This window comes from Hibiscus syriacus, unplaced genomic scaffold, assembly GCF_006381635.1.
Source record: "Hibiscus syriacus cultivar Baekdansim isolate YM2019G1 unplaced genomic scaffold, ASM638163v2 tig00006731_pilon, whole genome shotgun sequence".
In the NCBI taxonomy this organism is placed as follows: Eukaryota; Viridiplantae; Streptophyta; class Magnoliopsida; order Malvales; family Malvaceae; genus Hibiscus; species Hibiscus syriacus.
The window spans coordinates 1-59,976 of record NW_024062108.1 but is presented as its reverse complement, the minus strand read 5'-3'; the positions used below and the strand labels follow the sequence as shown (position 1 = coordinate 59,976).

The window sequence follows — 59,976 nt, the reverse complement described above, 5'->3', positions numbered from 1 at the left end:
TGCCATGTATTTACCCAAAAACTCTTTACGTTTATATAAATAAAAAAGGTCTTTTTCTTGTTTGCACTTCTTTACAAGCATTTTACATTGAAATTAAATGCATGTAGTTTAATGAACTTGAAAATACAACATCAACGTGTATTATTATACAAAAATCTTTGGAAAATGCTTGTGTTCTGAAGCTGGAAGTGGTTTTAGCATGAATCTTGTATGATGATTGGCTTAAGGTGACTGAAATCTTGAGATACATGGAGAATTTCAACAATTTAGGGATAATTCAAAAATAATTTTCACCGATAGAGGAGACGAGTTGTTAAATTGATTGAATGCTCGTATAGAAAGGCAACCACCTTTCATTACTAAAAGTGCTTGATTTTTTTTATTGAAAACCAAAAGCAATACAGAAGATGATTCAAAGGAAATGATATTAACAAGAAGTTGTTCATGAGAATTGTCCACTTTCAAGAAAAAGGGAAACAAGGTCATGTCTAACCAAGGGTCCAGATTATGAGCTAGAGTGAAAAAATTATAGTGTCCGTGCCCTATATAGGATGCAAGAAGCGGTCAACGAGAGAAAGACATTCCTCCTGAAAATAAAAGTGCTTAAGAATTACATTATTACGTACATTTTAGGCATAAATAGAAACACAACATTCATGAACTACATGATAACAATTAAGTATTTTCAGGTCCTTCAAAGAAATTTGAAGACCATCGATAGTAAAAGCTTCAAGACATAAGTGATCACGTCGAACCCCAAGAGTCTAACCTTCCCAAAGAGTAGTGATGCATATCTCACTCCCAGATTTGATCTTCCCTGAAGAGCAATGTAACAAATCTACCTCGATTCAATCTTCCTTAAAGAGCAGTAAATTGAATAAAATTTGTCAGAGTTGATCTTTCCTAAAGAGTAGTGAAGCAGATCTCACTCCCAGATTTGATCTTCCCTAAAGGGTAGTGGAGCAAATCTACCTCAATTTAATCTTTCCTGAAGAATAGTGAAGTTAATCAAGAAATTTCTAGATATAATCTTCCCTATGAAGTAGCGGAGCAGATCTTATTTCCATATTTGATCTTCCCTGAAGAGCAGTGGAGCAAATCAATCTCGATTCAATCTTCCCCGAAAAAGTAGTGAAGAGAATCAAGAAGTTTTTAGATCTAGTCTTCCCTAAAGAGCAGCGGAGCATATCCTAATTTCTAAATCTAACATTCACTGAAGAGCAGTGGAGTAGATAAAATCCGACTCACCTTAAGTAAGGGTGTTCATATCCAATATGATCTAAAAAATAACCGAAAACCGATCCAAAAAATTGATAACCGAAAAAACCGAAACCGATTTAGTGTGTTAGGTTTTTTTTTTAAAAATCGATCGGTTCGGTTCAGTTTCGGTTTGAAAATCCAGAACCAATCCAAACCGAACCGATATCTATTACAATGAAGTGTTTCCATATTTCTTGTATAGTTGACTTTCCTATTAAGACTCTTGAATATATATAATATAGGTCCCTAAAGCAGTTACCAGATTATTCAAAATGCAAGAGATTCTTTTACCTACTGTTATGGCGATTTACAAATTTTAAATGCAAGGATTTTAAAGTATTGTGTTTTTTCCTGCACATTGTTTGTTCATCAAGAATTTTTTTAGAAACATCTAAACCGATCCAAACCGAATCAAACCGCACTTAATTGGATCGGATCTAATCGAATTTTTTAGAAACATTCAAACTGATCCAAACCGCAAACATTTATACTTTCTAATCGGATGAATTTTTAGCCAAAAACCGATCAAAACCGACCGCGAACACCCCTAACCTTAAGGTTATAGTGGAACATATTGACCTTCTAAGTCCTTTTGAGAACTCAAGTTATCCAACTGAAAAAATTGACTATCTTTTGATCTTTTCTCTATTAAAATTTCACGCGAGTAAAGAGATGCAGTTGTAATAGACTAAAAATTTTAGTCGGAACCATTTGGAACCCAAATCAATTAAACAAATAATAAACATATTTCCAACGTCCATTTAATATCCAAATTACAAGCCCAATCTGTCGATAGCCCAAATAACATATAACTTTAGCTAAAACAAAAACCTTAGCTGCCGAACAATTTGAACCATTAGATCTATGAATGATCTAGAGTCTTAGAATGAACTCTAAACTAAACTCAAATTTAATCACTATCGTCGCTGGAAGATATTGAAGAACCAATGGTTTAGATGATGAGCCTCTTTGACATCTAGATATTTTCGGAGGGTCCAGATTGTCGCGTGAGATACACACAAGGCCACCTAAACATTCCATGTGCTCGTCGTTGGCCACCTCAGTAGTACCTATGTACGAGCATTCGCACGAGCCCTAGCAGCAGTGTTTTGAAAATCGGACCGGTTCAATCGGTTCAATCGGTTCAATCGAGAATCGTTGTCTAGTCCGGTTTAATCTACACCGGTTAAATTGTTATTAGTGAACCGATCTGAACCGTTGAACCGTTCGAACAGGACTGGCTGAAAACCGAAAAAAACCACCAATTTTGTTTTTGTTTTTAAAAAAAATTAAACCAAACGACGTCGTTTGTTAAAAGAGCCAAGTCGAACTCGAGTAATGCTGAGTTCGACTCGAACTTGAAAACTTTAAAAGTAAGCTCAACTCGACTCAAACTCACGAGCTAAAAATTATCAAGTTCAAATCGAACTTAAAATATAATATTAAAATTTGAACTCGAAAAGGCTTGAACTCAAAAAAAAAATTAGAAGCTCGATTGAAGCCTAAAATTCGAGCTTAATTGAAGTGAAAGAATAGTTCACTCAATACTGACCAAAAGGCTCCATGATTTTGAATGTCAAATTACCTCTGTTATTTATACAAGTTATGTTGAGATACTCTTCTATGTTTTTTTAGCCATGTAGGATTATTTTGTTCTCATATTTTTACTCTTTAGACTTTTGGGATGCTCTTCTATGTTTCTTAGCCATGTGAGATTGTTTTTTTTAAAAAAAAAATAAATCAAACAATATCATTTTATTATGATTTTTTTAATCCTAAATTTATTTTTTAATTATAATTATATAATTATATTTATTATTTAATATATTTTATCTTAAATATTATATTTTAGTTAATTTGAATTATTTTATTTCACTTGATTTTATGATTTTTAACTTATATATGTTATGAATTATTTTATATATGACTTGTGATATAAAAAATTATTTTTTATTAAATATTTTTATTTAATTTTTTAAATAATTATATCGTAATTCGGTTCTTTCGATCGATCGAACTGATTCGACCGATTAAATAATAAACCGATAACATAATCAATTCACTAATCGATCCGATTTTGAAAACCATACCCAGCAGTCCTCTTCCATGAAAGTAGCATATGGTAAAGTCCTTTTGTATAACAAGGCTCCAAATTAAAAAAGAAAAGAGGGCATCTTTAAGCCCTCAGATCAAAGGTTACACCTTTCCTTTCCCTTCACGTATAAACAAAGCAAAGGAAGCATTTTTATCGAGGGGATGATATGGGCCTTCAAATCGGCCAGGCAAGCAACATCAACAGACCCTCATCTCACATGCAAGCATAAAGAAAGGATTTTTAAAAGGAGACATTTTTATAAAAAAAAAGGGGGGTTTTATAAAAACAAAAGTCAGAAACAAAAAAGGGGGATTTTTACCAAGGAGATTAGCGAGAAACAAAAAGGAAGAAAACCTTAAAAATCATACATTTTTCGTTCTGAAGGGATCATCGTTCTTCATCGGAGCGATTCTTCACTGGTCGAAGGTATATCCTTAAAAACCCTCATCGTTTGATAAACTTCAAAGAGTAGGGAGTTATTGTTTAGCATGTTTTCTTGTTTGAGGTTTAGAAACGATTGTTTCTATGTTTGTAGGGTTAAAGGGGTGGCTATGGTGGCTTTCACCTTGTGCCTTGCCGTCTAGAAAACAAAAAAAGGAAGCCGCTGAAAGTAAACCCGAGGGGGAAGTGATTAAGATTTTAGGTTTATAATTAAACCTTTACACGATAAACCTTTGGCCTTAGGGTTAGGAGTTGTGTTTTTTTTAGTTCATGGGTTTGTATGAACTCCTCTTATTTTTTAAGTAACACAGTCTTGTCCTCTTTTTGAGACTTAGTTTCAATTTTAACTTCTAATTTCAATATTTATATTTATGTACATTTGTCATGTTATTTTAATTTTTTTTGTATTAGTCCTGCTTTATGTTTAGGCGTTCATTTATGCTTTCAATCCCTGTATTTGGAAATCTTTGTGTGTTAATCCTTGTTCTTTGCCATGTTTACCATTAGGTCCTTAAAGTTACTGTTTTTTTTTTTATTTTTTAAAGGTTTTATTTTAGCTGAGACTTGTTTCTTAAATGTTACGTGTATATATTTACAATGATTGTCCATTTTTTAAATGTTAGCCGAGACTTTTTTCTTAAATGTTAGCTGAGACTTGTTTTGCTTTCTATTTTGCTTTCTAGTAATAAGGTTGTCCATTTTTTAAAATATCTCATATACGCAACTGGAAACAGAGGAAAGGAATAGATTTATCGTGACGTGAACAAAAATAACAATACAATTTATGGTACGGTAATAGGTATATTAAGCAAAATCATATGAAAAGAAAAGGGTACAAAATAACCTTTGACAATTAATTGATCTTGTTAACGTAGCACTAACAATGAATTAAATTTAACTATAAAATATAACATCAACATAACGTTGCATTAGATCCATTATTTGAATTTTTAAATCAAATATATTGACTTATTGTCAACATTAAGACCATTGGATACAATTAGCATTTCATAGAATTGAGTATACTCACTTAAAAATGATTAATAAGTCTGTTGTAATCAGAATTCATGAATATCTCGCTAATCATCCGGTAGACTTCGGCTTTCTCTTTGAAATAGGTTCAAAATGTAGTGAACTCCAACTTTCAAATAATTTTTTGAAATACAATAAAATTTCTATAAATTAATACTCAATAAATTACATTAAATTTCCTATATATTAATATTCAACAAATTAATAACATCTCTAAAATAATAATTTTCCAATCCTTACTTAGGCCCAAGGTCCAAATTAATATTTTTGTTAAATTAATAATATGAACTTTTTTTCTCGAAAGACTCTTATATAAATTTATAGTCCTTTAATATTATAAATTAAAATTTTATAAAATTACAAATATAAATAGGACAATTTAGTAAAATATGTTCTATTGTTGTTTGTTTATTCTTAAAATTTGAATATAGTTGTATTTTATCTTTAACTATCCTCTTCAATAGGATTTTCAATAACACTAGCTATAATTTCTTATAAATTTTGAACCATTAAACATGTATCACTTTCACCCGAATAACTCAATAAGCGATTGACATTCATTTTATTGCGGTACCCAAGGTCATTAATCATCATCACTCGTATATGAACACCATTCAATTAATCAATACAACTTATATTTTTTATTCATGAAGAATAATATAATTTCGTTGAATCAAAAAAAATCTTTAAACTAATAAATTGTTAATTTATTGATTAATTAATACCTTTTAAAATAATAAAATTATATGATACAACATTGTCAATTGGATAAATTACACCATTCCTCATTGAACTTTACTCTATCTTCTATTTCACTCACTATACTTTCAATTTTTTCAATTTACTCATTGAACTTTCAAATTGCTCTTGTTTTGGTCACCCTGAATTATTTTAATATGACATCACATTTTTTATTATTTAAATATAAATACTTTAAAGTAATTAATAAAATATTATTTTATCATTATTAAATTTAAAAAGATTGAAAATAATCACCGCTTATCGTCAACCACCAAAATCAATTGTTGTTCGATCCCAAATTTTCTTAGGTCACTTTGTCTCAACCCCTAAGTCTGAATTTAGTGATTGTTTTACTAGAAATCTCGAAACCCATGGATCTCGATTGAAGCATTTCAGTTTCCTCACTTTCGATCTCCTATTCGTGGACTTCATAGCATGTTCCAATAAAATGGAGGTTGGATTCGTAATCAGGGGGTCAAGATAACGGTTGACGATGACCCACATTTCAATTTTCTCATTTTTGATCGGATTTGAAACATGTTCCGACAAAATAAGGTCAAATTTGAAATCGAGTTTTGAGACGAAACGACAGAAGAAATTTAGGATCGAACGACCACCATTTACGACCATCAATAGTGGCATCCAATGTGATCGAATAATGGACGACCGCCTTCTATTTTTTATTCTGGGTTAACTACATAATTGATCACTTATGTTTGTATTTTGCCCACTTTTCCTCACCGATTAAAAAAAACATAATATATTGTTACTTTCGTTTTTATTTAATTAGGACGTGGCCACCACAAAATAATTGCCGTTAAATATTTTGATATAACCACACATTTGGTTTATGTTATTTATATATTCTCTTAATTTAGTTATACTTTTAATAAATTAAAATATATTTTCCTATTAACTTAATTTAAAAATATTTTGTTATTAACTTAATTTAAAAATAATTTATTTTTATTGTAATTTAAAAAATTATACTCATATATTATATTTTTTAAAATCAATAAAAAAATAAACAAAACACAAACATAAATGATTAATCATATAGTTAACCCTTTTATTTTATATTTTAAATTATTTTAATATTAAATAATAAAAAAAAAATATCCCATTATACCAAAATAATAATAAAATAATTAAGAGTAACCAACGCAAAACCAATTCAAAAATTCAATGAGTAAATTAAAAAATTAAAAGTACAGACTAAAATTAAATGAGTAACAAAAGACACAAAAAAGGATCATTCCCCGCCTGATCACCCAGAGGGAAAATTAAGAACATTTAACTTTTCAACCTCACCGTTATTAAATAGGAATATTTTCAAGACATAAAAAAACTAAAATAAATCATTCCCCTAAACGTAGCATCAAAACATTATGGAAGCAAAAGAGTACACATAAAAAATTCCCAACACTTAACAAATATTGAGACAAAGCGAAAGCAATTGTTAGATAAAAATTATAATCTCAGAACCAGCTAAGTTCGTTTCAACACCGTGATTAAGCTTTAAAAACAACTCGTCCTTCCTTCTAAGGCAGTCCCCACAAATCCAAGTCACCTTTCAGAAATAAAAAACTAAGAAGATACTTGCAAAAATAAACATCAATAAGAAATCAATCAACGAAGCCTCCTGGCTTCTCGCTCGGACTCAAGCAAGGTGAGAATATCTCCCTCCCTGACCGGTCCCTTAACATTCCTCATAATGAAACGGTTCTGATCATCCAAAAACTTGACTCTCACTTGAGTCACCTGACCTCTTGATCCAGTTCTTCCCATAACTTTCACCACCACAGCAAACTTGATATGTGAATCCATTGCACAGACAATCAAACAACACTGTTTCAAAAACATGGCACAACATTATGTTAGAATCTAAGAATTTTAGTCCAAAACTAATCTAGCTACTAACTTGATAAGGGAGCTTGAACATTAAGATCATACATCCTATTCTTAAAAACATAGAAAACATTAAGATCATATATTTTGTTTATATATGATAAGGGAGCTCAAAAAAGACTATTCCCTTTCATCAAATTTGATAGAAAAACCAGCAGAAACATAAATGGATAGTTAAGATCCATAGACTATTATTTTTTTTCAAATTATTATCCTTCAATAGATAATCAAATAATAAGACTATAGATCATATATCTAAGAACCCAATGAACCAAATTTAAAAGAAAAGGCTCCAGCAAAACAGCAATTGCCCATGAGGATTTATAGACTTCCAGTTCAGCAATTTAAGAGCAAACTTCAACAGACACCAACGTAACCTAATTCTTGAAAGCAGATTAAACAGTACTATCGCTATCTAAATTTGAACACAAACTTTAAAAGGAACCTTAAAACGTGATTACTGGACACAAAATTCAGAACAAGTTTAACAGAAACACGCTAAAGCAAACGCATCAAGGGTTCTTTAAGATACATACACGAGCATTTTCGAAACTTAACAGCACAGTTTAACAGATAATAAAGTAATCGACCCTTGAAAACATTTCAAACAGATTAAACTTGATAAAAAATCAACACTTGTATAAATTCATAAACAAATTCATAAAGAGAGAGAGGCAAAAAGAAATTCATAAACAGTGAAGAAACATTAAATCTAACTTTAAACTTAACTAAATGAAACCACGAAAAACTGTAACAATAACATATAAACAGACCTAAGTTTGGTTTGAAATGATGCGAGGTGAGCGGCTGCTGCTTCTCTTCTGATTTCCAGAGTGAGAAAGCGAAAAAACCCTAAGCTAGTCATTATATAGATGAATACGGAAATTACCGTTATGGTCAGGAGATTACAGGATGGAATTTTGGGTATTATGGTCATTTGCTACGGCTTTGATTCGGTGTGTTTAGGACGTCGGATTATCATATTTTTTTTTGGGTAAAATATAAGATCAATCACTTTCATTTAAATTTTATACACTTCTCTCTAGTGGATTTAAAAGAAATATAATATTTGATCATTTTAATTTTTTTAATTAAGATATGATCACTTTCGTTTTTATTTAATTAAGATATGATCAATGAGAGTTAATTGTCGATAAACCTTTAACAAATTGCTGACATGACATAATGAATCTATAAGATTTAAAATGATAAATTACACAAATGGTCACTAATATTTGTATAAATTTTTGTTTTCCCCATTGAAATTTAAAAAATAACAAATTAAATACTAAAACATCAATCATGTCATTGAACAATGATTTTAGGCTTAATATAAAGGGTAAACTACACCAAATACCATCAAACTTTAAACGTTGACTCATTTATACCGCAAATCTTTCAAGTTTACCAATTTTAGCATTAACGTCTACTTTTGAGTGTAATTATTCCACTTCACTGTTAATGATCTAATGAAATGATGACATGGAAGTTGTGCGCCATGACGTTATTGACGTGACTACCTTACCAAAATGAGATCGTTTTGGCATAATTGTGTTTGTGCTAAAAAAACCCAAAAAGACGTAGTTTTGTTTGAGAAAATTTGGTTAAATTCCCAAAATACTTTAAATTCCAGAAAATCCCAAAAACATAAATTCTTGAAAACCCCTAAAAAACCTAAGCTCTAAATCATAATCCCTAAATTCACCTACCATAATTATCGTTAGTACGTAATTTGCATCACACTGAAACCTCTTTCTCTCGTTGTGCACGTCATTCTCCATTTGCTCATTGACTAGTCGTCGTTTATGGTTTGATTAGAATATTTCACATTTGACGTTTAACGTTCGATTAACACACCGTTCACCAATTTCCAATGAAAACATAGTAGGGTAATTGGTTGTAACACCTCGAATCCCGGGTTAGAAGTTTCGGGATAATCTGAGAGAAGGTTTAATAAACCCATTAAGCATGTAATGAGCCTTAACCCAATTATGAAGTGAATTGGGCTTGTTTGAACCCACCATGGTTAAAAAGGGGTGTTTTTGAAATGAGATTAGAGGAAGAAGGACCAAATGAATAATCAACCCCTTCTTTATACCAAAGGTTTATTTCAATTTGGGTGATGTCACCAGACAAAGAAAGATGGAAATCTGCCATTTCTTATATCTTATTTTCCTCATCAACTTTGTCTTATTTCTTTTTCATTCAAAGTTCATTTCTTCTTCTTCTTCATCATCATCATCATCATCATCATCATAACTAGAGAAAAGGTGAGGACTTTGTGAGTTTTATCCATTGTCTAAAAAATCCAAGGTAAGAATTTAAATCCTCATCCTCTAAGCTTTCATCCAAGTGTACTTTTACAAGTTTTAGCCTTGAAAAACCATAAGTGGGGTTTAAGGTGAGTTTTGGGTTCATTAGTGTTCCCAATCCATTTTTGAGAATTAGAAAGCATGTTTACAGCCATTTTAAGCCCTTAGATGAGTTAATAACTCATTTCCTTTCTTGTTCTAGTAAGAAAAGTGGGCGAGAGCTCAAAGAGGAAGGACAAGGAGAAAGAAGTGATTGGATGAACCTTGGGTTAATTCTTCAGCTTTTAAGTGTAATGTAACACACTCATAACCTTACTCTAATGCTTGTAGATCAACATGTGTAGCTTTGATTCATGTTTGGGTGTATTAGACATTTGTGTACACTTAAGGGTTTAAATGCATGAAAACGGGATTTGATGTTATTCATGTGTAAAGTAATAGCCTTTTATGATCTTATAACTATGCATAAGCTTTAAACACCATTAGGGGGCCTTGGGATAACTTTAGAAGTGATTTAGGAGAGTTTTCACGAGAGAAAACAAAGTTTCTGATTGAGGGTATCGATACTGTAAGAATAATATAGATACTGTAAGAATAATATCGATACTACCCATCGAGTAAGGGCAAAACTCAAAGGGATTATGAGGGGAGTATCGATACTTATCATATGGTATCGATACTTCAAGGCCTAGTATCGATACTCGGGGACTTGGTCAGAAACATCGAAGCTAATTTTGGTATCGATACTCAAGGGAGTATCGATACCCAGGGTGGAGTATCGATACTGGGTTTTTTTTTTAAAACATCGGAAGTAATTTTGGTATCATAGGAGTATCGATACAAACGAGGGTGAGTATCAATAGTCCCAGACGAATATCGATACCGAGTTAAATTTTCAAACATCGAATACCATAGGAAATGGGAGTATCGATACCCAATGAGGAGTATTGCTACCATCGTGATTGGTTGGGCAATAAAATTTGTTTGAGGTAGAGGGACGAAGTTGGGATTATCGAGAGGGGAAACTCGAAAATAAGAATACAAATGAAAACATTAATAATTGTGTGATAACATAAGATCTTAATGAGATAAGATTCCATAAGACATGCCTTTGTATGATGCTCAAGAAACGACGCGGACACTTGAGTCACTTGTATGACGATTGTGTGGTAGAATGAGGATTATCCGGATATATCCAAACCAATGTTATGTACTTTAATTGCTAGTTTAATGAAGTGTCGATGCTAAGTGACCTGACCATATCCTGAGTACTCTAGAGGAGTAGACTAGCCGAGTGAGATGCGATGCTATGTGACCCAGACTTGGCTCGAAGTTCAGGGAGATATTTATGTTGTGTGACCCATGTCTCACCTAAGGTTCTTTAGTAAGCAAACAAGGGTGTGAGTTTCGTGATGCTAAGTGACCCTGAGCTACACCATGATGCTTACTTGGATTATTGTATTAGTGTGTATAGTTGTTCATGACCATACTTGCAGCATGCTTATATGTTGAATGCATGTAGTACAGTAGGGTTATCTGTGTGGCACTGAGCTTGTGAGCTCAGAGTATGGAATGTGTTTCTGTGTGCAGGTTCTTAGGTGCCAGTTCGAGGAGCATGTTGTCAGATTCAAGATTTCCAGACTTGATCAACCATCAGAGTACGTCTCAAGTATTTAGTGGTCATGTATTGTCATAGACCTTTATTATGATTTGAGTCGTAAACTCTATTTTGTACTTGTGTATATTAGAGACTAATGTCAGGAGCTCCCCCATATTTATTAACACTGATATTTCGTAGATGTATTATATTATGAGTACTTTATATTATGATTAAATGTTATATTGGTCAAAATGTTTTAAAAAAATGGTTAGCCACTTAGGTGGTTCTGTGTGACGCTATAATCATCCGGACTTCGGGTCGGGTCGGATAGGGTGTTACATTGGAGGTAAGGGTTCAACAACGAAAGTGGTGAACGATATTTGTTGATTCAACGAAGATAATGGGTGAAATTAGGGATTTGATAATTAAGGCTTTGTGTTTGAGGGGAATTTAAGAATTTTTTAGGGTTTTAAAAAAATATTATTTATTATAAATCATATATATTATAAAAATAATTTAAATATACAAATAATATTAAATAAATGATATTATTTCAAAATTTTATTTAACATGTATATTAATTTTGTTCAAATTATAATAAATTCTTAAGTTAGCTTGGTGGTTGGTTGCTTTTCATTAGGTCCAACAAATCACTGGCTCAAATCTAATGGAAAGTTTTTTTTTTCCATTAACAAAGCTACATCGTTTTGAGCTTTATGATAACCAAAACAATCATGAAAAAATGTTGTTTTGCTGAGGTAGCCACATTAGCAACGTCACAACGCATGGTTGCCATGTCATTGTCTCGTTAGATCATTAACGATGAAATGACATAATTGCATTTAAAAGTAAATGTTAGTGCTAAAATTGAAAGTTTGGTGGTATAAATGAGCTAGAACGGAAAAATTGACTTTCCAAGGGCTTGTGTTTTGAATGCAATGAAAAATTGCCCCTGGGTATCTCCAAATCTGTGTCAACCCCTAAAATATTCACAACACAACTTTTTCGGACACATTCAGGGCACTACAAATTGGTGATGCCATTCGGTCTCAGATAACCAGTTGATCTTCTAGGTAGCCATGAATGAATTGTTTGGTCCATACCTACATAAATATATTTTGGTATATTTTGATTCAGGTCTAGATTGCAGTGGCATGATGAGCACCTCGCCACCTTCGAACAAGACTTCAATTGTTGGCAAAGATTTCCTTTTTTAATTTGAAGGAGTGCTTGTTTGCAAGTCCTCAGTTTGGGTTCTTAGGTCATGTCTTTGATCTTGAAAAAATATCTACTGTGTTGGATTGGTCAATACCAAATATGTGACTTAACTTAGATTTACTTTAGTAATGGTCTATTCTTCTAGAAAATTGCTAGCGTTGGTTCTTGCATTACAAAATAGAAGCATTGTACTTGTTCATAAATTAAATCAACATTGTAGCTTGAAGTTTCTACTGAACTAGTAGGTGACAATGAATAACAACAGAGTTGCTCATAAATCTTTTGCCATTGTACTTCACAGTTCTTTACAAAGCAACAAAAACAAAGGATCCGTTGCATTGTCTTGCAGACCCCAACATGTTGCATTGTCTTGTAGACCCCAACATGCTGATTTTCTGGCATTAGGAGTCCTAGTGTTTATGAACTTTCATGATTTAGTGGAAGCTTTACTTGCTGATCCATGCACAAAACAGATAATGGAGCAGCTCCATCAACCCATTTCTCATCCAGATTTCCATATGGCTGCCTTAGACCTCCTTTTACAAGTCCAGATAAGTAATTCCAAATTTTCTTGCCCTAAAAGACAAGCTTCTGGTGGAACCACGCGACCAAATTTTTTACCACAGCGGTCTCCGAGGGAAGTTCCTCTAGTTCACCGACAAGGGGTCATGAAGGATACTTAAAAACACTCAAATGAGTGACTACCAATTTTTTCCTGGCCACTTTTGAAGAGAGATGTTAAAACTTCTGTCCATGATTGCCTGTCTTGCGGCTACAAAATAAGTACCAAACGCTGGCCAGTCGACTTTTACTACCTTTACCCGTGCCTGAACAAGTCTGGGAGGATATTTCACTAGACTTCATTCTTGGAATATCAATTTCTAGTGGCTTTGACACAATCTAGGTGGTGATTGATTGATTTAGTAAAGACGCCCACTTTATTGCATGATCTCACCTCACCCATTCACAGCCAAAACTATTGCTGGCTTGTTCTGCAGGTAAATAATTCGTTTGTTTGGGCTCCCGAGGTCCACTTGAGACTAACATTTTGTTCTTAAGTGCTTTCTGGTAGGAGCTTTTTCGTCTTCTTCAAACTTACCTTCGCATGGGGATTGGTTATAATCCACAGTCTGATGGCCAAAACGAAAATTGTCAACCATTGTTTGGAGACCTATTTATGTTGTTTCAAACATGAACAATTCAAGTCCTAGTTTAAATTTCTTGCATGGAGAAAATATCCGTACAGGACAAGATTTCATTCCTCATTCAACATGACTTCTATTCAGATTTTTATTGGAAGGGAGGCCCCAACTTTACACTCGTTTGTTCCCCCACAAAACAAAAAATGCACAAGTGTTGTGCAACTTGAGTTTTTGGTACTGTGGTGTCAATGTTCAATCAAAGAAGTCAGTTGTGAGGAATATGATCGAACTGTAGCTCAGTTTCCTACATTCCGCCCTGAGGGCTAGACAAATTTCTAGAGGGGATGCACTGATACAAAACCATATTTAAGGACGTACTTTAGAAAACCACTTATGAATGTAATGGTAGCTAAAACACATATGGGGTTTTTGACTTATCGGGTGGCTTTATCTCATCGAAGCTAGTTAAACCCATATTTTCCCACTTCATCGTATTCCCTAATATTTCTGCTTATTTATAGTCTTATTTTGGTTGTAAATAACTGAATCCTTATGTCTAGGGATCTTTAACTTATTCTTCATCTAGTCATTTTTTATTTGAATTTGGGGACTTGTCTGCTTCATACAGACTCCACTATTTAGTAAGGTAGAGTACACAAATGACCCCCGATTATAGGATACTATTTTGTTAGGTTCATCGAATATTAAAAGTTATAAAATGATTATCTGATTATAGGGTGTTGTTTTATTGAGTCTCTCGACTATTAAAAATTACAAAATGATCACTTGAATATTCATATATTACAAACTCGTATTTTTTTGTTAAAAAATTGAGAATCATCTAAGCTGGATGTTATCTTGTTGATTAATATATGATAAAATATTACCCCATAATTGTTTCAGCTATATAGTCGTATGAGTTTTAATAAAAAAAAAGGAAAAGTTTAAACATATGAATAGTGAGATGACTATTTTGTAACTTTTACTAGTCGGTGACTCAACAAAGTAACACTCTAAAATCGAGAGACTACTTTGTAACTCTTAATAGTCGGGAAACTCAACAACATAGTGTCCTATAGTCAGGACCATCTGTATACTTTATCATATTTAGTAATATTCTCTTCTTTCTTACTTGTCCTCATCATTCTCTAGCATGGCTCTCCGAAGACTTTTCGAATACATTGGAGAATTTCAAAAAAATGTGAACTCACATATGTAAAACTCGCATTTTAGAAATTGGAATCTTGCATTCACTTCAATAAATGGAGTTGATGGATTTTGAAGCAAATAGAATGAACATCTTTGAATCAAACTATGGATTTAATAAATGTAATCATGTTTAGTTTAAGTTGTTCTAAAAACACTATTACTTATATTCGATACTCTATCAGTTCTGCCATTCTCTTTACTCTAGTCAAGTCACTATGTCTCTGCCTGTTAGTGTTTGCGGAAGGTCTACGTTAGCTGATTCTTAGGAAGACCATAATATGTTTCCCTAAGTGCACCGAATGCACTTTGGTTAAACTTTTGAATAGGGTTGTAAATGACCTGAATTGAGCTTGAGTATTACCGAGGTTTACTTGACTCGAAAAGTTAAAACTTGAGGCTGCCTCAAAAGCTTATGAGCTTAAAATTGTCTAGTTCGACTCGAACTAGAAATAAAAAATTGAAGTTTGAGTTGACTCGAAAGCTCGAGAGCTTAAAATTGTCAAGTTCGACTCGAATTTGAAATCAAAAATTGAATATCGGCTCGAATTTGAGAAATTTTTGTTTTACCTACAAAGTAAATAAGCCCTCAAATGTTTTCAAAAAATCAATTAAACCCTTCATTTGATCCAAAAAAACCAATTAAGTCCATTTATCATGTAATCATCCATCGTTGACTGTCACGTTAGTACTATGGACCACCACGTTAGTGCATGAACCACCATATCAATATTGTAATAGTTACCGTACAGTTCCTTTTGTCAAATGTCACACTATTTGCCCCTCAATTTAAGGGTCATATTGAGTATAAAATAAATTTATGGGTCAAATTGAATTTTTTGAAAAGATCGATGACCTCATATACTATTAAGCCTAATATTTAAAATATACAAAAACTGTTTAAAATTTTCAAAAGAATAAATATAAAAAATAAAAATTAAATAATGAAAATACTATTACAATTTTTTTAAAAAAATTTAGAAAGTTTAAATTTAGAAAAAAATATAAATTCAGAAACTTAAAAGTAAGGTGAATACGATTAATATGATAGCTTATTATACGATGAGTTAAGGTGTATAAACAATCTTTAAAATTGTCTGAAATATAATTAGATAGGAATACAATTAATTTGCTGACTTATGATATATCTTAACTATGTATGGATGTAAAATTCTTAAATTTTGACAAATCGAATAGAATATTTTGTATAAATGTTATTGTTGTGATTGTGTGATAATGACAAAATGTTTATCATGCATATACGTATGAAATAAACGAATGATACTTTTTTTTTGTCCTTTGATTCTCAAGGTTTTGCCTTGACTAATTCAGATCGCACACTTGACTTTAGTGGGTGAGTCTCTAAGCGGGGATTTTCTGTATACACAATGACTCAAACTCGAGATCTAATTAAGTGATATAAAGCTGCTTATCACTTGAACCAATCCCGTTGGTAAAGAATACTAGTGTTACTACTTCAACTATAGAAATATGTATAATATATGATAGGTTGAATGATTATCATTTGATGTTTGGGGTAAATGATATGTTTCAAATATTTTAAATGTGAAAAGCATGCTTGTGTGCCTATATAATATGATCAATATATGAATTGTATAGTAAAGTGACTATATGTATATAGTAGATATTCTAAAAGGAATGATTGCTATCTCTAGAGGTCTCGAGTTCAAACATGATGTCTCTAAGAATGTTTGAACGTTTATTGACAAATGATTAAAGTGTCTTTCAAATAGATACTACCGACAAATGATTAAAGTGTCTTTCAAATAGATACTACATTTTAATCACTCCATAGAAAATAATATTATATTCATAAATGAATGAGATATCCTATAAAAAGGATATTGTTATATTCCTAAATGAATAAAATAAAATAAAGTATGTTTGTTTTATCTTATGGCCTAAATGGTATGAATATAATTATAGGACAAATTACTTTGTTATTGTGCCTAAATGTACATATAATTTAATAATTATATGATAAATTACTTTGTTATATTCTATGGTGCTTGAATTCGGGTTCTTAGGAATAACAACAATTCTTTTACCACATAGGTAATTTAGTTTGTGCTATTTTTTAATAAGTTATAATATGTTATTTTATAATTTATGATTTTTTAATTTTAATATTTTTTAAATAATTTAATTTTTATTTTTAGTAGTTTTCACATTTATATATTTTGAATATTTAATAGTTTTTATGTTTTAAATTTTAAATGATTTTTTAATTTTAATTTTTCAAAAATAAAATAAGTCATTATATTTTTAAAATATCAATGAAACCCTCAAACTTTCTAAAAAACTTAATTAATCTTTTGAACTTTTTGAAAACATTAATTAAATCTCTCCATCACATTATCATATCTAATAAATTTTCCCGTCAATTTTACGTACCATTGCATCAACATCATAACTATCATTGATAATTTATATTAATTAAAAATTAAATTATTTTTTTCAGTTAAAAATCATAATTGTCGAAACGATTTTTCCTTAAAGGTGAAAAAAAGGTGAGATTTAAAAGCCACATTAATTTTTAATTTACCTCTTTCAATTGATTTTTAATTTAAAAACAAATGTGATTTGAAAACCTCTCGTTTCGAAAATTTGGGATTTTTATCACGAGTAAAGAAATGGTTCGAAGAGTCGCCACCGATCTTTGATTAGGGTGTGATCGGACACCCAAAAATGTTTTGCCATTTTAAATAAAAAATTAATTTTAATTAAAATAACGAGTTTAGGTCTGCGTTACCAAAATTTGAGTTCGGGAGTCGGTTACGCGTGGGGAAGGATTAGCACCCCCACAGCGCCCTAAATCGGTACCTCGTCGATTAATTAACGTCTTTGCAATGAAAATTTACAAATTCGAGTTTAATTTGATTTATAATCCCAAACAAAACAACATGCGGATTTTATCATACTCGAAAGCACCAATATTGATTAAGTTAAAATTACCCAACCATTAGAAAGATAAAGAATATTCGATTATTTAAAAATATCGAGACCAGATCTTAAATAGTTATAACAACCTTTTCTCGATAAACTTAAATAACCGAACATTTCTTTTTCTTCCTTTCCAAATTTTAAAAGTGATCAATTAATTTTTATGTGTTACTAATGGGATATACTTCTAATTTAAAATAGTTAAAAGCGGATATCTAATCAGTTAAGACAACCCACTTAAGACAATTTTAAATTAAAAGGATATACCCTTAATCAAATTATGTAATAATGTCGGGTTATGCTCATGAGGATATCATACGAAGACTAACTAAAATATGTCATGCATTCAAACAAATTTCTAAGTCTATAAAAATATCACATGCATTTATGGTTATCTATTTTACAAAGGAAATCTTAAATTCTTAATATTCTAAGATTATTAAACCTATCATACTCCTATTAATATGTTACAAGGGCTTTCATGTTAAATAAATTATACGATATATGTATACATACATTAACACGCACATTCATTAAAATAAAATAAAAACCTACTGTGAATAACCCAATCTTGAATTTAATATTACCATAAAGGATGAAAAGCTAAACATCAAATTATTAACCAAATACAAATTGATTAGTACATCACTCAAGTCTGCCATAGGACTAAATTGTCAAACATCAAAACTCACAAGCTAAATGCAAAAATAAACGAAAATGAAAAAAACATAAGCTGGTGACCAAACAGAATGCGTGAACTAGTAGAACCGAATTACGAAAACGGAAAACTGACTCAAGGACTAAAATATAATTAATTAAAAGATACTGGACTTCGCACCTGATTACTCCCTAACGACCTAAACACGGATGATGATATAACTCTCAAACGTCACCGTCTCGACCCATTCCAAACGACGTCGCATCACTCCCGGACTCAAAAACGCTGCCGTTTTGGCTCAGTTCTAAATGACGCTGTTTTGGTTACTGGATGTATATGATACTTAGGGTAAATTTTTTACTCGGTTCATTATTCTCTTCATCCTTAAACCGACCCTCGCCGTTCTCTCATCCTTTCTCCCTCAACCCTCAACGAGACCCAAACCACACCGTGGCTGCCATGACCACCCCTCCTAGAGCTCCGTGCAGAACCACACCGATATGATCCCAACCCCAAAAACAACCTGAACCCAAAACTTCTAATATCTCGACAAAATCAAGACCCATACACCACCACTCTTTTCTTCCCTCAAGGCTTCGCCGAGAAAACCCAAAACCCGATCATCTCCCTCGCTCAGGACCTAGACTCGCAAGCCAAACCTAAACCTCATCGAGGACCCTCCTAAACCCCTAAAATCAATATAGATCTAAGGTCAAAAGAGGTTACCTTGAACGACTGGTGGTGGCTTTGGCCCTAAACGATGTGAGTGAGTTTCTTCAGACGAATAAAAGTACGGGGTTCGTTTTCTATTTTTCAGCTGTTTCACTCTCTGGTTCTGAATGTTTTTCTTTGTTTCGTAAATCTCTCGTTTGCTGGTTGATCTTTCTTCCCTTACTTTCTGTTTTTTTAAAAGCTCTTCTTCATTTCGACCCTACCAGATGCCATGGCCACTATGGTTTCACTCCTCTCAACAGTTCCGACTAGAAACCAAACGAACCTCGATGAACATTCTACTAAAGTAAGGTAGACATTAACTCCCTCTCCCTATTATCTAGTTTACTCCTCTTATTTTATACTTGGGTTTTGGTTCGAATGGTACTGATTGGTAATGGCTTTAGGATAAACGACACATGTGTAGGGGAATTCGAAAAATTTATTTAGGCTTTATTGCAGTAAATAAAATCAAAATCTAGAATTTCCTATTCTGTTTTTTTTAAAAAATAACCTAAACACACAAAGAAATTGGAAGAACAATAAAGAAATCCCAGAAAAATACCTCGAAAATTCTTGCAGTTTTAATGCTTTTCTGCAAAACGAGTCTATTACACTGCTTGATCTCTGAATCCTTGAACGTTTTTACAGAACTTCTTTTTTTCTATTTGTCTCTCTTTTCTTTTTCGCTGTCTGATTTTTCTCTTTTTTTTGTCCCCCCTTTTTTTTATTGTGTTTCTCTTTTTTTTTCGATTAATAGTTTTTAGTGGTTAAAAACCCCCTCAAAACTGACCATTTCCTCCATTTACAGTTTTTTTGATAACTCACAATACCCCCCACTCTCTACAAACCGTTCCCTCTAGTTTTTTCTGGTTTCTTAACTTCCCAGAAAAATTAAGCATCTACAGCTGCCCCTCTTTGTTCATTGTCGTGTAACGAGAATAGGGCAAATATCAAAAGATGACCGAATTTGTCTGGTCTTGAGAATGTTACGTCAGGATAAATACTTGAAAAATCTTCTAATGACGAGCCTGCTCCTATTCCTTCAGAAGTATAAGACTCGAACAATCTTCATAAACGTGTCTGCTCTCTATTCATTCAGAGAGTAAGACTTGAACAATCTTTAATAAAACGGGTCCGCTCTCTATTCCTTCAGAGAGTATAGAACTCGAAAAATCTTCAATAAACAGGTCCGCTCCCTATTCTTTCAGGGAGTATGGGACTCAATCTTCAACGAACTAGTCCGCTCCCTATTCCTTCAGAGAGTATAGGACTCAATCTTCAACGAACTTGTCCGTTCCCTATTCATTCAGAGAGTATAGGACTCAATCTTCAACGAACTTGTCCACTCCCTATTCATTCAGAGAGTATAGGACTCAATCCTCAACGAACTTGTCCGCTCCCTATTCATTCAGAGTATAGGACTCATCTTCAACGAACTTGTCCGCTCCCTATTCATTCAGAGAGTATAGGACTCATCTTCAACGAACTTGTCCGCTCCCTATTCATTCAGAGAGTATAGGACTCAATCTTCAACGAACTTGTCCGCTGCCTATTCATTCAGAGAGTATATGACTCAATCCTCAACGAACTTATTTGCTTCACTACTCTTTCGTGAAGGCTTATAGATGATTTGCTTCAAAGGTCAAACCAGTTATCTTCATCTCGATGCTTTCATATCTTCAATCTTCAACTATCCCTAGGAAACCTGTAGATATTTAAGCCATCATGCGATTATGAATGCCATGATCCTACTCATGCCTAAAATGTATGCAATTATGCAATTCAATGTGTTTTCTTCTTTGTAGGAACTCTATCTCCTTTTGATCTCGGTGGAACTCGGCTTCATCTTGGGCACAGAACGTTTGATCAGTTCACCCCAGTTGACAATCTCAATTCCATATCTCTCGCCTTAACAGTACCTTGACTTATTTCTTTCTTGAAACCCGTCAGTATCCCTGACCAACTTCTCGACCATGATAACCTCCTTGGGTCATCTTTTAATGGCTGAGATTTTCTTTGAATTGAGGATTTTAGTTTCCCATGGCCACACAAACTTACATGTTTAAACCATTGTCAAATTCAGAATACCTGCATTTTCCAAATCTTTTGCACAATATACAAAATGATCTCATGTACTTCAAGTTAAGCTATATGTTTTAACCTTTCAAATAAGATGTTTGCAAAGGGAAATTATCAAGAAAAGACATCTCTTTATTTATATAAATACAGAGAATTTTAGGCAACTAAATGGCGAACTTTTAACTGGAACAGTAAAAGACAAAGAGTAGGCGTCTTCAATATCAATAATGCAAATGCTTTTGAACTGGCACGCCGTTAGAATGTCTCGAGCGTAGCTTCTGTCAAAAAGATCTTCAAAATTGTGATGCTTAAGAGTATGAAGCTACTTCTAAACTCCCCAAATCTCTATCATTGGATGCCCTAAACCGGTATTGAATCTCATATGCATTCCATTTCTCTTGGTTATTTCAATCGAGACTCATTAATCTTCAGTCTCATCCCTGATCACCAACTGTCATTGTTACTATCCATATCAGGAGCTCTTTCTACTTCCAAAATTGATTCAGAACCTCCACCATGCACGAATTCTGAATTTTTGTGATGCTTAAGAGTATGAAGCTACTTCTAAACTCCCCAAATCTCTATCATTGGATGCCCTAAACCAGTATTGAATCTCATATGCATTCAATTTCTCTTGGTTATTTCAATCGAGACTCATTAATCTTCAGTCTCATCCCTGATCACCAACTGTCATTGTTACTATCCATATCAGGAGCTCTTTCTACTTCCAAAATTGATTCAGAACCTCCACCATGCACGAATTCTGAATTTCAAACTCAACTCAAGTCGCCCTTTGCGGGTTTTCAACTTGAGACCTTCTTTGGTTCCAAGACGCCCTTTTCAGGTTTTCGTCTTGAACCCTCATTTTATTTCTCTCTTTTTTCATTTTTCTCTTTTTTCATTTTTCATTTTTTCTTCCATTTTCTTCTTCTCTTTTTTTTCGTTTTTTCCATCATTTCTTTTTTTTTTCTCTTTTATTTCTTCTTCAAGCGAAATATCTCTTAACAGCGTCGGAATTCACTAGATATGGTAATTCTGATCCGTCCATTTCAGTTAGGACAAGAGCTCCACCAGAAAAGGCCTTCTTGACAACATAAGGTCCTTCTCAATTGGGCATCCATTTTCCTCTGAAATCCTTCTGACTAGGCAAAATCCTTTTAAGTACTAAATCTCCCTCATGGAATTCTCGAAGGCGAACTTTCTTACCATGTGCCCGTATCATACATTTTTGGTACATCTGACCATGACAAATAGCTTTCAATCTCTTTTCTTCAATCAAATTCAACTGGTCATACCTAGCTTGGACCCATTCTGCCTCATCAAGCTTTACCTCTGACAAAATCTGAAGTGAGGGAATTTCCACCTCAATAGGTAAGACAGCTTCCATCCCATAAACCAAAGAAAACGGAGTTGCCCCAGTTGAAGTCCGTACTGAAGTTCGATAAGCAAACAGAGCAAAGGGCAACTTCTCATGCCAATCCTTATAGGTCTCAGTCATTTTCTCTATGAGCCTTTTGATGTTCTTTTTGGCCGCCTCTACTGCCCCATTCATCTTTGGGCGATAAGTGGTGGAATTATGATGCTTTATTTTGAACTTTACAGACCGAGTCCATCATCTTATTATTTAAATTCACGCATTATCGGAGATAATCCTCTCTGGTAAACCATATCTACAAATGATCTCCTTCTTCAAAATTTGCATATTGTAGACTGGGTAACATTTGCGTAAGAAGCTGCTTCTACCCACTTGGTGAAATAATCTATGGCTACCAGAATGAAGCGATGACCATTTGAAGCTTTGGGCGAAATTTGTCCAATAACATCCATGCCCCACATGAGAATGGCCACGGAGCTGTCATTACATGCAACGGATGAGGAGGAGTATGTATCCTATCTCCATAAATCTGACATTTGTGACATTTTCGGCATAATTGATACAGTCTGTTTCCATAGTTGACCATAATACCCAAATCTCATAATCTGCCTAGCCATAGCATGCCCATTAGCATGGGTACCACATATTCCCTCATGCACTTCTTCAAGAATTAATTTGGCTTCTTTCGCGTCCACATCTTAACAAACCTGATCCAAACTTTTCTTGTATAGAGTCTCACCATCAAGCACATACCCTGATGCCATTCTTCTAATGGTTCCCTTATCATTCTCAGTGGCATGCTCTGGATAACTCTGATACCTTATATATTGCAAGATATCATAATACCAGGGGTTTCCATCTTCTTCCTCTTCAATATTCAAACAATGGGCTGGATACTCATAAGCCTTCATTTCAATGGGCATCATATTTGAATGCCGTTCATCTTAAACGCTGCTGCCAATGTGGCTAAGGTATCTGCTATCTGATCTCTTCTCTGGGGAGGTAATTGAAAGTTATTTCTTCAAATTCTTCAACCAAGCTCCATAACCAACTTACAGTATTCTACAAGCTTGGGATCTTTGTCTCCCATTCTCCCTGAGCTGGTATATTACCAAAGCTGAATCCCCATACTTTAAGCATTTTACTTTGCGTTCAACGGCAGCTCTAAGACCCAGAACACAAGCTTCATACTCGGCCATATTGTTTGTACAATCAAAATTAAGCCGACTGGTGAAAGGATAATGCTCTCCCTCTGGTGAGACCAAAATTGCCCCGATTCCATGTCCCAAGGCATTTGAAGCACCATCGAAGTTCAACTTCCAATATTTGCTAGTGGATGCAACTGCTTCTTCTACCGAAATAGCCATTAAATCTTCATCTGGGAAATCAAAGCTCAATGACTCATATTCTTCCGAAGCCTGCTTGCAATGAATTCCGCTATAGCACTTCCTTTAATTGTCGTCGGTTTACATACTGGATGTCAAATTCGGACAATAAGATCTGCCAACGAGCTAATCTTCCAGATAATGCAAGCACACCCATTAAATATTTCAAGGGATCAAGCTTGGATATAAGCCAAGTAGTATGATACAACATATATTGCCTAAGCCTTCGGGTAGCCCATAATAAAGCGCAACACAACTTTTCAATGGGTGAGTATCTTGTCTCACATTCAGTGAACTTCTTGCTGAGATAATAGATAGCCCTTTCTCTTCTCAGTTTGGTCACGTTGCCCCAGCACACACCCCATTGAATTTTCATAAACCGACAAATACAGAATCAAGGGTTTGCCTGAAATGGGTGGCGCTAAGATTGGAGTGCTCGACAAATATCTTTTCACTGCTTCAAAAGCTCTTTGACAATCCTCACTCCTTCCCCTGAGTTATTCTTGCGAAGGCGGAATATGGGATCACACTTTCCGTCAGCTGTGAAATAAACCGAGCTATATAATTCAATCTCCCCAAAAATCCTCTGACTTCTTTTTGTGTTTGCGGGGCTGGCAAGTCTTGAATAGCCTTTACTTTATCTGGGTCTATTTCAATTCCTTTTGGCTTACTACGAAACCAATAACTTCCCAGATGTCACCCCAAAAGTACATTTATTTGGGTTGAGTTTTAACTGGCATCTTCTTAGTCTTTAAAAAGTTTCTCAAATTCCCAATATGTTCTTCCTCTGTCTTAGCTTGACTATCATATCATCGACAAACTTCTATCTCTTTATGAATCATGTCATGAAATAACGTCACCATGGCCTTTGATATGTTGCCCCGGCGTTCTTCAATCCAAACGGCATTACTTTATAACAAAACGTTCCCCACATGGTAACGAATGTTGTTTTTTCCATATCTTCAGGGTTCATCTTAATTTGATTATAGCCAGAGAAACCATCCATAAAAGAGAACAAAGAATTTCCAACAGTATTATCCACTAGAGTGTCTATATGTGGCAAAGGAAAATTATCTTTTGGACTAGCTCGGTTGAGATCCCTGTAGTCAACACACATTCGAACTTTCCCATCCTCTTCGGTACTGGGACAATATTAGCCACCCACTCAGGATTTTAGCCACTTAAGAAACCCGTCATCAAATTATTTCTTCACTTCCTCTTTAATCTTAGCAACATCTCAGGTCTCATTCTTCTCAGTTTTGCTGTACCGGTTTACATTCAGGTTTTATTGGCAGTTGTGAACAACCAACTCTGTATCTAAACCCGACATATCTTCGTATGACCAAGCAAACACATCCTTGTATTCTTGAAGCAATTCTATCAAATCATGTCGACCTCCAACTGACAGAGTGGTACCAATCTTTACTTCTCTCTTATCCTCATCTGTCCCCAAATTCAAAATCTCAGTATGCTCTTTATGAGGCAGAATATGCTTATCTTCATTCTCCACCATTTTCAGCAATTCAGAAGGTAGTTCACATCTCATCATCATCACAATCTTCGATTTCCCCTTGACATATAGGCTTCTCGAAATCAATCTCGGGTCAGAGTCATTGGCATTCATATTATTGATATCTGAGCTCCTGAAAAAATAATGAAAGAGAAGTATATATACATATACATATGGGAGGATCTTTTCCCATATAAATAAAAGAAATAAATACATACATATACAACAAAGAATGAATGAATGAAATGCATGGGAAAATGTTTGCCATTTGGAACTAACAGAATGCATCTTTTATTGAAAGCAAGAAAAAACAAACAGCTTAACCCTTTACATAAATCACCTATTGCCCCAGGGTATGAACAACAGGGAGAAAGTTCCAGTGCATTACTCTGCAAAAGATTTGTAAACTACAGGCAGTTTCTTCCGCGGTCCAATTGTTCAACACAAAGCCCGGTGGTGCAGGATAATGCCCATAGCTCTCATTTCCTCGGATTCATCATCAGTTATAACATTAATGCCTAATCTCCCAAGGAATTCTCAACCATCGTCTCAGTATTCCTTGAATTCCCTTGAAACATATCCCCCCAGACATGAAAATGCTACTCAACGGCGAGAATGTCATGGGTTCCCAGCTAAGGTCTTCACCAGCCAATCTGGCCTTTCTGATTTCTTGGCCCTTCTTAATTCCCTCATCTTATCCCTCGAAGTTGGCTGATATCCCAAACCAAATCGATCTTTTTAGTAATAGGGCATATGGGATTCACCGGTCCTTGCAACTGTCGGCCTAAACCCTTTCCAACTTTGCTCCTCTTCCAAGAGTCAATTTAAGCCCCATCTTGGTACAGTTTGACAATCGAGGCTTTGGTATCTCTTCGCCTTCGCCACAAACGTAGCATTGACAAACTCTAACAATCTGAAGAACACTCGACGGCTTGCTCATCAACTCAATATACGGAGCAGTAGTAGAAACAAAGCAATAATGTCCTCTTCAGCATGAATACATACCAACCTTCCATCAATCACAAATTTCAGTCTCTGGTGTAATGTGGACGAACTGCACCGGCCTGATGAATCCAAGGCCTTCCCAACAAACAATTGTACGTAGGCATAATGTCCATTATGAGAATCCACTTCATAAGTTGCTGGACCAATATTCAGAGGACATCAATCTTGCCCAACACTTCTCTTTTAGTCCCATCAAAAGCTCGAACCACACTTTGACAGGTTCTCATAAGTGTACTATCTAATGGAAGCTTCTTCAGAGTCACTAAAGGCATCACATTCAAAGTTGAACCATTATCAACCAAGACCCGGACAACACATACTCTTTACATTTAACTGTAATGTGCAAAGCCTTCTGACTACCCATCATCCCAGAAGGGATTTCATCCTCAGAAAAAGATAAAAATTATCAGCTTGTATATTAGAAACTAACCGATCCAACTTTTCAATGGGCAGCTCTTTCGGAACAAAGTCTGGTTCAAAACCTTAACAGAGCATCCTATGGGCCTCGAACTCAAAGTAATGATAAACAGAAATACGGGCAGGCAACTGTGTAACTGTTCCACAACACTGTATTCGCTGTGTTTCAGAAACTTTAAAAATTCTACCGCTTCACTCTCGGTTACTGGTTCATTGATAACAGGCTTATCCTCTTCTATCGCACATCAACTTTTTCCCCTTATCAACTACAACCTTCTTCTCAGACTCTTTAGGTGGATTAAGAGAATAACACCTACCACTTCTAGTAAAGCGTCCCACCTCATCTATTTCCTCATTCTTTTGTTACATCTCCCATTTGGCAATCATATCTCCAAGGCACTTGTTTATTATCCCGATATGGGAATGGAGATGAGGTGTAATAACCACTTTCGGGCTACCTTCTCAGCAACTCGATTTTTGGGAGTAATAATTAGGGGACATGGCATTGTATACCCCTTTAGACGATCATTCTGAAGCGCAAACTTCCGCTTCCTCTTCTTCAACAATCTCTCTAAAGAACTCAATTTCTTTACTGTCCATCATGTCTTGTACCAAAGATAAGAAGTCAGGACATTGCTGAATATTGTGTCCCTCACTGTTATGATACAGACATACCTCTCCATGCTACCTGTTCACCCATCAAACTGGGCTTCAACAATCCTACCTTGACCATCTGCACCACACCCAACTCATGGGTGATACCACCTCACTAACATTTTTGCAATTCTCTTTCCTTTCTCTTCAGTAATCGCGTTAACTCCTGCCCCTGCATGGCTTGGCAACGATTCTGAGCTATATTTGGCTGCTCACTGTCACCAAAGTTGATGACATTCCTCATTCTCAAAGCTTGGACAACCTTCTTAAAAGCAGTACAATTCTCAATGGAATGCCCAGGGTTCCCTGCATGGTACTCACACTGAGCACTAGCATCATACCATTTGGGAAAAGGAGGTGCATTGGTGTCACGTGATACGGCGAAACCACATGCCGATCATACAAAATCTGAAATAATTCCTTATAAGTCATCAGGATGGGGTCAAATTGAGGCCTCTCTCTCCTCTGGTCCCTTGCCCCTTGTCTATTGTCATTTTGTGTCGATGACCCTACTCCTTGAGGACGGGAAACAGTGATGTTATTAGAATCGTACTGCCTCACATTACTGACTTCGTTTTCCTTTTTTCCTCGTTGGTGGCCTCTTACTAGACTCTCCTCCCTCGAGCTTCCCACTCTTAACAGCTATTCAATCATTTCTCCCGCCGTAACTACATCAGCAAACTTCGATAAGGATTACCGATAAGATGCGAGAAAAAGGAGCTTTTAAGGTGTGACAAAAAGCATATTGTTTCTTCCTTCCTCTTCAATGGCGGTGGACTTGCACTGCTATATCTCTCCATCTTTGAGCATATTGTCTAAACTCGTTAGACTTCTTTTCCATTCCTTGCAACATCATCCTGTTGGGTCTAACATCTTTTACATGTTTGTATTGCTCAAGAGAAGACTTAGCCAAGTCTTTCCACGATTTAATATTAGCTCTACTCAGCTGGTTATACCATCGGATTGCCGAGCCAGTTAAGCTTTCCTGAAAGCAGTGTATCAACAATTGATCGTCCCCTATGTATCCGGTCAGCTTCCTACAAAACATTGTGATATGTGCAGAGGGGCACCTGGTACCATCAAACTTTTCAAAGTCAGGAACTTTAAACTTTGGAGGAAAGACCAGATCAGGAACTAGACTTAACTCCTTTGCGTCGAATCCATAGACACTGGTATCTTCCTTCATGGCTCTGACCTCTCTTTCTAACTGCTTCCATTTCTCTTCCAACATATTGTTTTGGTCCTTCTTGGCTTCTTCATCAAGGTCCGGAACTTGATGATATTGATGTTCTTCCTGATACGAACTAGATCCAGGCTGTACGTTAACAAAAGCACAGACTGGATTAATGTGCACCTTCCCGACATGAACAGGGGTCACTTGAACATTCTGAGATTGTTCTAGGGTTAACCCTGGATGATGAAGTGGGTCTTCAGTTACACCTTCTGGCATAGGGCTTTTCCCATGTTCTGGATTTCTTCCTTCCAACATACTCGCAAACTTGGCCAACATCTCCTTTTGGGCATTCATCATATCTTCTTGCATTTTCTTGATATTATCTTGTAACTCCGACTGAGCCTTCTCAATTTGGGCAAGTTTGTCTTCCATAACTTTCTTCCTGGTTCTATAGATATGCTTGGGATTTTCCAGTATTACTCTGTCACAGAGTCATTTTGTTATCGCTGATATTTATTAATGAATATGAAACATATGATTATGAATGAATAAAATGCGATGCCAAAATTAAATGCATTAAAAATGCATATGCAAAATGCAGGGTGTTGATCCCGGAACGACTCCTTAGAACAACTCTTTATATTAGAACGACGTTCAATTACAAAGTTGAAACATATCACAAATAAATCTGCACCATCTCTCCTATTTGCTGTACATGTGCTAGTAACTCTACAATCTTCTGGTTTTCTTCAGCCTCAGGATCCAGTTCTTAAGTCACATCAGCAGCTTCCTCAGATAGAATGACCAAATATTGAGCTATCCCCCGCGCATGGTCTAGGTAACAAGCAATAAAGTCCTCTATTTGCTTAACTCTCACCTGAGCTCGCTCCCACCGAAAACGCCACTGTATATCCCCCTCATAAGGAACTATCGATAGCTCACTTGCTTGCCTCTGAAAATCTTGAACCATGGCTTCAAGCTCGCTCACTTGTCTCTTCAAACTTTCAACTTCTCCCTGGCTCGAGCTACTTTCCTTGTTTCGATATCATCGTAATGCAGTCTCTAAACTTAAAATTTTCTCCTTCAACTTTTCATTATGGGCTTGACTCTTTTGTAACCGCTGCTCTAAAGAATCCTTTTCTTTCGATAAAATTTTCACTTGGTGCCTGCTTTGCTTGAGCTCTTCTTGACTCTCTCCGGCTACTCTTTTGAGGCTCGCCACCTCTTGCCTCAATTCGACAGACTTACTTGAGCTAGAACCTACTTGAGCTTTTACCATTCGCTGATAAGTTGACCGAAGATCGTCAAAGTCTAGCCGAAGTTGCTTCTCTACTTTTTCAATTCGATCTGCTATACTCTTCTGAATGTCAATCTCCAATCCCTTTTGATACACTTCATCTTCCAGTTTCTGCAAAGTCATTCTCCATTGTCTCCGTTCTGCTTTGAAATCACGCTTGGCTAACTCTAATGGAGATGGCACCACTCTCAACTGTTCCTCCACTGGCTGAATATTTTCAGGATTCACCATCGGGATATTGTCATTTACTCGACTGCTTCTCCACTGCTCGAAATCTTGTGATGGCTCGAGATCGTAGGTGAACAACTTCACACGACGAGTCTGTTTCCAAGCTTCAGCAACCCCTCTGACTTTGTTCTTGTATTGATCTCCCTTGAATGCAAAATCTGACCCTAACAAGTCCCTCGTAGCTAGAATGAACTGCCTTGACCCATATTGTCTGGAAACCAACAGAGGTGCATATCCAACATAACCCCATATACCTGGCAAAGGGACCCAATCCCGCTCTCCACACCGATAAAGTATGTCCGAAGTAACATTCCAAGAAGCTCGCCATAGAACATCACCGTCTCTGATATCTTTGAAGATTACCATCCATTTTTCTTCGGTAAAACCTCCAGGCCAATCTTTTGAAAGGAAATCTTTCAAAGGTGAAAACCCGTCTAGAAACACTCGACCTGGCGCCCTCTCGACGTGCTTGAAATGATTGAGGATCCACACTAGCAGTAGGGGTGCACATCCTATAAAGCGTCCTTCTCCCTCTCGTCTGCAAGAACTCAAAGAACGAAATGTCTCTGCTAGGATAGCGGGAACAGGATCCACATGCTTGTCCAATCTTTCGAACAGGTCGACCACTGATACGTCTATGTATCCTAACACCTTTGGGAAGATAACAAGCCCATAAATCCCTAAAGCAAGTAGGTCAAGCTTTTTTCTCTGATCAGGATGACGATTGATTATTTCCTTCAGAGCGGACCAAGGAAAGCATTCACTGTCCCCTTTCTTCTTAATATTTTTTACAACCCAATCCTCACTCATTCCAGTTATCGATAGCAATTTCTTCTTGAACGAAAGAGTGACCGGGGGCTTGGTATAGACCCTATCCGCTTGAGCTCTCGGACACCGGAGCAAAGCTTGATACTCTTCTATTGTTGGCGTCACATCCACTCTTCCGAACGTAAAACAGCTGTAACCGGGATTCCAGAACTGCGCCAGGGCCCTAAACAGATTTCGATCGATTGGAACATCCAGAAGGTAAGATATGTCGCCATACAACTGATAGAATATCTCTTGATCAGCTGCTTCACATCTCTCCCAAATCTCTTGGAGCTCATTCAAATCATTCTGACGCACATTGACGTGAGTGTAGCTAAACAACTCCGACACGTAACCAGGCTTCAAACTATCTCCGTTAGTCAACTGGGATTGCTCCGACCATCTCAAAACCTCTGCATTGTCTTCAACCTCTTTGTGAACCTTTCGTTCCATATTCTGGCCTTCTAATGGACATCGATCCCCAAATCAACACCATGAAATGGATAATGCAATGCAAAGTAAAAAGGAATAAAACAAAAAAAAAGAAAATCAGTTAGTAAACATTAGTTAATTAATCAGGGATAATTTGTTAAAGAATCCTACCCTCACATGCTGGCTACCCAATCATTCTTTATCAGATCGTACCCAACATGATATCTACCCCCATGCTTTGTTATTCACAAAAATAAATCCTAACCGCATGATATCTAATTCGCATGCTTGTTCAAAAAATAAACCTAACCGCATGATATCTAGTTCGCATGCATTTATTCGAAAAAAACGAAAATAAATGACTCAAAAAAGCTTTTCCTTGTGTACCCTCCTCACGGGATTCTTAAGGTTCGGGTTTGGTTCAACCTAAGTTCAGGCTCTACGTTCACTATATGCTGGGTTAGGTTCTAAAGTAATAGGTTCTCGAATTGTCCTTGTCGGTGCCCCCTTGGGCTGCCGAACCCTCAATCTTGGCCCATCACAGGCTTTAGGGGATCGAGTTCAATTTCGAGGGAACACACCTCCTTATGTCCATGCGGAGGTGATTACCATCACGAGGACCATAAGGCGTGGGCTCCAGGAGCGATCCACTATCCCATGCGGAGGTGAAAACCACACGAGGGCATGGTCTCTCACTCCTACTTAAATAGGACGGAGCGGGGTTTTAGCTCATGTTATGACAATGCAGCTGTGCAGTGTGTGAGGAAAAGCGAAAAAACAAACAATAAAAACACTCAAAATCAATTCTCAAAAACACACAATTATTCTGAAATCATTAGCAAACAGATCAGTACAACTATTTAATTGTCAATCAAATTAAATTAAAAAAAAATCAAAATACAAACAAAACTTATTAAAAACCAAACAAGGGATCAAAAATCAAATTAAAACGAATTTGTAATTTTCAATTGCAAAGACAATTAATTAATCGACTATCGGCTTGACTCTCTAAAAAAAGTCCCCAGCAGAGTCGCCAAGCTGTCGAAACGATTTTTCCTTAAAGGTGAAAAAAAGGTGAGATTTAAAAGCCACATTAATTTTTAATTTACCTCTTTCAATTGATTTTTAATTTAAAAACAAATGTGATTTGAAAACCTCTCGTTTCGAAAATTTGGGATTTTTATCACGAGTAAAGAAATGGTTCGAAGAGTCGCCACCGATCTTTGATTAGGGTGTGATCGGACACCCAAAAATGTTTTGCCATTTTAAATAAAAAATTAATTTTAATTAAAATAACGAGTTTAGGTCTGCGTTACCAAAATTTGAGTTCGGGAGTCGGTTACGCGTGGGGAAGGATTAGCACCCCCACAGCGCCCTAAATCGGTACCTCGTCGATTAATTAACGTCTTTGCAATGAAAATTTACAAATTCGAGTTTAATTTGATTTATAATCCCAAACAAAACAACATGCGAATTTTATCATACTCGAAAGCACCAATATTGATTAAGTTAAAATTACCCAACCATTAGAAAGATAAAGAATATTCGATTATTTAAAAATATCGAGACCAGATCTTAAATAGTTATAACAATCTTTTCTCGATAAACTTAAATAACCGAACATTTCTTTTTCTTCCTTTCCAAATTTTAAAAGTGATCAATTAATTTTTATGTGTTACTAATGGGATATACTTCTAATTTAAAATAGTTAAAAGCAGATATCTAATCAGTTAAGACAACCCACTTAAGACAATTTTAAATTAAAAGGATATACCCTTAATCAAATTATGTAATAATGTCGGGTTATGCTCATGAGGATATCATACGAAGACTAACTAAAATATGTCATGCATTCAAACAAATTTCTAAGTCTATAAAAATATTCACATGCATTTATGGTTATCTATTTTACAAAGGAAATCTTAAATTCTTAATATTCTAAGATTATTAAACCTATCATACTCCTATTAATATGTTACAAGGGCTTTCATGTTAAATAAATTATACGATATATGTATACATACATTAACACGCACATTCATTAAAATAAAATAAAAACCTACTGTGAATAACCCAATCTTGAATTTAATATTACCATAAAGGATGAAAATAGCTAAACATCAAATTATTAACCAAAATACAAATTGATTAGTACATCACTCAAGTCTGCCATAGGACTAAATTGTCAAACATCAAAACTCACAAGCTAAATGCAAAAATAAACGAAAAATGAAAAATAACATAAGCTGGTGACCAAAACAGAATGCGCGTGAACTAGTAGAACCGAATTACGAAAACGGAAAAGACTGACTCAAGGACTAAAATATAATTAATTAAAAGATACTGGACTTCGCACCTGATTACTCCCTAACGACCTAAAGCACGGATGATGATATAACTCTCAAAACGTCACCGTCTCGACCCATTCCAAACGACGTCGCATCACTCCCGGACTCAAAACGTTTCCGTTTTGGCTCAGTTCTAAACGACGCTATTTTGGTTACTGGATGTATATGATACTTAGGGTAAATTTTTTACTCGGTTCATTATTCTCTTCATCCTTAAACCGACCCTCGCCGTTCTCTCATCCTTTCTCCCTCAACCCTCAACGAGACCCAAACCACACCGTGGTTGCCATGGCCACCCCTCCTAGAGCTCCGGTGCAGAACCACACCGATATGATCCCAACCCCAAAAACAAACCTGAACCCAAAACTTCTAATATCTCGACAAAATCAAGACCCATACACCACCACTCTTTTTCTTCCCTCAAGGCTTCGCCGAGAAAACCCAAAACCCGATCATCTCCCCTCGCTCAGGACCTAGACTCGCAAGCCAAACCTAAACCTCATCGAGGACCCTCCTAAACCCCTAAAATCAACATAGATCTAAGGTCAAAAGAGGTTACCTTGAACGACTGGTGGTGGCCTTGACCCTAAGCGATGTGAGTGAGTTTCTTCAGACGAATAAAGGTACGGGGTTCGTTTTCTATTTTTCAGCTGTTTCACTCTCTGGTTCTGAATGTTTTTCTTTGTTTCGTGAATCTCTCGTTTGCTGTGGTTGATCTTTCTTTCCCTTACTTTCTGTTTTTTTAAAAAGCTCTTCTTCATTTCGACCCTACCAGATGCCATGGCCACTATGGTTTCACTCCTCTCAACAGTTCCGACTAGAAACCAAACGAACCTCGATGAACATTCTACTAAAGTAAGGTAGACATTAACTCCCTCTCCCTATTATCTAGTTTACTCCTCTTATTTTATACTTGGGTTTTGGTTCGAATGGTACTGATTGGTAATGGCTTTAGGATAAACGACACATGTGTAGGGGAATTCGAAAAATTTATTTAGGCTTTATTGCAGTAAATAAAATCAAAATCTAGAATTTCCTATTCTGTTTTTTTTTAAAAAATAACCTAAACACACAAAGAAATTGGAAGAACAGTAAAGAAATCCCAGAAAAATACCTCGAAAATTCTTGCAGTTTTAATGCTTTTCTGCAAAACGAGTCTATTACACTGCTTGATCTCTGAATCCTTGAACGTTTTTTACAGAACTTCTTTTTTTTCTATTTGTTCTCTCTTTTCTTTTTCGCTGTCTGATTTTTCTCTTTTTTTTGTCCCCCATTTTTTTGATTGTGTTTCTCTCTCTTTTTTTTTTCGATTAATAGTTTTAGTGGTTAAAAACCCCCTCAAAACTGACCATTTCCTCCATTTACAGTTTTTTGATAACTCACAATACCCCCCACTCTCTACAAACCGTTCCCTCTAGTTTTTTCTGGTTTCTTAACTTCCCAGACAAATTAAGCATCTACAATAATAAATACGAAATAAATTTATAAGTCATATTAACATTTTTAAAAAATCCGAGAGCCTCAAATATCATAAAATAAAAGTTACATTTGAGTTAGTTATTTGTTAGTTTTTTATAATACTTTAGTTAGTTGTGCACGGTTATTTCTGCATGTCACCTTATAATTTAACTTGAGGTAAACTACAATAACAGTCACTTTTATTTCATTTTTATTTATTTTTAGTAACTGATTTTGAACAAGTAACATTTTCATCATTTACATTATGATTTCTAATATTTTAATCACTAATTTTAAGCTAGATTTATGAAGTTTATTGTCTCTTTCTATTAAGCAGACATTGAATTCAAGTTTATGAGATAAAAAAAATGAGTGGATTAGAAATTTGAGGTCTAACAATCATCGACAATGATGGCCGACTTTGATCAATGATGATGGTGAGCGACGTGCGGTTATGTGAGACTTTGATCGAATTCAAAGGTTAAATTGATATTTTATTTTAACTTCAAGGATTGAATTGATATTTATCTAGAACTTAAAGATCAAATTAATATTTTTTTTCTAGGATTCAAACGATACACTAACCCCTTCTAACGTATCATGTTATCAAATTAACAATATTTAAAGTCCAAGTGATCAAGACATTATAAATTCGATAATACTAGTGACCGAAATGTTATAAATCAATATCATTAATGATATTAATATTATTGAAAAATTAGTGACTAAAAGTGAACAAAATTAAAATAAAAGTGATGATCTAATAGTTTACTCTTTAATTGGCCGTCTAAATCAGCGATTCAAATAAATTCAGTGAAAAACTAAAGGAACTTGCAGAGTATAGAAAGAAAGAAAGAAAGAAAGAAAGAAGAGGTTTGATGTTTGCTCATAAAGATTTAAGCTAACAGAATTCAGACTATCATAAACCGTTGCTCTTTCACTCCACTTCCCGACAATAATCAAGGGGCCCAATGGTGCTTTCCGTGGAAGAGCGCTCAACGGCGGAGCCATCTTCTTCTTCACCGTCATCATCGTCGCCCACTGCTTCTTCGCAAGGCGTTAACTACCTTGCCAAGTCTGTACTTAGAGGAAGTGTTATCCTGCAGGTCGCTTACGGTCACCTCCGCTCTCCTTCTTCATTGGACGTCGTTTTCGGCAAGGTCCTTCCTCTTTTTCATTTCTTTTTTTATTAATCATGGAATTCGATCAGTTTACTTAGTACGAATAATAATCAACTGGCATTTAGATTTTAAGCTGTGTTTTCCTCTCTCTTTTTGGCCTGTTTCCTTTAATCTTAATTCGTAAGTGACAAATTCTAACAGGAAACGAGTTCAAATATTCCTGGTCATTTCTTTTCATTGTTTGTTTGTTTAGTTCTAAATGTGAACTAGAAATTACTGTCATTCAAATTGATATTTACACGGTTTATCCTAGCCCTTGTGCTGCTATCCTGTAGCATTTCATGACGTCATTTTTTTCTCCAAGTCTTCTTGCTAAAAAAATGGCACTGTAACTTTGACTTTTAATGTTCCATGCCTCGTTTTGAATCTATACCCACTTAGTTATTGTATTTAGTTTTATCATCCTATTGTATAACTTGCTTTTGATAATGTATGGTGAATTGGTGATAATTTACTACTCTTATTAAGTTTTGTCATAAATTCCTTCAATTTCTTTTTAAGTAATAATAGCATCACTCGGCTGCAGACATGCACTTTCAACTATTAACGTAAAAAAATACCTTTGAAAAATGGGAGACTGTCGATAATGGAGATAGAATGATGTTGAAAAAGAGAAGCAAAATGAGTTTACTTGTATACAATGGTTTATATAAATGTAATTCTTGGAGACCACCAAGTCAAAATGGTGTACCAACAACTGTAGCCCTAGAGTTGTCTTGGGAAGTCAATATCAAAAAAGAAAAAAAAAGAGGGTCTTCATTGTTGTGGAATAGTGGCATCATGAGCGTATTCAAATTAGGTTGGAATCGGTTTTCAAGAAATGGGATATAATAACTAAAAAATGTAGATAACTCTTTTCAATTGAAAACCATGCTCAAACATGTTTCGATAAAAGAATAAAGAGTTATGGGTTTGGTTTTTTTGACCGTTGATCTTATCCCAGAAGAAAGCTGTCAGGGTTTGTTGGCCTTTGAGGAGGACTCTTTGCTGTATCTCATGAACTTCTTCCTTCTGAAACTAAAGTGAATTTGTGACATTTAAGTAAAAAGATAGCTAATCTAACAATTGAAAATGGTATGTTAACATCCATAAATATGAAAAAAATAAAAAATCACACTCGTATAGGTTTAGATTAAAATAAATAAGGGTTGCGGGTTAGGTTTTTTGTATCATTGATCTTATCTTCCTAAAGGGTCATCTAGTTTACTCTGCTTTGAGTAACTTTTGTGTCAGACGAAATTACTTCCGAAACCACATCGAATTTTTGATGTTTCCGTATAAAAGATAGATAACCTAGCTGATTGTTTGATGGTGTTTTATTCAGGAGGCGTCCATAGAGTTGGTAATAATTGGTGAAGGTGGTATTGCAACTTCTGTCTGTGAGCAGACTGTCTTTGGTACGATAAAGGATCTTGCCATTCTGCCTTGGAATGAGAAGGTCTATGCTAAAAATAAACAGGTCTATACCAAAACTTAAAATGGAAGCATTGTAGGATACATTCTCTTGATTTTCATTTGGAGAAAAAAATTTCTAGAGTGGAGAAAAGTTGATATGATTTGAAGCAGGTTCTGTAATGAAATTGAAGAAAGTGGGTATGGAAAAGAGAATTACTGATATTCTCAATTATACTATAATTTTATTTTAAATTAAATTCCTTCCTTATTTTTTCTTTTTTTAGATGCGAGGGAAAGACCTGTTGGTCGTTGTTTCTGATTCTGGAAAGCTATCATTTCTCACCTTTTGCAATGTGATGCACAGGTTTTATTTTCTATCCTGCAGTTCGGTTTTCCATGTTGAAAGTGAACATGACTGATGGCTATACTGTTGACATTTTGATATGTTTACTTACACGGTAGCTATACATATCTTTTTAAAATAGGTTTTTTCCCGTAGACCATGTTCAGCTTTGTGATCCTGGAAACTCAAGGCATCAACTTGGAAGAATGCTAGCTGTTGATTCCATGTAAGTCCAACTATGCCAGAGTTTAAGTTGTGTGCATGGTATTTCCTTATCTCTCTGTGCATGTGGAACATGGGTTCATACTAAAAAACCAAAAGAGATATTTTGTCTAGCAATGCCATGGATTGCCCTAACTTTCCTGATTTTTCTTTAACAGTGGCCGTTTCATTGCTACTAGTGCCTTTGAAGACCGATTAGCTCTTTTTTCCCTTTCAATGTCTGCTGGAGGTGATATCGTTGACAAGGTATTGCTATTTTCAGACTGGATTCAATATTTTGGCAGTTCTCTGTGAATGAATTTTGCTTTACTCTGTATATGGAATTGTGAGATCTTATCTGTGGGCATTTCAGAAAATATTTTATCCTACTGAGAATGAAGGCAGTGACAGTTCTTCCAGAAATCCCCAAAGAACTAGTATATGTGGTACAATATGGAGCATGTGCTTTGTTTCAAGAGATTCTGTCCTAACAAATAAGGAGCATAATCCTGTTTTAGCAATTGTTTTAAATAGGTAAGAACTGAATGTATGATTGACCATCTAAGAAATATTCATACTTTTTATTGGGGGTCTTTCCATTGGATAATTTATATATATATATATTTGCTAGGGCTAGTCTAAGCAAGGGCTACATATCGTTACTGCAGGAAAGGTAATACCCTGAATGAACTGGTATTGTTGGAATGGGATATTGAAGAGCTTGCAGTTTGCATTCTTTCACAATATCTTGAAGCTGGACCATTAGCACATAGCATTGTTGAAGTTCCTCATTCCTGTGGATATGCATTCCTGTTTAGGGTTGGTGATGCTCTCTTGATGGATCTTAGAGATGCATATGATCCTCATTGCGTGTATAGAACAACATTAGACATTTCAGTCCATACACCTGAGGAACATTTATGTCTTGAAGAGTTATGTATGGCTCATGAATTTGATGATGATGGGTTTAGTGTTGCTGCATGTGCTTTACTTCAGCTGAGTGATTCAGATCCAATGTGTATAGATGGCGAAAGTGGAAGTGGAAAAACGACATGCAAACATGTATGCTCATTTAGTTGGGAACCAAAAAGTGATAGAAGTCCCAGGATGATCATTTGTCTTGATACTGGAGAATTTTACAGAATCAATATTTCATTTGATTCTGATGGTCCTAAAGTGAACATATCAGATTGCCTCTACAAAAGTCAACCTTGCAAGTCCCTTTTGTGGGTCGATGGTGGCTTCCTAGTGGCAATTGTAGAGATGGGGGATGGTCTGGTCCTTGAGGTAGAAATGAGAAGCTAATATACAGAAGTCCTGTTCAGAATATAGCTCCAATCTTGGACATGTCAATAGTGGATTACCATGGGGAGAAACATGATAAAATGTTTGCATGCTGTGGCGTTGCACCTGAGGGATCATTAAGAATCATACGAAGTGGTATTAGTGTAGAAAAGTTTCTAAGAACTGCCCCTATTTACCAAGGCATAAGTGGAACCTGGACAGTTCAGATGAAAGTTACAGATTCTTATCATTCTTTTCTCGTGCTATCATTTGTTGAAGAGACCAGGGTACTATCAGTTGGATTAAGCTTTACTGATGTTACTGATTCTGTGGGTTTCCAACCAGATGTCTGTACTCTGGCATGTGGTCTTGTTGGTGATGGCCAGCTTGTCCAAATTCACCAACATGCTGTTAGACTTTGTTTGCCAACAAAGGCAGCCCATTCTGAAGGCATCCCTTTGTCTTCTCCTTTCCGTACAACTTGGTCCCCAGATAACATGAGTATCAGTTTAGGGGCGGTTGGGCAAAGTTTAATAGTTGTCTCTACTTCTAATCCATATTTTCTTTTTATTCTTGGGGTCAGATCACTATCATCATATAGTAATGAAATATATGAATTGCAGCATGTGAGATTGCAGTACGAGTTGTCATGTATGTCAATACCTCAAAAACATCTTGAGATGGGGAATTTAAGCTCTAATTTAAACCTGGTGGATGATGTTGGGAGTGCTGTTCTTCCTGTTGGAGTTGGCATGGGTAATACATTTGTTATTGGTACCCATAAACCTTCTGTGGAAATTCTGTCATTTACACCCCAAGGTCTAAGGCTTCTTGGTACTGGAACAATTTCACTGACAACTACTATGGAAACTGCTATTAGTGGTTGCATTCCTCAAGACATAAGGCTAGTGCTAGTTGATCAGTTTTATGTTTTGGCAGGGTTGAGGAACGGAATGCTGCTTCGGTTTGAGTGGCCTTTTTCCTTTGCTACTTCATCAGAAATACGTGTACATAGTTCTTCTATTCCTTTTCCAGGAAAGGCCGAGAGTTTTTTATTCAATACAAGAACAAATTTCTTTGGTTCACAAACATGTTCTGTTAATATGGGTGTGAAAGATGACCTTCCGGTTACTCTTCAATTGATCGCAACTCGTAGAATTGGCATTACCCCAGTTTACTTGGTTCCCTTGAGCAATTCACTTGATGCAGATATTATAGCTCTCAGTGACAGGCCTTGGTTACTGCATACTGCTAGGCACAGCCTTTCTTATACATCTATATCATTCCAACCTTCAACGCATGCAACCCCTGTGTGTTCTGGTGAATGCCCTAAAGGAATTTTATTTGTTGCAGAAAACAGTTTACATTTGGTAAGAATCATTATCTTTAGGACATTAAATTATTTGTTTAGCTGCCAAACTATTAAGGATACTTTGTTATTATTTCCAGCCTTGAATATTTGCTTTTTGACTAATTGGACCTGTTGGGAATAAATGTTCTGAAGTTAACCTGGTTGATGAAATATTTTCCATGATGTTTTTGGCACGTTATTGATGTCTAAAGCTTTTGGTTCATATATTTTATGACTTAATTTTTATCCGAGTTATCTTTCTCACTTCCTTATATGCTGTCAGATTTGTCTATTTGCCTAGTAATAGATATGAGGTAAATATGATTATTGGATTTTGTACTGATTGGATGATATTATTTAATTTAAATGCTTGCTTATGGATTATATTCCCTTTGGGATATATCACAAAAAAAAAAAAAAAGGTGCTCTACATATTATTGTGGAACTTCAACTCTTAGAGCTATCCACATGGTCTCAAATAAAGCTGGTTGCCTGTTCAAAATAGCAAATAAGTTTGCAGAGTTCTGCAGTAGTGAGTTACCTTTTATAAATTTGGGATACAATCTTCTCATTTCTATCACTGATGCTCATCACCCAGAGTCTTACTGAATATTTCTTTTTGCATCCATAATCATCTATCCCTAATATTTGGATATTTTCCATTTCTCTATGTTTTGGATACACACACATATTGCATATGCAGATCCTATTTTTGATTCAAAGGAAATCCAAACACATGGTTTAGTAGCTCTATAATGTTAATTGAATAACAAGTACAGTACAGTGGATAAAAACTGTTTACGGTGAGTAAAAACTTGTCTGACTTCAAATATAATTTTGATCTATTGAACTATACAACTTCGTTTTAGTGCAATGTTTGTGAAGTTTTGGTTAATATTGGCTGTTGGTGGATGGTATCGTTAGGGCTGTAGGAATGAACAAATGGGTTCATAACTCAGGAGGGAACTGTGAGTAGTTGATTGACATTGGATTCCTTGTGTTCTCAGAAAAGAACCATGATTATAGCTGCAGTTTTCATAAAATTGTGGCTTTTTATTTATTTAAAAACAGCCCAATTCCAGAGTGGTGAATGATTGGCCCAGCCACTTATTATAATTTCTAAGTATTGCTTTCAATTGATTCTTTTATTTTTCTGTTTGGATTCATTTACACGATCGATTGCATGATGCTTTAGGTGGGGGTGGTGCACGGTAAAAGGCTTAATGTGCAGAAGTTTCATATTGGAGGCACTCCACGGAAGCTCCTGTATCATGGTGATAAGAAGCTCTTAGTTCTGATGAGGACTGGACTAAGCAACGACACATGCTCTTCTGAAATTTGTTGTGTAGACCCCCCTCAGTGGGTCTGTGGTGTCATCGTACAAACTTCAACTTGGTGAAACCGGAAAATGCATGGAGCTTGTTAGGGCTGGAACTAAACAGGTTCTGGTTGTTGGGACTAGCCTGTCTCGTGGTCCAGCAATAATGCCCAGTGGTGAAGCTGAAAGGTTAATTTACTTTGTTATCCCTATTTTCAATATCTTTCAGTGTTGAAGAGCTGAAGTTTGTATCTTTGCCTGAAGTGTGGTGACTTTTACTGTATAACTATTTTCCAGAAGAGGGCTTGAGAATCCTTCTAATTGGCAACAAAATATTATCATTTTCCTTTTAAATTTTATGCATATTCTGTGCTTTCAGTTCCATATATATAACTGGATATTATTGCTGCAGCTCCGAGGGCCGTCTAATTGTCCTCTGCATTGAACATGTAAAAAAGTCAGATGGTAGTTCAATGACGGTCTCTTCTATGGCTGGATCATCTTCTCAACGGAACTCACTGTTTCTTGAACTTGTTAACTATGCCACCAAACAACTATCAAGTAGTAATATCGGCAGTAGTCCAGATTATACTAGCTGCGATGGAGTAAAACTGGAAGAAACTGAAGCATGGCAGTTGTGGTTGGTTTACACAGTCACTTTGCCTGGGATGGTTCTTGCTATATGCCCACATCTAGACAGTTACTTCTTGGCCTCTGCTGGTAATGCTGTAAGTTGGAAACCACAAATGTATTCTTTAAGATGCCAGAGCATGCTGTTAATTAGCTTATTAAGATTTTGATAATTTTTTTCCTTTTTCCAGTTACATGTATTTGGTTTTCTTGGTGGTAATCCTCAAAGGGTGAAAATATATGCAACAGCTAGGACACGGTTTATGATAACGTCATTGACTGCATATCGTACTAGAATTGCTGTAGGCGATTGTCGTGATGGAATTCTTTTCTATTTATATAATGAGGTGAGAATTTTTGCTGACTGTCAATGGTAAATCTGTTTCTGGTGTCAACTGTGTCCTTTAATGCTTATAGGTAGTGTTTGCATCATTTTCAAGATTAACATGGTAATCTAATCTTTATGGTGGTTTATCATTCATGGTCTCAGGTATACTTTGGTTATTGATCATAAATATTATTGAACTGTTAGCAAATCTAACAGCATTTTTACTGATGGATAAACCAACTTTTAAAAAATAAACGCAAAAGAATTGAAATTATATCTATTAAAATTGTAATAAAGAGGATTTTTTTTAAAGCCAACAAAGCCATTGCTGTTTAAATTCAATGCAGCTAATAATATTTTTAAAAGGTAAAAGTTTATAATATAGAACAATTACAATTTTGAGAGGCAGCAGGTTTTTAACTCAAACTATGAAAGGAATACATTGGTATAGCTGAATTTTATATATATTTCACCTTGGTAATAGGGATGGGAACTAAATCACCCTACGAGAGATTACTGCCACTGGAGGACCATCAATTTCTTGCTACATGGTGATCTAGTTCCCATTTGTAGTCTTGTAGATCACATTTATTTTGGATGATCACTCCATACTGCACCATCATGGTGGAAACAAGTTTCTTTAACTATTAATAACATCCTCACCAATAATATCACTACAATTATGGTCTTTGGTATGTTGTGAACTGACTTTGCTTTCTTATATGCTAGGGCACCAAGAAACTGGAACAGACATATTGTGATCCATCTCAGAGGTTAGTTGCTGATTGTGCTCTTATAGATGTTAATACCGCTGTTGTTTCAGATCGTAAGGGCAGCATTGCTGTCTTGTCTTGTTCAGATCGTCTTGAAGGTAAGTTCGATGTGAAGTTTTGTATGAAATCATGATTCTTTTTACAGTGTTGTTGTATGTGTGGTTACATGTATGTCTATTTATTTGTTTATTCTTCAAGTTTTGTTGAGGCACTTTTGATCTTCAAGTTGTCTTAGTAGCCATTCCTACAGTTGGCTAAAGGCTATAGTCACAATGCTGTGAATATATTGTGCAAGGGAAGAATATCATTTTATCATTAGGATTTTTTTAATTATTTATCAGAAACCTTATTAACCTGATTGTCGCGTGTCTTAAATAAAAAGTTATAATAAAATTAAATTTTAAAAAAGTTGTTATGATTTTTCAAATGTAAAGCAGTTTTATAATAGTTTAACAGTATATATGATTAGTGAGCTAAAAGTGTTATTAATCGGATTGTGTTATCAAATGTAGTATTTGTAATGTATACTTCCATTGGGCATAATTTAGACAATTAGACCGTTTGAAGTTTCTTAAACAGTAACAATTTTCATATTTGACACAACTATATTAAAATAGAGTTTTGTAAAATCATATGAAAAAAAAACTTTTTTATCATTTTAGCAAGAAAATATACTTTATGGACAATTTTTGGATTTTTGATATTTTACATATACAACTTGGATGTTGTCATTGTAAAATGATTTATGCTTCGACCTTGAACACATCAGTAATTATATTTCAACAAATCATTGAGCCTCTGGCTACTTTAATACAATTATTACCCCTTATGGTTTCTGTTTTCGTCCTCTGGTTATTTTCTTTCATTATACAAAAAAATTTCAGCATTGCATATTTAATATTGTTGTTGTGATAAATACAGTGGAAAATATATTTTAGTAGAAAAGAAATAAAGAGAAATAATAATAGAAGTTTAAGGTAAGGGAAGAGGATCTGGAAACTGGAACTCCAAGCTAGCAACTATCTTTGTGACAGTAAAATATCTCAGAAGAAGGGCCAAAATCTTACAAAAATACAATGTAGAAGAATGAAGCATTCAAGGAGAAAATAGACGATTGGTTCCTATAATAATAAAAATGTGAGGGTAAGTACTTTAGGATCAGTGTCAAGATCTTTGGTTACCTTAGAGGCTTAGTGGGATGGGAGTTCATTGTTGCTTGGTACCACCTTTAGCTGGAACCAATAGTAATTGGGTTTTATTGTGTGAATGTTAACATAGCGTATCAGTTCTTGTCAATGAAATAATGGAGATTAACTCATCCTAAAAAATCAAAGAGATAGAGGAAATAACCATGAAATGTGTGATAATCTAATTTGTTAATTTGTATTTTAGCTGCTGCTGTGCTTGTGTTTTTGTCTGGGATAACTGTATTTATTGTTCCTGTTTCAGATAATGCAAGTCCTGAATGCAACTTAACACTGTCTTGTGCATATTATATGGGTGAGATTGCCTTGAGAATCAGGAAGGTAAGATATTGCACCTCAAAATTACCAGTGGTTTTGTAATGCACCTTATGTTTTATGAGGTTCTGCTAGCAACGGTCAAATAAAGATCATTAGCGCTGATGGTGTTATCCACATTATTCTATTTAGTATAATCAATGTAATTGTGGAAGATGAAATGACCATCCAACTCAGTTGGTAGAGCACAAGGTTCTTAACCTTGAGGTCGTGGGATCGAGTCTCATGGAGGTATTTCATAATTTGGAGATCTAAGCTGCTCTCAACCTAGTGTTGGGGCCATCCTACTATCTTACCTCCCCCTTACCTCATTACATATGGGAACAAGGGACAGCCAATGTAATTGTGGAAGATGATGTAAAGTACAGGTTATATTTAAAACTATGCTCTACTTTCACAGGAAATATGATAATTATATTTGTTAGGCACTGATCTAACTAGAGAAGCCTTTCATGGAAACTTGGTGCTTATATTGATTACTTAGCAACTATACCTTATAGTTTTCTTTTTCTTGGTATAGAATCACGTAAGAGGTGATTGCTATTTCAAAATAATCTTGCTATGTTGTTGTGAAAGCCTGTTCTCAATTCTTTGAGGAAGAAAGTAGACATTGTCTTTTATGATAGTTGCTATCATGCTTTGAATTCTTTTGGAGTTCACCGTGAGGGGAAACTAGAGTAGCTTTTTTTGAACTAGCAGTTTTCATCTCACAAAATAAAATAATACCCTTAAAAGAGTTGTAGTCTACTACATATTGTTTTCAATTGATTGATCGAAATCAAAATATTTCTTTCATTGTGACATTCCCCTTTTTGATAAGTGAGACTAAAATGCTAAATTGTTGTTTTCCCCGCGTTCAATAGATTCCTTTTTGTGCTTGAATGCTGAACGGTGTGTCATGGTAATGTTGTTTGTTGCATCTTCTTTGGGAAACAATTTATGGTATTAGTTTTTGGGACATGATTTTTCTTTTTAGCTAGCTCATTTACTATAGACTATATATTTTCTTGTAGGGTTCATTTATTTGCAAGCTTCCTGTTGATGATACGTTAAACAACTGTGAGACTCTAAATGCAAGTGTATATCCTTCACACAGTGCTATAACTGTTAGCACACTCCTCGGAAGCATAATGATCTTCATTCCTATTTCGAGGTATAGGTTATGCTAGGGGTTGAAGAGCCATTTTCTCCTCACCTTTTACACTGTTGAAGAATGTTATTATTTCTTGTTGACAATTAGAGAAATGAAAGAGGGAGAGAAAATGATTCATTTTTGCATTTGAACTCAAGAATTACTAGGTATTTATACATGTAGAATAAGCCTATCTAAGGGGGAAAATGTGTACATGAATAAAGAATCCTTAATATTATGTAATATAGTCCCTAAGAATCAATAATATCATCCTTAAGAATCATCTTGGTAAAGCTGTAAGATAGATTAGCAGTATGTGGATTTTCGTGAAAAAGGAGTTCACTTCATATTCTTCAACTGAAGAAAATAAAACATAACCTTTTAAATAGGATGTGTGTATTACATAAACAAAAGTTTCTTGTCTCCTAAGACATATTGGCTAAGAACTTTTCTCCTAAGAAAGTAATAGTCAGATAAATTTGATCTTAAAAACAATAAGATAAAAAAAGACCTCTAAGTTTGGCTTCTTTCTACACTCTCTTCAAGTTGGGGTGTATATATTATACAAACCCAACATGGAGTTGAATTCATCGAAGTTGGTTCTTCGGAGAGCTTTGGTGACGATGTCAACAAGCTGTAGTTGAGTGGGAATGTACTTAGTTGAACAATACCATTGTTGGCCTTCTCTAAATTGAAATGTCTATCGATCTCCACATGCTTGGTTTTGTCATGCTGTACTGGAACTTTTAGCAATACTTATGGGCTATGGCAGATTGACTATCACTATGCATTTTGATCTGATCCTTAGAGTTAACTTTCAACTCCCTTAATAATCTTTGAATTCATATTCATTAATAGATTTTGCTTCTACACTACTACTTGAAACCACCGATTGCTTTATGTTTTTCCATGTAAAAATATAACCCCATACAAAGGAGCAATAACCGCTTGTTGATACTCATCAATTTAATTCCTCAGTCCAACTTGTGTCATTGTATACTTCTATCTCATGGCTTTCACTGTTTTTTAAGAGTAAACTGTGAACTGATATGTTAAATAATGTATAGATTTCGGTTATAGTATTTGATAAATTGAATGCTTTTTGTAGGGAGGAATATGAACTGTTGGAAGCTGTCCAAGCTAGACTCATCATTCATCCATTGACTGCTCCTGTACTAGGCAATGATCATAATGAGTACCGTAGCCGTGAAAACCCGGTAAGAATAGCACTAGCTTCTTTAAATTGCTCAAATCTGGGAGCAATTTAGTGTTTATGCTAGCCGTTTACCGTGCTCTGTTCTTTCATTCATTATTTTGGCCAGTCATCCTCTTTCTTTTCAGATGTTATGTTTCTTATCTGAGCGATTGGTAATTGTTTTATAATAGTCTTTCAAGGCTATGCTTCTGTCTTCTATTTCACGTTAATTCAGGTATTAAACAAAGCATACCTTTTTTTCTGACTGTTCTTTTGTGTGTTTTGTTGGGATAAAGGTTGGAGTCCCGAAGATACTTGACGGTGACATGTTAGCTCAATTCTTGGAGCTGACTACCATGCAACAAGAGCTTGTATTATCATCTCCCATTGTTTTACCCCATACTCAAAACTTGAGTTTGAAACTACCACCTTCACCTATCCCTGTCAACAAGGTCGCGCAACTCCTCGAACGAGTCCATTACACCCTGAGTTAATAACACCTTCCTAATTTTTTGGTCTGATATTTTAATGTTAGTGTAAGGGCTGAGTACAAGATGACCACTGCACATCTTGGTTTTATAATTCGTTAGAGTTTGCAGGTTTGGCAACACACAGGGAGTAAAGATTGGTAAAGTTTGTTTTCTTCATTGCAACTGTAAGCAAGCGAAAGTAATAACATTGTATAGGTGTTCCTAATGGGGTTTAGGGCCTGAAAAGCAGTAATTGAATTTGGTTGTTTTTCATCTGCTTCTGTTTGGGCCATTCTCGTGTATGAAACAGAAAACTATTTCATGGTTCCTTGTTCATTTTTTTTAACAGGGCTCTCTATCAAAGTGGGCCTGGAAATCAGCAATTTAAATTCTCGTCTATTAATTCATATATTTTATTGCATGAATTTTATAATCATTTTAAATAAGTAGGCTCTAAGATGTCTTTAAACGTGGGAATTAATATGTATTGAGTGAAATCATAGAATTTACAGACTGAAGACAGTTATTTATGACTTTTAATTATGTTTCACTACAAGTTCAAAACTAATTTAAAAATGAGAAAATTCATAAATAATTATTAAAAAAATAGTGTTATAATGTGATAATGCATGAACAGGATTGGTTTTAAAAGAGTATTTTGTGCACTATTTTTTTAAAAATTACTTTGTACATTAATTGTAACTATGCGTAGTATTCCAAATTGTAAATACATTAAGATAGTGGTTCTATTAGATATCTATTAAAAGCTTTTCAATGAAGTAGAAGAAGAAAAGAAACTGTGTATCCATAAAGTTTCTTGAAAATCCCCTCCCTAATATTTTAACCTTTTTTGGATTATTAGAAAAAAAATTAGAGTAGTTTGAATAAAATGTCCTTTAAATGTGACAAGATTGTAATGACCAAAAATATATTTGGTAAGAAATAAACTTTTGTAAAAATAGAGTAATTCAAATAAAAGGCCGCTTAAGTATACTTAGTTTATTGTTATGATCATAAACATTTATTGCAATTCTATGTTTTTCTTTTAATAAAACTAACAGCTTTTATTAAAAAAAATAACAATAATGACATGTTATTATGTGGGTCTATTATCTGCATGCTTAAATGTTCTTAAACAACTTTTAAGAGAAAATTTGTTTGCATGATTAGACAGTTTATATTTTGAATACAATAGTTTCAAATCCACAATGTTAAGGATATTTAAAATATGTTATAAATAAAGCATGGACCTTTTGCATGTAATATAATGTGAAACGTATATGCACGATGTTGAGTTAATCGATTGACGGAATCGATCAAGAGGGGGTGAATTGACAATTAAAAATTTGGTGGAAGCTTTTGTAGAAAATTGAAAGTAATTGCACAGCGATTTAGAGTGGTTCGACTTTCTCAACCAAAGTCTACGTCCACTACCTTAGCTATCCACACTAAGGATTTTCCACAAATTCACTAATTTGTCTTTCTTTTGAGGACAAAGAGTAACCTTACAAACCCTCAAGAATTATACCCCAAATTCTTGAGAACACTCTCTCCCAAAGAGAACAATACAAATTTGCAAACTTAAAGAAAATCCTCACAAGGTAGATTGTTTGCACAATTCTAGAACAAAGAAAAGAACACTCAAGAATGAATACAATTGAGTACAAGTAGTGTTCTTGAAAGAAAAATGAATATTGAATGAAAAATAGGCTTGAAATGCTCAAACTTGAGGTTTGATGTTTTCTCTTTGATCCTCTCTTGATTCTAGTTGCTTGTTGTTTCTTGTTGTTGATCAATGGCTTCTAAGCTTGTTTCAATACACCTTGAATCACTTCTGAACGTTGGGGATCATTAATGAAGTTATTGGAGCCGTTTAAGTGTGAAAACAATTAATATTTCTGCTTGGAGCGTGGGGGGAATCAGTACCCCCTCATGGGGAATCGGTTCCCTAAGTGTAAAGTTCAAATATTTTGACCATTAAACAGGGGGAATCGGTTCCCTCCAAGCATTCTATTTTTCTCGGAGCCAAACCATTCAGGGGGAATCGGTACCCCTTGGGGGGGAATCGGTTCCCTCTGAGCAATCTGGAATTTTTGGCTTTGAAATGGTTCAAAATATTTTGTAAAATTGTTTTGAAATTATTTTAAGATTAAAACTTAATTTTACACTTGAGTAAGGATTAAAAATGACATTTGAAAGATTTGGAGTAATATTTTGATATTCGAATAATTATATCGAATATACTTAGAAAATCTTTTTTGAAAATCTTAAAATTCATTTAACTTAATTTGTTATATCGAAATATCAAAATGTTTTCAACAATCTCCCCCTTTTTGATATAACAAAACATTTTAGTATTTTTAAGATTTTATTTTGAAATCAAGTTTGAAATTACTCCCCTTAACACTTCTCCACCTTTAAAACACTTTTAACATTTCTCCTCCTTTTTGTTAAATCAAAAAGACTTTTAAAAGATATTAAACAAGGTTTTGAAATCATTCAGCCACTGATTATATAGATAAATAGCTTAAGCTGCTAAGATCACAATCAAGAGAAACGTTAGCCATTAGTTTCATAATCAATATTCATAAACAATGTGACATGGCAAAATTGGTCATATATCTAATTGATGTAAATGATGCAATACTGAATAAATTTAACCAAACCAAATATATAGAAATATAAGTTCAAACATCCATAATTCATCAAATTAGTTCAAATATCCAATAACCAAAACAATCCAAAAACATTCAAAATGTTGAAACAATAAGCTTTAAGTTCAAAGTACTAAAGCATAACACAGAATCAAGCATCCGTAGGAGGATCGGGAGGAGGAAAATGAGCTCGCATAGAGGCCATCTCATGTGAGAGTGCATCAATGCGTTCATTCATAGAAGCGTTGTTTGTGCGCATCTCCCGGAGAATTTCCAATTGTTGAGCTCCCATTGTGGATAAATGATTCTATGGAAGTGAAGCAAGAATCCATGGAAGCATATCGAAAATCGAATGTCTCCATAAAGGATGAAAGTATGGAGGCATTTGATCCTCTGGCTGTGCTTGTTCCTCTGCTCGTGCTTGTTCCTCGTGCTGTTCTGGTTCATCGTCGGAGTCGTCAACTTCATGCGGTTGCTCACCGGTACGAACCCAAAGACCAGTTTCTTCATTGATCTTCCATCCCGATTTAGTTAAAGAGAATAGATTGATTTGGTTTTTGAGGGGAAAGGAAGCATCAAGACCAACTCTAAGCCCAACCTTCTTAAACAGATTACTAAGAATACAACCGTAAACTAAAGAAGAACACAATTTCTTATTAGGAACAAGATTTACGGTTTCGACAAGTTCAGCAAAAATAATCTGTGGAAGGTTAATTTTGTGATTATTTTGGACACAATGAAGCCAAAATAGATCTAAGGCGCGAAGAGTAGAGTAACGACCCCTGGATGGTCGAAACCACCAAGAGATCATTAGGTGAAGCTCGAAGAGTTTATCAAATTTCCACTCATTAAGAGTAGGAAGATGACAAAAATTGAGGTCTAGCATGGCTTGAAGAGATGAGATACGTTCTTCCCGGATTTTGTAGGACTCAAAGTATTGACAAAACCTATAGTAGAGATTTTGTTTACGACCGGGTTCATTGAAACAAGAATTACGAATGGTCATGTTTGGATCATCAGATTAGGAATAGGAATTTGTGGGATAGGTGGAGGATTTGGATGTGAGTTTGGAGGTTGGTTAGAACGACTAGAGCCCTATAACGTTTATGAGACATGGTTTAAGATAATCGGAATGGAAAGATAACCTGCATTTTTAAAAACATATGTATGCAAAATAATCAATCCCAAAACTCAATTGAGTCCTCAATATTTCAAAGTTCTCTAAACCAATCCTAATGGGCAAAGTTTTTGAAAAACTTATTGAAAAATAAGGTTTTTGATGAAATTAGTTGTAAAATCTAGTTTCTAATCACTAAACAATCAATGCTCGATCTAAAGTTCAACCTAGAACTAATTAAAACTAGTTCTAAAATCAAAAATTGATGAAATAGAGGTTTTAGAAAAATACCTTGAAGAATTTCGGATTTGAGTGAGATTAGATGAAGTTTGCACGTTTTTGATGATTCCAACAGGTTTAGGAGATGATATTTGAAGAGAATTCCGATTAAAAACGATGTTTTGATGAAATATGGAGATAAGGTGAGTGTAGAGAGGAGAAACGGCGTGAAGAAAAGAAGAGAGTGTTTGAGTTTTTTGGTGTTCTGCCCGTGTTAAAAACCAGAACCCCAGGGGGTATCGATTCCCCTACAGGGGGAATCGATTCCCCTTCAAAGGGGAATCGGTTCCCCTTCAAGGGGGTATCGATTCCCTCTGCACTAAAATGCTAAAATCTGATTTTTAAATACTCAAAATGCTAAATTAATTTTCTCTAGTGGTATTGGCAACTCATAAATTGAAAATTAATCATGTTCAATCAATCAAATTTATCATTAAAAATTATTTGAACATAAAGTTAATTTTCACCAAAAATCATAAACTCCCCCTAACTAAAAGCAATGAATGTAATAAAAAATTACTATTATATGCATTTTTCATTTATTCTTAAAAGTGCTAAAATTATTTTAAACACTAAGTGAAGATAGGTTGGTCCAACCTAATTCTCTCCTAAGTGTCCAAAATTTTTCCTTGTCTAAAGGCTTTGTAAAGATATCCGCTAATTGATGCAAAGTATCATCAAATTCTAGAACTACATCTTCCTTAGTGACATGGTCTCTAATGAAGTGATGTCTTATTTCAATATGCTTAGTTCTAGAGTGTTGGATGGGATTTTTAGTGAGACAAATAGCACTAGTATTGTCACACTTGATAGGAATAGTACATACTTCAATTTCATAATAAAAAGTTGTTTCATCCATAAAACTTGTGCACAACAACTACCGGCTGAAATGTATTCCGCTTCAGTGGTAGATAATGCAACACAATTTTGTTTCTTTGAAAACCAAGAAATCAATATTTCCAAGGATTGGCAAGTACCATAGGTGCTTTTCATATCTAATTTGCATCCTCCATAATCCGCATCAGAAAAGGCATGCAAGCTAAAACTAGAGTCTCTAGGATACCAAAGTCCTAAACTAGGAGTGTCCTTAAGGTATCTAAAGATTCTCTTAACAGCTAGTAAATGTGATTCCTTAGGGCATGATTGAAATCTAGCACATAAGCAAACACTAAACATAATGTCTGATCTACTTGCAGTTAGATAAAGTAAAGATCCAATCATTGACCTATATAATTTAACATCTATACATTTACCTCATTCATCTAAGTTAAGCTTTGTTGAAGAGCTCATTGGAGTGTCATGAGGCTTGCCATTTTCCAGTCCAAATTTCTTGAGCATATCTTTGAAGTACTTAGCTTGATTGATGAAGATGCCATCTTTTTTTGCTTGATTTGGAGTCCCAAGAAAAATGAGATCTCCCCCATCATGCTCATTTCGAATTCGCTTTGCATTAGCTTAGAAAATTCTTGGCAAAGAACATCATTAGTAGAACCAAATATTATATCATTAACATAAATTTGAACTACTAATAAATCTTTACCTATATGCTTTAAAAACAATGTAGTGTCAACCTTCCCTTTTGAAAAACCTTTTCAATTAAAAAGTTTGACAATCTTTCATACCAATCTCTAGGAGCTTTTTTAAACCATAAAGTGCTTTTGTAATTTAAGAACATGATCCAGAAATTTTGAATCTTCAAAACCTGGAGGTTGTTCCATACACTTTTTTTATAAAACCATTTAAAAATGCACTTTTAACATCCATTTGGTATAATTTAAATTCATGAAAACATGCAAATGCTAATAACATTCTAATTGCTTCCATCCTAGCTACGGGAGCGTATGTTTTTCATAGTCTATGCCATCTTCTTGAGTATACCCTTGAGCAACAAGTCTAGCCTTGTTTCTCACTATATTACCACTCTCATCAAGCTTATTCCTAAATACCCATCTAGTACCTACAATATATTTATTACTAGGGCTTTCAACTAATGTCCATACTTTACTTATCTCAAATTGATTTAACTCTTCTTGCATAGCCATAATCCAATGTTCATCATTTAATGCTTCTTTAATATTCTTAGGCTCTATGCATGAGATAAATGCAACATAAGTACAAATATTTCTAAGAGAAGATCGAGTTGTTACCCTTTGGATGGATCACCTATAATCTCACCATCCTTGACATAGTTGTACTCTCTTGGATAAGATACTTCCCTTTCTTCAATGGTTGGATTCTCGAGAGGATCATGAGTTTCCTCATCTTTCGTTTCTTCCTTTGATGATGATTCTCCAACATCATGTCTAACGTCATTTGTATTTATAATATACATCATCATTTAAACAAGAATCCTTCCTTGGAAGGAGATTATCATCGAAAACAACATGTATAAACTCTTCTACAACCAAAGTTCTTTTATTAAATACTCGATAAGCTTTAGAATTTAAGGAATAACCCAGAAAAATTCTTTCATCACTTTTAGCATCAAATTTGCCAATATTGTCTTTACCGTTGTTTAAAACAAAACACTTACATCCAAAAGGATGAAAATGACTAATGTTAGGCTTTTTATTTTGAAAAGTTCATATGGAGTTTTCTTTAAAATAGGCCTAATCATTACTCGATTAATAACATAACAAGCGGTATTTGTGGCTTCCGCCCAAAAATACTTTGGCAAATTGTTTTCACAAAGCATGTTCTAGACATTTCTTCTAAAGTTCAATTTTCTCTCAACAACTCTATTTTGTTGAGGGGTTCTAGGTTCTGAAAAATTATGGCTAATACCATTAGAATTACAAAACTCAGTAAATCTAAGATTTTCAAACTCAGTTCCATGATCACTCCTAACACTAGTTATAAAGTAACCTTTTTTGTTTTGGATTACTTTTGAAAAGTGATGAATTTTCCTAATGCTTCATCTTTAGTACTTAAGAATAGAACCCAAGTATATCTAGAATAGTCTACCAAGATAAATGCATATTGTTTTCCACCCAAGCTAGTAGTTCTAGATGACCCAAAAAGATATAAGTGGATCAATTGTAATACTCTACTAGTTGACACATCATTAATGGATTTAAAAGAAACCCGCTTTTATTTTCCTTTAGCACAAGCATCACAGATTTTATCATTATCAAATTTTAGTTTAGGCAGCCCTGGAACTAATTCTCCTTGAACTAACCGTTGCAAAACACTCATGCTAGCATGTCCTAGTCTCCTATGCCATAACCAACTATCATGCTTATCTTTTGCAACTAGGCATAAATTAGGCACATTAATAGAATCTAAATGCACCATGTAAATGTTTCATATTCTATGACCAACAAGCATAATCCGATTAGATACAATGTCAATAACTTTACAACCATTAGTTTCAAACATAACATTGAATCCTTTATCACAAAATTGACTAATACTCAAAAGATTATGCTTTAATCAATTCACATATAAAACATTTTTAATTTGTATGGAAGAGGTATTACCTATTGTACCTATACCTTCAATGTGACCTTTTAAATTACCACCAAAAGTCACTTCTCCTCCATTTTTGGCGTTAAGCTCTATGAACCGATTTTTATCCCCGATCATGTGTCTCGAGCATCCACTATCAATGTACCATGAATTTGAATTTGTTTCCCATGCCTTGTAGTAATGCTCATTTCCCTACAAACATAGATTAATTTTTTATTTTTGGTACACAAATTCTTTTGGGTCCATATTCATAGTTTCCAAAATCCTAGTCCCCTTAGGTATCCATTTGTGTAGGTATCTTTATCTTTAGTAGTAATGAGTTCTTTAGGAACCACATACTTCTAACGATTTTCCATTAGAGGTTCTTTGGGGACCTCTATGATTGTAGTTTTAAAATCTTTTCTAACAAAGTTGGATTTTGAATTTTCTCCTTTTTCAAAACGTTTTTTCCAACTCTATCAAAAGAAGTTTTAAGATCATCAATTTTCTTTTGATGATCATCATTGACCTTTGAAAGTAAATTTTGCAAATCCAAATTTTTCTTTTCAAACTCTTCTAGTTTGATTTGCAAATCTTTGATTTTACTTTCAAGATCGTTGTTGGTTTGAATATGAGTTTTTTTTCATTTTTCAATTTGAAACATCATTTTTATATTTTAAAAACAATTTCTCATAATCCGAAGCCAACCATTATATTCCTCTAATAGCTCATCATAGGATAAATCATCAAATCAGATGACTTAGAGGTTACCTTAGAATCTTCCCGAATGCCATCAAGCACAAGTTTGCTACTTCTTGTTCCTCTTCATCGGAACCTTCTTCATCGTTCCATGTAGCCACATGAGCCTTGTGCTTATTTTTGATTGACCCTTTCTCTTCAATTGGGCAATCATTTAACATGCCCCGATTTTTGCATTCATAGCAAATGATCGAGTCCTTCTCTTTTGGTTTATTTTTGAGGCATTCATTTCGTTTGAATTTTCTTCCTCGGTAAGGTCTCATCATTTTTCTAAACCGTTTGGCAAACAATGCCATTTCCTCGTCATCGTCATCTTCATTCAAATCACTTTCATCTTTTGTGAATTTGAGAGAAACTCCAATGTTTTTCTTCTTCTCCTTTTCCTTTAGTGTCTCGTCAATCTTATCGAGGTCCACCTCATCTTCAAGCATCATTTCATGAGTGAGGAGGGAACCTATTAGTTCTTCAAGAGTTAAGGACGTTAGGTCCTTAGACCCGATGATTGTTGTCTTCTTTGATTACCATGATTTTGGAAAGGAGTAAACTAACTTCCTCACAAGCTTTTCATTTGAAAAGATATATCCATATGATTTGAGACCATTGACAATCGTTGAGAATCTATCCGTCATAGCTTTGATATCTTCATTTGGTTTCATCCTGAAATTTTCATAGCTATACGTTAAAATACTAATTTTAGATTTTTTACTCAATCGTACCTTCATGAGTGACTGAAGCTTGTCCCATATTTCTTTGGCGGTTGTACAAGATGAAACTCTACCGATTCATCTGGTCCAAGAGCACAAATATGATATGAATGGCTTTAGAGTTGAGCTGGAACAATCTTGTCTCTCTTTCACTCCACATTCTTGGATGAGTAATAGGCTTGATATATCCGTATTCTACAACATTCCATGCTCCCATGTCACTTGCTTGAATGAAGTACATCGTCTTATTTTTCCAATATGCACAGTTAGCCCCATTGAAGAAAGGAGGCTTGTTGACGGGCATTGAATCGAGACCAGAGTCGAAGTTTGAAGTGGAGGCCATTGATGACTTTGATTATCGATGTAACTCTTCCCGAATTGGCTCAAGAGGCGATTAAACCTTCAAATTAGTTAGGCTCTGATGCCAATTGTTGAGTTAATCGATTGACGGAATCGGCCAAGAGGGGGGTGAATTGGCAATTAAAAATTTGGTGGAAGCTTTTGCAGAAAATTGAAAGTAATTGCACAACGATTTAGAGTGGTTCGACTTCTCAACCAAGTCTACGTCCACTACCTTAGCTATCCACACTAAGGATTTTCCACAAATTCACTAATTTGTCTTCTTTTGAGGACAAAGAGTAACCTTACAAACCCTCAAGAATTATACCCCAAATTCTTGAGAACACTCTCTCCCAAAGAGAACAATACAAATTTGCAAACTTACAAGGAAATCCTCACAAGGTAGATTGTTTGCACAATTCTAGAACAAAGAAAAGAACACTCAAGAATGAATACAATTGAGTACAAGTAGTGTTATTGAAAGCAAAATGAATATTGAATGAAAAATAGGCTTGAAATGCTCAAACATGAGGTTTGATGCTTTCTCTTTGATACTCTCTTGATTCTAGTTGCTTGTTGTTTCTTGTTGTTGATCAATGGCTTCTAAGCTTGTTTAAATACACCTTGAATCACTTCTGAATGTTGGGGATCATTAATGAAGTTATTGGAGCCGTTTAAGTGTGAAAACAATTAATATTTATGCTTTGAGCATGGGGGAATTAGTTCCCTAAGTGTAAAATTCAAATATTTCGACTGTTAAACAGGGGGAATCGGTACCCCCTTAGGGGGAATCGGTTCCCTCTGAGCATTCTGTTTTTCGGAGCCAAACCATTCAGGTGGAATCGGTTCCCTATGAGTAATCTGGAAATTTTTGCTTTGAAATGGTTCGAAATATTTTGTAAAATTGTTTTGAAATTATTTTAAGATTAAAACTTAATTTTTCATTGAGTAGGATTAAAAATGACATTTGAAAGATTTGGAGTAATATTTTGATATTCGAATAATTATACGAATATACTTAGAAATCTTTTTTGGAAAATCAAAATTCATTTAACTTAATTTGTTATATCGAAATATCAAAATGTTTTAAACACACGAGTATGATGTCTTTTATGATTCCATGAAGTTAAGATTCTTTGTTAACCAAAATATTCAAGTTGGGTTAGGCATATTAAATCTTAGAGATTTTGGATAATTCCATTTCATTACCCAAGAAAGCAGGAAACCTGCTACAAGTTACAGAATACATAAGGGAAATAGCCAATTTGTTTACAAGAGCAACAAAACAGAAAATGAAACACTAACACAACAGAACAGAAGGAAAACTCAGCTTAAGTGATACCCCAGCTAGCGCATAGAGAAGCATTCCTTGAATCAATTCTGTTAATAAACTTGCCAGCCAGTCGAATCTTATTGCTTCCTTAATATCCTGCAAAACACATCCACGATCTAGTAGTGTTACCAAATAATCTGTCATTCCTCTCCTTCTAGATGCAGTAAACGTGACCAACCCAAGCAAGCTTAAAAATTTTCACAATGAGGGACTTCCCTTTGAGACAATGGATTACCCAGCAAGCTCACCCTCCCAACTACTGACTGCATCCCCATAAAGCAGGAAGATCCCCAAGGTTCTTAGCAAAGTTACAATCGAAAAACAAGTGGTCTTGGATTCTGCCTCAAGACCACACAACAAACAATTGACATCGTCGATGTTTAGACCCATTTTTGGAGTCTAACCCGCGTAGGAAGTCTATTTAGAATAGCCATCCACACGATAATACTCTGCTTAGGAATACACCCCAGAAACCAAACTAGGTGCTTCCAAGGACCTTGGGCTCTTTAACGCGCATATTTTCCCAGATTGCCTCGTATTTAGGTTAGTCGGATCATCAAGGAGGTGAAAAATAAAAGGTCTAGCTTTCAAGAGACATTTGAAGCTCTAGCTAACATTGTTAGGAATGTTCAACTGCCAAAAGTTACCATTCCTAATCACATAGGCTCACAACCAAGCCACCCAAAGTGAGCCCTCACTGGCTAACAACTTCCTGATAAGTAGCACGATGCAGGCCTATTCTAACCGCCATATCCTGCACACC

The 59,976-nt window shown here is 34.9% G+C and overlaps 2 protein-coding genes, 1 long non-coding RNA gene and 1 pseudogene across 3 annotated transcripts; 2 read left to right on the top strand and 2 right to left on the bottom strand.

Moving 5' to 3' along the window:
- Window positions 1-3,456: 3,456 nt before the first annotated feature.
- LOC120200986 lies at window positions 3,457-3,943 on the top strand. The gene is made up of 2 exons (XR_005523620.1): window positions 3,457-3,781; window positions 3,891-3,943. It is a non-coding gene; the product is annotated as an uncharacterized LOC120200986 (long non-coding RNA).
- Window positions 3,944-7,014: 3,071 nt separating this feature from the next.
- Window positions 7,015-8,315, bottom strand: LOC120200985 (40S ribosomal protein S28-like). The gene is made up of 2 exons (XM_039201689.1): window positions 8,251-8,315; window positions 7,015-7,417 (listed from the first exon to the last, which is right to left on the bottom strand). The coding sequence occupies exon 2, from the start codon at window positions 7,394-7,396 to the stop codon at window positions 7,199-7,201; it is 198 nt and encodes a 65-aa protein (XP_039057620.1). The 5' UTR covers window positions 7,397-7,417; window positions 8,251-8,315; the 3' UTR covers window positions 7,015-7,198.
- A 21,571-nt stretch (window positions 8,316-29,886) lies between these two features.
- LOC120200984 lies at window positions 29,887-31,675 on the bottom strand. Its single transcript, XM_039201688.1, has 2 exons — window positions 30,437-31,675; window positions 29,887-29,952 (listed from the first exon to the last, which is right to left on the bottom strand). Exons 1-2 carry the CDS (start codon window positions 31,673-31,675, stop codon window positions 29,887-29,889), a joined length of 1,305 nt encoding a protein of 434 aa, XP_039057619.1.
- Window positions 31,676-36,431: 4,756 nt separating this feature from the next.
- LOC120201000 lies at window positions 36,432-48,780 on the top strand (annotated as a pseudogene).
- Window positions 48,781-59,976: the final 11,196 nt, after the last annotated feature.

Bases quoted from the DNA above. Each gene is read 5' to 3' on its own strand.
- LOC120200984 (XM_039201688.1), bottom strand. From the start codon at position 31,675: ATGGAACGAAAGGTTCACAAAGAGGTTGAAGACAATGCAGAGGTTTTG. The intron at 29,953-30,436 runs GTAAATGACAAT...TTTTAAGTTTAG, and splicing joins AGCAGTGGAGAAGCAGTCGA to AGACTGCATTACGATGATAT.
- LOC120200985 (XM_039201689.1), bottom strand. From the start codon at position 7,396: ATGGATTCACATATCAAGTTTGCTGTGGTGGTGAAAGTTATGGGAAGA.